The 60,948-nt window shown below is 33.4% G+C and overlaps 4 protein-coding genes across 6 annotated transcripts; 3 read left to right on the plus strand and 1 right to left on the minus strand.

The window, feature by feature from the left end:
- Positions 1-17,596: 17,596 nt before the first annotated feature.
- Positions 17,597-19,939, plus strand: LOC109620767 (endothelin-converting enzyme 1). Of its 2 annotated transcripts, XM_034469006.2 has the most exons (6): positions 17,782-17,991; positions 18,273-18,424; positions 18,693-18,764; positions 18,907-19,002; positions 19,267-19,340; positions 19,477-19,939. In XM_034469006.2, the coding sequence occupies exons 1-6, from the start codon at positions 17,826-17,828 to the stop codon at positions 19,577-19,579; spliced, it is 663 nt and encodes a 220-aa protein (XP_034324897.2). In that variant the 5' UTR covers positions 17,782-17,825; the 3' UTR covers positions 19,580-19,939. The 2 variants fall into 2 exon arrangements, with proteins under 2 accessions (XP_065940504.1, XP_034324897.2); XM_066084432.1 differs by lacking the exon at positions 19,477-19,939 and having other exon boundaries at positions 17,597-17,991; positions 19,212-19,340.
- Positions 19,940-28,802: 8,863 nt separating this feature from the next.
- Positions 28,803-34,952, plus strand: LOC105344630 (endothelin-converting enzyme 1). The gene is made up of 14 exons (XM_066084418.1): positions 28,803-29,717; positions 29,811-29,870; positions 30,215-30,361; positions 30,648-30,737; positions 30,833-30,969; positions 31,424-31,646; positions 31,724-31,822; positions 32,304-32,381; positions 32,600-32,885; positions 33,220-33,371; positions 33,559-33,630; positions 33,753-33,848; positions 34,215-34,288; positions 34,401-34,952. The coding sequence occupies exons 1-14, from the start codon at positions 29,010-29,012 to the stop codon at positions 34,501-34,503; spliced, it is 2,325 nt and encodes a 774-aa protein (XP_065940490.1). The 5' UTR covers positions 28,803-29,009; the 3' UTR covers positions 34,504-34,952.
- A 1,372-nt stretch (positions 34,953-36,324) lies between these two features.
- LOC105344628 (small ribosomal subunit protein uS9) lies at positions 36,325-40,381 on the minus strand. Its single transcript, XM_011452440.4, has 6 exons — positions 40,273-40,381; positions 40,129-40,177; positions 39,032-39,133; positions 37,514-37,610; positions 36,862-36,909; positions 36,325-36,501 (listed from the first exon to the last, which is right to left on the minus strand). The coding sequence occupies exons 1-6, from the start codon at positions 40,278-40,280 to the stop codon at positions 36,356-36,358; spliced, it is 450 nt and encodes a 149-aa protein (XP_011450742.3). The 5' UTR covers positions 40,281-40,381; the 3' UTR covers positions 36,325-36,355.
- Positions 40,382-41,388: 1,007 nt separating this feature from the next.
- Positions 41,389-60,185, plus strand: LOC105344666 (calpain-13). 2 transcript variants are annotated; one of them, XM_020073827.3, is made up of 11 exons: positions 41,389-41,650; positions 46,881-47,093; positions 47,924-48,113; positions 48,954-49,107; positions 56,280-56,490; positions 56,649-56,714; positions 57,299-57,390; positions 57,683-58,461; positions 58,674-58,888; positions 59,494-59,711; positions 59,824-60,185. In XM_020073827.3, exons 2-11 carry the CDS (start codon positions 46,899-46,901, stop codon positions 59,834-59,836), a joined length of 2,133 nt encoding a protein of 710 aa, XP_019929386.3. In that variant the 5' UTR covers positions 41,389-41,650; positions 46,881-46,898; the 3' UTR covers positions 59,837-60,185. The 2 variants fall into 2 exon arrangements, with proteins under 2 accessions (XP_019929386.3, XP_034324913.2); XM_034469022.2 differs by having other exon boundaries at positions 46,884-47,093; positions 59,824-60,184.
- The last annotated feature ends 763 nt before the right edge of the window (positions 60,186-60,948 follow it).

Genomic DNA, 60,948 nt, shown 5'->3' on the forward strand with positions numbered 1-60,948 from the left:
AAACTCTCTAATGCAATGAAATATTAGCCAGTTTCGTTAATGACTGCTAAATCAGTGCAAGATGTCACTTACGCAGTGCCTGATGAAAAATAAAAATTTGAAAAATTAACATCTATTTTATGCATATAAAATCGATGACTTTATTTTACGGGAAAGGGTAATCTGAATTTTGGTCGGGATCGGCCTGTGGCCTCCTTTTTTTATTTAAGTCTGAAAGCTCGGGATCAACATTCTTTTCCAAAAGTTGCTGAATAGAGAGTAGGTTGAAAAATTGTAGGGGAGAATTTTTGAAATTATATGCTGTAAAACATTGATAGAAATATCAAAATTTTCATCATCATTATAACTATTAATATTAATGACTTTCAACGAAGTGCATCCTGCTTTTCGGAAAATTACAGTTCCTCAAATAAAAAATTACAATTTAATTTAATTAACAGCATACAGTAGGCCTAATGGTATTCAAATCGTGCATATTTCCTATTTTAAATAATGCATATTCATTTATAGTACGTCACTTTTAACTCATATGAGCCTACGTCAATCGTTCAGGAGCACAAGTCTAATTAATTAGACCAATATTGATACGTGTATTTCTATTGCTGCAATGTATTTAAAGTTGTATTATATACCACTGACATATATCTCTTTATAAGAGGCAGTCATAATAATTTAATTGCCCAGTTACATTGCTATATCAAACAGCACAATATACTGCCGCTACTTTTCGAGACATTAAATTAATAGTAATATAAAAAGTGAAGTACAACATGCCCATGTTGTTTATATCGTAGTTCATCATTAATTTAATTTTATCATTGATAAAAGCGTTTCCTCCAGTTAGAACATGGTTTGTGGTTCAGTCAATCAGATTTTCAAAAACGATCTTTTTAGTCATCAAAATCCATCCTAGAAAATGATCTTTTGCTTAATTAATCTTTTGAAATAAATGTTAACTCCTATGAATCAAAGAGTTTGTTTTGAGCAACAGCTAAAACATACAGTTAAAATACATCTTAAAAACCCATTTCTACAATACGAGCGCCAGGACCACCAACCTTCTTGGACTCGCATCATCTGGGGTCAGCGACCAACAGAGTTCTGTCGTAGCTGATCAGGACAACCTAAATCACGTTCTTGGAGGCCTCATCAACATCTATAATAAAAACAGATTTGTTCATGCAATAAAGTTTGCAGAAAACTGTACTCAATTTCTTCTATGAAATCCTGTACAAAACTTTGCCCATTAACTTTACTATAGCGATAGCAATTGATTGCAGAATTGTTTATCATGATCGAAATTCGTTCCGACCAAATAACTGGTTTCTCGTATGAAAATATGTAGGTTTTTGACATGGTATTATTTTTTAAAGTTTTTTTAAATAACACAGAAAGTGTGATATGAATATTCTGTTTATGTGTAAATAAAAATAAAATACCGGTATAAAAATCACATTTCATTATAATTATTCAAAAGAAAATCTTAAACAACTAGCAAAAAGATATAAATTGATAGTTTTACTTACCACATGTAGAAATATTTCAGTCCGTTCTACTTCTCAAAACAAAGTCTGCCCATGAAAAGTATTTATATTCAGATATCCGTTCGAAATTATTATCCTTTGGGATTGTAGTAACATTTACGTGTCCGGTTTAGACAATTGCGTTTTTATGCAATAAAAAGATGTCGAGTAAAAGTAAAATAAACACATTGTAGGTAGATTGTAACAGTACTTATTAGTATTACCTTTGATGATGTATGACAAGCTGAGCAGACAAGGCAGTGACATCTTGTTTTAACAGTCATTACAACACACAGTCCCTAAAACGCTCTACTTTCCTACTTGAATGGTAAGCGCACTCTGAGCGAACGGTGAGCGCACGCTGAATGGAATTTGCAATTGGTGAGCAATTTTAACGGTAATTGGTAAGCGAACGCGGAGCGCAAACGCGAGTGCAAAGTGATCGGTGAACACACAGTGAACGATATGTGAACGCAAGATGAACGATTTATCTGAAAGCCTTGGGAGTTATTTTTACATTGTATTTCGTCGGTAATCAGGAAAAAATAATAAATAAACTACATGTACGACTGTTATCAGCCAAAATATGATATTATCTGACTGAACGATCGATAAGTGAACGCTAAACGAACGGTGAGAGCAAAGTGAATGTTTTGTGAACGCACGGTGAGCGCACGAAGAAACTAGAACGTTCAGACAGTTATACAGAACAATTTCCTCCACAAGCCACGGGGTCTTAACGGTCTCTAATAACAGTGCGACATTTAAGTCCGGACATGACAAAGTCCGGGCTTTTAGCTACCATTTCCGTTGGACATAGCTTACTTTTGTTTATATATCTTGGTGGGACATTTTACTTTGATCCTATCATGTCAGCATGAATGTACACATTGCTCTAGTTTTCTTGTAATTGTCTCTCAAATATCAAAATCCCATGGGATTTTGGTGGGATTTTTCATCCCATCTCAAACCCCACCAAAATCCCATGGGAGAAAAAGTATTGTGGGATAAATTGTCCCATGTGGGACAAAAAATCCCATCATTCATAAAAGATGGGATTAATTCTCCCATATAGGACAAAAAATCCCACATAATAAAGAAAATAGGATATATCCCATGATTTTTCACATAGGATAAATTTTCCCATATATCACAGATATCTTTCTCATGATTTCTCATAATAAATTATTTTCTTTTGTTATTTCACCTTAATTTGCACATAACATTAAACTCTGTCTCATGGCAATTGATTGGATCAACAACTGTACAGACATTTCATATTTTCATCTGATATTAATCTTTTAAAGACATGTGAGATTGTATTGTGTTGATTTTTCAAAATACTGTAGGTGCATGTTTGCTATAAAATGCAGATTCTAATCCTAAATAAATAGTTATTTGGTTCTTCATTTTTAATCCATCTAATTAGACTTTCTTGTTATCTATTTCTTAGCAGAACTGTCTTCCCACAAATGTTTATTTAAAAATAAAATTTGGTGTTATGACTAGTCATAACACCAAATTTTATTTTTAAATAAACATTTGTGGGACTAGTCATAACACCAAATTTTATTTTTAAATAAACATTTGTGGGAAGACAGAACTAATAATTTCATTACATATTATATAGCTCTTTCTGGTAATTACCATAGGCGCTTCCCACCTAAAATCAGTGTATTAAAAATCCATCCGAAAAGAGATGAATATTTGGCACAATGATGTATAGATAGTGAGCGTCTAACAGGTGCAGTTCTTTACCTCAGCAGATAGGAATGACCATTGTAAATGTTGCTGTGCAGTACTAATGCAACGCTAAAAAAATACCTTATGCAGATTGTAAACAACGAAATGTTTACCCAATGATGACGTTTTTTTTTCATATCTAATGCTCATAAACTTCTCATATTTCTCATGTACTCATTTCTCAATGTTCCCAGTTTCCATCTTGGAGTGTAATAATTATGTTGAATTGCGAACCCGATTGTTAAATACACCCCCCCCCCCCCTCCCCCCCTTTTAAAAGAATTCGGAATACTATGACAATCTCATATCATGTTTCATGGAGTCAGGTGCACAGAACAAGAACCACATCGTCAATAACGGCGATTGTCTACGCCGCATTGTTACCCATTGTACGGATTTTTTTTAATAAAAGAGAGTAAAATATAACCTTTGAAAAAAAATGTTTTATATTGAGTTCAAAATCATGCTTAAATAACTGTATCAAGTTTTGTAGTTTGATTAAGTCATTATAGTGAGACTGTTTGGGGTTTTTTTTCAATGTGACTGTGTTGTTTTGATACATGTAAGAAGGTAACAAGACTTCAAATTGTCGCTAAGTTTAATAAATTTCACAAACGCTATTTCTATTGGTTGGTTGCACCGAGCTCAGCTTGAGCGAGTTTCTGTACTTGTGTACATTACCTGCATACGTGTAAGTAACAGTATATCAAATAAGTGTATTTTAAAAATACATGCACATACATATAGTACAGAAGATCAAAGGTGGCAATGTTGCATACATCAACCCGTTAATTGCCAGACTGTCACCTTGATTAAAATTCTTATCCCTCGGTGGTTCGTTTTATATATACATGTAATTATATCCCCGACTGTTTAAGACTTGTTACCTGTAATTAAATCCGAGATGTACGGTTCTAGGATAACACAAAAGTGAAATTTTTGTTTCAAATTCAATTAACGGGTTACAATATTATTTCCCTATAAAAGAAATTATATATGAATTAACCATTTACCAAATGTTTCATTTTATTTTTTGAAATCTCTCTCTCTCTCTCTCTCTCTCTCTCTCTCTCTCTCTCTCTCTCTCTCTCTCTCTCTCTCTCTCTCCTCATTATTTGCTTGCTTAAGTACTGCTTTAAAGTACACCAGGGACAAACGGTATCTAGACTACCTACATGTAAAGTGCAGTCAATTTTTGATATGATGGAGATCTATATGTGAAAACATCCTGAAAATTTAACTGCGGTCGTATGAGTACTTTTCGAGATATTTGGGGGAAACCCGATTTCACACCTTCAGAACGATTTTTAATCAAGCCGATTTGGCGCGGGATGAACTGTGGCGTCACTGGGTCAACTACTATAATATGAGAAACAAGAATATCGTATGAAAACTGTTTGTTTTCTTGCATTGCATTTTCTATATATGAACATTTTTTTTTTCGACCCTGAATGACTAAATTGATGTTGTTTGAGTTTAAACCCATATTTTATTGAACAAAAATGCCGAATTTGGAAACTTGTTAACGTTTGCTTCATGAATTTAGTCAAATGTGTGACACATTTTGCATCACATGTGTATCCTATGTAGCAAATTGACAATCAATCAAGGCACTGTTCTTATAAGAAATATTTTTTGAAATATTTTTTTGTAAAAGGTAACGTGGGGGGGGGGGGGGGTCTATTCCTCATATGAGACATAAAATTCAGGCACGTAGCATCGGGTGGGGGGGGGGAACTTGCATTTACCATGTTTACATATAAAAAATTGAATTATCATGGAGCCTCCCCCCCCCCCCCCCCACTTTTTGGGGGAGTATGTAAGTATTAATTAAGGAAATTAAGAGTGAAATCGAAGTTACAGATATATACCACGCCAGCTCCCGCCCCCCCCCCCCCCCCCACGAATAAGGATATTTAAGATTTCAATTTCCCCTTTATTTTTTTGCTTGCTTGTCAAGATTTTTTGGATGAGTCTGAGATGTAATTTCAGGCAGGTAGCATCCTTTTTGAATTGTGGGGGGGGGGGGGGGCAATCAAAAACGATGCTACCTGCCTGATATTACATCAATATTGCCCGATTATTCATTTTAATATTGATTTCGGACTATTAACAATCAAAATAGCATGCACATTTTAACAAACAATCGAGGGATTATTAATGGATCAAGGCGAAATTTAAGTCCAAGATGGCCGCATGATGAAGTTTGTCTCGTAACTTCTTTGAAAATACGATAATGGAATTTTATTTTACACTTATTTACATCCTTTGTCAAGATATGTTAAAGTTTCTTTCAGTTTTAATAATGATTCAGTGTTAGTATAACAATTTAATTTAAGCTATTTGGAGTTAAATTGCTGACTATAGCGCTCGAAAGAAAGGTGTTCTTTATTGGACAAGAAATTAAGACCAGGGACGTAATTACTTCCGAAATTATTACTTCATTATTACTTGATTGCATTTTTTAAACAAGGTTTAAATTGCTGAATTGTGAGTTTTGTCATTTTTTAGATGATAAGATAAGTAACAATTAAGGCATATTTTGAACATTAGTTTCTTTTTTATAGTCTCATGCATGATTCTTTAACCACTGATTGACGGACTATACCCGTGTATTAGCTAATGAATGCTTATTTTACACAGTCTAATTTAATTTATGTTTTAGCTGATAATAATTGAGTAGCTAATTATACACAAATCAATTTACCAGTCTAGAGGTGTGAAACCTCCTCTTTGTTCTCCAGACTCGTGTACCATGTGTATACATACCCCAGACACACACGTGTCTGGAGCAGTAGCTTCTTTAGTTTACCGGTGACATCGTCTCGGGTCATTCATGTGTGAAGGGAGATTATGTAATCAGCAACTGAATAATGAACATCAATCTGTCCATGCAAGCATTTAAGATATCGTAATCATCGGTAAAAAAGGCGACGAGAATAGCCAAAATCCCTAAAAAGAAACTTGATTGTGCCAAAATAATTACGGATACAAATTTCTAAATCTACAATACTTAAAATAACTAGATACGTCAAAACATCAGAGCTCTATCAATTTTTTGTAATTTTTTACTGCAAAATGGTATTTATTTTGTAAAGCTTTTTAAGGTAATTTCCTTCCTGTTGATCTCGTAACCTCTTTTCCGCATGTTGAATAAGCAAATTAATCAAATAATGTTAAATATGTCGCCTTAACTATTATTATATTATGTAAGTAGAACAAATAATTTTCAATAATATCAGACTGATAGCATTCATGCCGTAAATACTCCATTTCATAGATCTTTATTTGTGATGCTGAATTAGTAAATATATTATTCACCAATTCCTATATAATTGCTTTGTATATCTGTTTGTATTTTTTGTATTCATGTCGTTTTGTTAGCTGCAGGACTGTAGCTCCCGGTCTGAAAAAATTCGGATGGACGACCTGGGAGCTACAGTGCCTCCCATAGTAAAAAACTGCAATTTACGGCGCACAAAAAATTGCGCTAAGTTTAGACTTATTAACCTTATTTTCACACAAATTCTGTAAAAATAATTAGAACCATAAAATTCTTCAGCAAATTTACTACTGATATCATCACTTTACTTGCCTCAGACCTTCTCTTAAACATGATAACCGACCTCGGAAAATGAAGTATGTTAATTTACGTCGAGATCGAGAGTCGCCATTTTTAAATGTAAACAAACATGCACCACTTTAATTGACAGGGCTGGGAATGGTGTTTAAAAGAATATCAGAGGCAAGTGAAGTGACAATATCTGTAGTAAAATGTCCGAGGAATTTTTTGGGATTAAATATTTGTACAGAATGTGATCGTAGATGAGATTAATCAGTCAAAACCTAGCGCATTTTTTTGTGCGCCGTAAATTGCAGTTTTTTACTATGGGAGGCACTGTAGCTCCCAGGTCGTCCATCCGAATTTTTTCAGACCGGGAGCTACAGTCCTGCAGCTAGTCGTTTTGTATGTACATGTATATCGAGAAGGTCATTGTGTACACATCACAAGTCAATCACAAGTCAGTGGATTTTGTCTAGATTTTTGTTTTCTCTTAACTTGATTAGCTATAGTGATTAATTTTGCTCTAAATTATAAAGTATTAATTATGAAGAAATTTTGGGGAAAAATCAGCGCTGCGAACGTGATTTGATCCCACGCTAGTACAATAGTGCTACTTACACCGCCCTCCGCGCAGCCACTGCGCCACTCCCGCTTTAGTAATTATACAGGCTAATATTTTAAATATAAGGTAAGGCTATCTTATTAAAAAGGAAATAAACTGAAATTCGATTAAAGTGAAGCTAATTTTTTCTTCGGAATAATATATTCTTAAAAATATAGAGTATTTCACCCCTTGTTATGATTCTTTATTCAAAACTTGAATAATTACATTTCGATGTTTTATAGTACATGTACTACCAGGGACATTTATGTATATATATGTATCACCGGTGCTATGGACACGGAATGCACCGATCCAGTTTTTTTTCCTTGGGGAGGGGGGGGGGGGGGTGGGTTCGGAGTGACAATTTAGTTTGCCAGGGGGTCAGAGGCATATTTTCGATATTTCTTTATGTATATTTAAATTTTCAAGGGGGTCCGTCCGGTCAATGATACGCGTTTTGTCACTGCCGGTTTAGATTTACTTTTGATACTCAGCTTAGCATTAGCTTTGAAATTCATGATCATTTATACGTTCTAATTAGAAACCAATGATATTTTTTCATTATAGCCGAAGCACTTGTTCATGTCTTGAAAATGATGCTCAAAATCACACATGTATTGCATTTAACTTGGATTTACACGAAATAATTTAATTGAATGATCAGCCCAAGTTTGTGGGATCCCATTTAATACAGGTTAAGAAGCCCGATAATTAACAGTGTTTTAAAACTTACGCACACTTGTATTGATTGGCAAAATGTGAATATAATAATCTTCGTTTCGGGATAGCATTGTAACGGGATTAGCAAAACCAGGCACGTTGGTGTCTCAATGGCAAAACAACTACCATTTACTTAAAATGATATATGTCGCATTAATCCACGTAAATATCTTATGCCAAAAGCTATCTGATAAATAAATTAAATAATTCATTAATATTGCTAGTAACGATTAAAGTTAACAAAATTGGTTAATAATGTTTACATTCACGTAATAAAAACTGTGTTTGTTTCGTGGAGACGGAAGACCTTAATGATAAGACAGTGTTCGGTGAAAACTTTCTCGCTTCTGAACTTCCAGTAAAAAAAAAATAAGAACCTTAAAAATGGATGAAAAACACTCCAAAATTAATCTAAAGATTCACAATTCACTCCTTGTATGTGCCAAATTTCCATTTTATCATGCAACTTGATAAACTGGTTCACAGTTTCCAAAACTCGGAAGTGGAGTGAAGAAAAACGAGGAGAATAATTTTGTTATCATGAGCAGTAAGTACATGTTTGTTCTTATTTATTTTCTTCACCCAATTTTAGCCGCAAGCGAGTTCACCTGTGTCACGTGTTTCTGTTCAATCTGGTTTCTGCTCGCACGTGTCTTACACGTGTATATCTCCATTCTTTGTAGAACAATAGGGTGCTAATTAATATACACAGACTGACACCTGTAGATACTGCCATGTAAATTGGTGGATGCTTTAGGACAATAGGATAGTTATTAGGTATACACAGAATGTGTCTCCTTGGTCAGTTGACTTATCTATAAGGAATTCATAATGAACACAACAAAGACTTTTGATGCTACATGTAAAGCTTATTTGTAATTGACATCAACACAATATTTAAAAGTTATTAAAAAGATATTATAAATGAAATGAATGTGCAAGTAATAAAATGTTGAAAAAGTATATTATCATATATAGTCAATGTAATACAAATCATTGCATTCCTAAAACTATATGCATTGATCTAAATTGATAACGTTTAAATACAGTTTTGTTACTATACTTGTATTGTTTTCATTTTAAGGAAATATTTATAAGTAATATGAACAGAACCATATTTTAATTTTGTCATTAGTACAATTGGCAACATTTTAAAAAACATTATATAGTCTGGCATCATGTCTATTATAGACTGTGCACTGTTGTATTCTCTCATGGGGGGGGGGGGGGGGGGGGGGGAGTGAAGACTTTTGTTAGGAACCGTTTCTATTGTTATAGTCAAATTATTTTACTACTCCTATTACAAAGTAAACTCATATATCAACTTAGGAGTGAAGACTTTTGTCAGGAACCGTTTCTATTGTTATAGTCAAATTATTTTACTACTCCTATTACAAAGTAAACTCATATATCAACTTATATTCTTCGAATAATATTAATTATACATGTGTATAAAATTTTTCTTTTTCTTTTTAAAATAAAAGTTTTCTTCTGAGACTGTAATCTAAGTTCATTTCAGAAGAAATTGGAATGTGTCCTCTACATGTATTTCATCTACAGAGTTTTCATGTGCACTCAGTCTAGACAAGTTCACCCTGAAATGGTGCAGTCTCTATTTTCAGGGATAGTACCCCACATCGAAACTGTGCTATTGTTGATCTAGCTAACAATATGTTTAGGAATGTTCATTGAGATGTATAATTTTCTAGGCAAGAATTTTCCTTTGATAGTTTTTATGTTCTTAATTTAGGAGTATTTAATGTGGATATCCATTTGCCATCTTAGTTCATGTTCTAACTGCTGTTTACTGATATGAGTTAATATATACATGAAGTACATGGGGGCATATTTCCATAGGCTGCCAGTATATCTACATCATCTAGAATAGACATTGTGGTTTTATGAATAGTCCTTGTTACACTACTACATGTACATTTTAATAAGTGTATTGTCAAACAACAATATTCATGTACATGATATACCATATGACTGCCCAGAAAGACAACAACTTCAGTAAATAATGAGTAACATAAATACAAGGCTTTTAGTTACTAAAACATCTTGTCAATGAATAGAAGAAGTCGATCAGAAATAATTAAGTACTACATGTAGGTAACTGCAAGTTAAAAATCAGAATTAATCCTTTAAAACCTATGGCCAAAAATTTTCAGAGAATCGAGAGAAAGAAAACAAATCCGGTATATATAATCATGTTCATATTAATTAACTTTGAAACAAACCGGGGAGAGAGAGAGAGTTGTTGAACATTAGGGTTCACTGGTTAAAAATACATGTATGTATTCAGAGCTTTATTTAAGCTCATTGAGCAGAGTATTAGGACCAATATTCTATGTCTGTCTGTCGGTATGAATGAATGAGGTGATGGGTTTATAAATGTAGGAATGAATGTGTTCATGTATATGCTAAACAACAAGTTAATTTATCATCATATGACAAAAGTCAAGCTTATTATTTATTATCCAATTATCCTTTGTTTTGTATACAAATATATCAATAACATATCACTCTGTAAACTGGTAAATTATACTACATACTATATTATACTATATTCTATGATTATTTTATAACACCACTTCTTGACTTTTTATTTTGGAGAGGGTTTATATAGGCTTTGCCTGTTGCCTAATCCATTTGATTACTCAATAAAATATGCTTAAATTAGAGTATTAGGAAAAATTTAATATGAAACATAACTATTGAATAAACATTTAAGTGTTTATAGTATAACCTCACAATATCCATAAAAGTACCACTGAGACCAACATAATACAACTGCATAATAAATAAATGTTATTTACGAAATTAATGGGTTCCAGCTTCTGATCCGCCATTCAGTAGATATTTTAAAACAATCTTGACTAATAAATGTCAGTCATATAATAATGATTCCAATATAAGTCAATCAGATGAGCAAATCTAATGTTTTGAGGCTGTATGATCGAGCTATAATTTTTGAGAACCTGAAATTTATCACTATTATGGGACCCAGTTCATTTAACAGGCATGGGAGTAATTACTTTTTCATAAAGGAAAAGCATGGGACAAAAACTTCCTTAGGTACCCGTGGGATGAACACTTCTTTAAAAATGAGTTACAATTCTCAACTAAAGAGGAACAATTAATATCTTTAAACATATTTCATTTTAAAAAAAATAATCATTTAGGAGGGAGTTACTCTCATTATTATCCAAAACTGTGTGACTTGCTCTCTTTAACTTACACTAAAATTCTATGAAAAGATGAAATTAGAAAGCTTATGCAATTCTGAGAAAAAATATGCATCATATTGCCAATTCCATTGAGGTCTAAGAAAAATATAGCCATTTAAGTGAACCTACCATTTCCCCATACCTCTATTTAACACAGATTCATGGGGCTCTCCTTTAGTAAAACATATTAACTTAATCTTTTAGACATCAATTGTTGTTCAACCACCTTATTCAGTACTACATACATCTACATAATATTACCATGATAAAAGCATCAAATCACTTAGAAATACTCTTACATGTATTACACTCCCCCTATTTTGATTGTCATAAAAAGCATTTATAGTTTGAAATATTTTACCTAATATTATGAAATTTGTGGCAATTTTCTAGGGTCATTTCTTACACATATTTGAAATAATCATCACTGATGCTCAGAAATTGCTCTTTTTTTGGTAAATTGGATGATTTGTAGCATTTTTATTCACAACTAGACATGCCATCCTGCATGTGTTTTTTTTTTTTTTCATGAAAATGGAAGTTTAACAATCATATTTAGTGAATATCTTATCTATTCTGGTTTCTAGTCTCCTTTTGATAAACCATATGCATGCTAAAACAGTAGGACCTGCAAGTATGATATATATGCCTACCTAATTTAATTTAAATAAAATTCAAACACACCAGGGTAGCTGGAGATGGATAAGAATTTCATGAAAAATGTTCAATTTTTACATGTATTTCTACATTTTTGACGCATATATACAATAAAAGGGTAAAAATATGTTGATTCTTGTTCGATTCAATAGAAGTACCATAAATATAGTAGCTAGATGTTATTTGAAGGTCAAGTGTACCTTTACATATCATACATGTATATGCGTAATAAAAGAAGAGAGATGATTTTTTAACTAATGTAAAAACATCTTAAATATCACTTTTGCACAGGATACATACACTTGGGTTTTTAAGGTTGATACTATGATAACTACATTTGTTTATATGTAATTACTACATTTGAAAGAGACATATTCTTATAAAAAAAAAATGGGTATTTATAATTAGTCAGGTTTCTTAATGTTATTTCATAAAACCAGAGAGCAACTTCACTGCAGATTTATAAATTTAATGATTAAATTGATAAAAACTGTTTTTATCGCTTATCTCAGTAATTAACTTAAGCCTATAAATTGTCATCAGGATAGGAAATTCCAACTTTCTGGGTAGGCCAAATTTTACTCAAGTGGTGGCCATTCTACACATGTAACCGAAGAGGGAGTATTTATAAACTCTCCTTCTGTATGCATATAAAAATAATTGTTTACATTGTACCTTTTGTAATTAAGTCTCCCAAAGGAAGTTTGGAGACATTGTTTTTGAAAGCAGTTTCTTCTTTTTTCTTCTTTCTTGCCTTTGAACTTGTCCATCGCGTTTCTCAGAGATGGTTGAACAGAGTTGTACACAACTCAAGGATATGATAGGCCTGCATACCCTGTTTTAAATTTTGAATTTATTGTTTTTAAATTGGGGTTGGGCAACCATAGTTTTGGGGGGTCAAATAGGGGTGGGGTCTAACATTGAATCCTTAGGGAAAAATTATACACTATATTGTAAATGGTTATAACTTGAAAACCGTTAAAGATATTGACATGGATTTTTCAAATGCTAAATATATTGAGTGTTAATTATGGTCAATACATGGTACATTATAGATATGATCTCTGGGGACTATAAATATTCCCCAACCCCCAGGTTAATGGGAAATTACCTAATATTTGAAAAACCGTGACTCCTCACCCTTAAACCATAAATATTCTTGTTCCTTGTGTAATGGGGCACCATATGGTATATAGGTTATGGCCAATTATGGGGGTGGTTCCGTCTACCCCTGACACAGGAAGTGCCCTAATTTAAATATCTCATTAAATTCCTATGAGATCCCCAACCCCAGACTACTTATATTCTTGTCATTTGTGTTAAGGGGCACCAAATGGTATGTAGGTTATGGGCCCTGGGGGTTTTCCTGACCCCCATTGAACAGGAAGTGCCCAAATATCTCAAAAATGGTTGAGATCCCCCACCCCTAAACTAAATATATTTTTGTTCCTTGTGTCAAGGAGCATCAAATAGTATATAGGTCATGGGCCCCAAGGGTGGTCATGACCCCCCCCCCCCCCCCCCCCCCCTTTGAACAGGAAGTGCCCAAATATCTTGAAAATAGTCGAGATCCCCGCCCATTAATCATATATTTTCTTGTTCCTTGGGTCATGCCGGTTCACCTGATGTACAGTATCAAATCAAATCATATCAATCAATCAAAATTTTAAACAAAAATGAGTCTCCTTGCAGCAGTGAAAAGTAAGAGTTTATGGGTTTACATAAACATAAATATTTTCATTAATATTCAATAGAATTGGTAATTTTTGGTATTTATTTTCTCAGAATTTGTTAAATCTTATTGTTATAAGCTCTATTAAGTCATTTCAAGAAGAATATGTTATTGATGGTACATATAATTTAGCACGTGTAATTCATTAGATGGATATAATGACATTATCTAATAAATTAATACATTGGTTTTTTGAATACTAGTATTGCTTTTACTATAGACTATAAGATCAGACAATTGAATCATAAGAGTTTGTGGGTTTACATAAACAGAAATACTTTTATTAATATTCAATAGAATTGGTAATTCTTGGTATTTATTTTCTCAGAATTTGTAAGATCTTATTGTTATAAGCTCTATTAAGTCATTTCAAGAAGAATATGTTATTGATGGTACATATAATTTAGCATGTGTAATTCATTAGATGGATATAATGACATTATCTAATAAATTAATACATTGGTTGTTTGAATATTGCTTTTACTAGACTATATGATCAGACAATTGAATCATAAGTGTTTAGTTAACCCCAACATACAATCAATCAAGATGATATATTTAGAGGACTTTTTATCCTCTGGGATAAAATATCCCAACATGGTGATTCATAGGATTTTAAATCCTATAAAAGCCTTTTAGAGGATTATTTATCCTATAAACACCAATGATGGGAGAAAAAATCCCACGGGAGTTTATATCCCACAAAGATTTTTTTCTCCCATGGGATTTTAGTGGGGTTTGAGATGGGATGAAAAATCCCACCAAAATCCCATGGGATTTTGATATTTGAGAGACAATTACAAGAAAACTAGAGCAATGTGTACATTCATGCTGACATGATAGGATCAAAGGAAAATGTCCCACCAAGATATATAAACAAAAGTAAGCTATGTCCAATGGAAATGGTAGCTAAAAGCCCGGACTTTGTCATGTCCGGACTTAAATGTCGCACTGTTTAATTTAACTTCATCAGATAATATTTTCGAAAAATATAAAAGAATTTAATTTATTTTAAAATTGCATTAACATATACATTATTCTATACAACTAACCGATTACTGATTGTGTAACCGGGTACCATCGTTCCGACCAAGTAACCGTTTAACCAGTTAGAGATTGCCATCCGCACTTTTTTTTTATTACAAAAATACAACAAAACTAACAAAATATCTTAATATTAAGGGTATGTATATACATAAATAACCTAATAAAGCTACCATTCTGTTCCAACAGCTACCAGTCAGAGAACTCATAAACCGTGTTCTATCTTGAAGTCGTCAGCTACTTGAATAATTAGCTCATATCTATACCCAATATTCATCTGAATTTTATAATAAGAAATAAAGTCAACACTAGAACAAAGCTTCTCCAATTTATCAGTCAGACTTGCAAACTGTAGGGTGTAAGACTAAATAGCGAGCGGTTCTCTCTGCAACATTGTGGGGAGAAAGGTCTTTGAAACTGATCTTTAGCAAAGTGGCTTCTTCGGTTGTGATAGCATCAGGGGTTTCCAGTGCTGCCGCCAATTCCACGGAAGAAAACATTCAAGAGGAAACCATGACAGAAAACTACGCAGAGTTCGAAAAATCGACCGAGCGGTTTCCCTAGGTGCTCGAAATCTCCATTCGTAGCTTCACTTTTCGTGTAAGTGAAATCCCTTTAGGACTGATTGCGATTTTGGCTGTTATTGTGTGCATAATAATAGGATCAATGGTCAGTTGACTGGCATAAGAGAGTCATCTGGGTAATCAGATTTTCATTAGAAACATATTTCTGTTGTTTTATTTTTCGCGCTTTGGTAATGAATAAAAATATCATTTTTTGTTTGACAGTTGGATTACGCTGGTATGTCAATGTATTGGTATTACTATACGGAACCTTCAACTGAAAAGGATGGTATTAGTTATTGGTTTTACTTCATTTTTGCGGAGTAAAATTTGCCATAATCGCTTTCTAACTTTAACAATAAACTATCTAGTTTTTCTTTTTCTAACATAAATGTAGAATCCTCACTGTAGAAAGTACATTTTGCAACATAAGTGACTGAGCAATTAGTTGTTAGCGCATTACTTATGGTACTTATTCAAAAGTACAACTGGCTACGAAATGAAATTAACACCAAAGATGCGAACTTATGAACTTCATTCATAATTTGTTCCTGTTGTACAGAAACGATATGGAGACATTCATGAGGCGTCTGGCGAATTCCCTCGTCAGAGATTCGAATATAACTTTGGGCAACAATCCAAAACGGCACGTATAGAGACCTTCATCAACGACGCCTTTACGCCTTTAGAGATGAATTTATCCAATGTACGTACACATAATCCTAATTTTAAATTTTAAATAGAATGTACACTATCATTTCTTATAAACATTTAACTTTTTTCTCCAAATTGACATTTCTATAAAAGGAATAATATTTTCTATTTTTATGTTGATAAGAACACTGTTTTAATGTTTTACATATCTACGGTACTCATTACAAAATTTCAGATCACAAAGAACACAATGCCAACGTCGGACCCCCACGCTTACGAGAAGAGGGTGTCCATATCTGACCTCAATACCATGCTTGGTACAGAGGTGGGTGTCCTATCAGTCTGTAAGTTCATTTTAAAGCTGATTGGTTGAAAAGGGTGAATGACATGATAGGGTCATTGGGGGCCAATAAGACAAGGTATTTCGTGGGTTTTTTTTAATGATGATATAGTTACACATTCAACAACCAATGCTTCTTGCGTGGAAGTTGGATTATTTATAATTTCAGTTTTTTAACACTTACATACCATCTCACTGATAAAGTATCTTGTAAATAAATGTAAAAATAATTCTAAAGTTGGTGTTGAATAATGTAATAATGTGATGTATAATATATTCATCAAATGTAAATTTGTAATGGGCGATATCATATAGCAATGTAACTGAGAGTGCGAAATATGATTATATATATATATATATAACATGTATATCACATGCAGAATGTTGAACAACTACCTGGTCTGGAAGGTGATGGATCCCTATGACGTAGAACTTTCCGGGGAGTATGTCCCCGCCAGCCGCGAGTTTTACGTAGATAGGGTGTGTTCCCGTTGTGCACACATTTGATAATTGGGTATAGAGCAATAGGTGTAATTTGTGTTGTGATAGCAATTATAGTCTGCTTTCAGTCAAAGATTTTACCAGGATTTTTTACTTGTGTTTAATTATTCATTCATCAGCGCCATGAAACAAGAAATATATAGATATTTTGTTGTGTTTTAGACTTATCTAATAACTAATAACTGTCACCATTTTTTTTCACGTGATAAAATAAAGATCATATTAATATTATTAGTCTTAAATTTCCGCTGACTGATAAGAAAAATAAGGATTAGAAGACTTTTACATTTTTGCCCATTTACTTTTAATATAAAACTCGATGAATTGAGGACAAATTGCTGGTCCCGAGCCAATTGGAAGCTGATTCAGTGGATAATTATATGATAAAGGGGAAAACTACACGGACAGTCATGTGGGGTACTCCGTGTCTCTTTTTATAACTTGCATTGTAGCTGCAAAATATGTAAAACGCACGTTTATAATTGGTTGTTTGGTATCAACAGAAAGATGATTATGAAAAGAAACTGACCTTTATCACAAAATATTTCAATCTTCGAAGTAGCAGCCTTGACAGTAGATCTTATGATCGACATCACCGCTTTAGTATATTGCGGGTCACTTTTCTGGATTTTCAAATCAGTAGCTCAATAAATTCCGACAAAAATAATAATTTAAGTACATGTAAATATTGATTCGATATACCTCAAACTGAAGAAGGTTGAAAATGTTTGAATCAGGTCTACATTTGAAAGGTTTTGTGAAAAAATATTTTCAGTTTTTGAAGCATATAAAAGTGCCTATTTATCATCATATCATCATACATTAATTTGTCTAATAGTATTTTCTTCGATTATTCAAGCCACAGCATAAATGAAAATAATTAGCAGCGTTTTCTTTAGACACATATCCTCCATTTATGTAAGCAAAAACAATTAATGAATATTAATATATGATATTTTCTTTTCAAACTTGTAGCTGGAACTGGAACGAGCTGCTGGTGCCCGCCGGACTCCTTAAGTTCTCGTTCTACGACTACATGCTCCCTCACTTCATGAACTTTGGCTCTATGGGAAGCCATATAGCTCACCATCTTGTTTATGGCATCGATCACTCAGGTATTTTGTCATCTTAATAAGTTTCAATGAATTATTGTATCAATTTCATCATTTGATTTTTCAATCGTATGTTATAACGACTTTTCTTCATTTTGAATTAAAATTATACATAAAGACCTTTTATGACCAGCTGTGTTCAGTGACATGCTAGGAACAACATGTATCGGAAATAATAATTTAATTCGTTGGAATAGGGTGTTTTACAATTCATGTGAATATTTCATTCAAATTCAGAACTTACATAATTATCCATAAAACACATTGAGTTTCTTTCACTTCAGGTGGATACTACAATGTGGAGGGCGTGTTTGAGGATTGTTGGAGCAACAGGACGACCAACAAGTGGATAGACGCCAAGAAGTGTGTGGAGAACTACTACAACAACCAGAGCATGGGTCCATTCACCATCCCAGGACAGACCATTCCTGTCAAGGTCTCTGGTATTGTCCTGGACCATTAGAGCAAACGTGCTTTCTTCCGTGTTCCGAAACTATTTTTCATATTGCTGTGTGAATTCCTGGTTTTCCGTTTTATATATGATCTTATAGAATAGAAATTTTATTAAATACACAACTTTTTCAATCTTATTAAAGTAGGACTTGTTAATCGCTCTTCAACGATACGTTGTAAAGATTTAACAACATCCTGTTTGAGTCACCTCAGAGCCTATATTTTTATTCTTATCATGTGTCTATGTTCAGGTACCAGTCAATGGATTAAGATGGTCAGCAGAAGCAATGGCTGAAACTAGTGGAGTCCAGATAGCTTACAAGGTAAACATCCTTATTTACAAACCAACTGATTTCTATCATATCTACGGTACAGTAAGGTTCACTTATTCATTAATCAAATGATGCTAGGGATTTTATATGCATTGAACTGGGTGGAATTTATTACTTGTATTTTGTTTTGAAGGCTTACAAGAAATGGGTTCAGAAGAACGGTGGAGAGAAACTGGCTCCTGGATTAGGTCTGACCAACGACCAGATGTTCTTTGTCTCATATGCGCAGGTATACAATGTTAATGCATGCATTAACCAAAGCTAGCAGTTACTCGTCGTATACTATATACAATGTATATAAATATAAAAATAAAAATACATGTAACTATATTGTCCGCGAAGGTCAAAATAGAGTTCTTTTGAAATATCTTGATATACAATAAACAAATGTTTTTTTTGAAAATACCTCTTTTTATTAATAAAATTTTTATATTTTAGGTGTATTTTGGCGATTCTACTGTTAAACATTAATATTGATTTCGTTTACACTCAGGCTAGCTACTACAATAGAAATGACAATGTCGCCTACTACAATGCCGTCCGAGGAACAGTGTCGGAAGACATTAGGTAAAACAGAACAGAACAATCTGCTATTTTATTGCTTTGTTCATCTGTTCATTTTGAAAAAAAAAACCCCAAAATATGCTTTGATAAAAGTTTAATGGTCCTGAAAATTAAAGCGAAATTTACATACATTTTGCAGAACAAACAGTGCCTTGGCACAGATTAAGGAATTCTCAACAGAATTTAACTGTCCAGCAAAGACGCCCATGAATGCGGAAGTTAAGTGTGCCATGTATGGATAGAACCGAAAACGGATCCATTTCAATGCAAGAAGTTTTACAAACGTCACGTGAAATCATCTGCACACACCAAGTGTTGGGAATGAAGTTTGCAAGAATAAACTTATACATTTTGTGAATTATTTGGAAACTCACTCCAATATACTCAATTCTAAGCAGATATGATCGTTTTAATGCCTATATAAAGCATTGTCAATAATATACCCAGTCTACATATTGGTAATTGAAAGCGTGCATAATATACAATCATATATGTACATGTATATAATAATAAATCTTTATTAACATACTCTATTAATAATCCTGACACACCGTATATGTGATTTCTATTACACATTCCCAGGACGTTGTACAGGAATTTCAAATAAATTTTTGAAAAGTTAATTTGTGTTTTAGTATTCTGTTAATTTTTATTATAAAAACTAACTTAAATCAAACAGCTTCAGCAGTATTTTTAATTTCTAAACTATACTCGTCAATTTTCTGCACTCAGCCACACAATAATATTGAAGTAATATTAACCGCCCTGTAAACCTCTTGAAGCCATCCATGTTTTTGCGCTTGTACAATTCCAATCAAAGATTGAAAAGATATTTCAAACTGTTAAAAAAAATTTGGCTTGTAAAATCGCTCCCCTTAGAGACGCTATGAAAGCGTATCCTTTTAAAGTAATTTAACAACTGTTATATAAATTGAAAACTTTATTAGGTTAACATATTGGCGCCCCATTGAGGATCGCAAGTGCCCCATACCTTTTCACAAGAGTCAGTTGCCCATGAACTAACAAAAACAATGTGCTAAATGTTCAATATGAAAACTAGCTACAACTCAAGTCTCTTCATGCGAGAAAGCTACGAGACCATGCGAGGATCCAGAATTTTTTCCCAAGAGGGTCCGAGGGATAATTATATTGTTTTTCCGAGGGTTAGGGGGGGTTGATATAGGCCAATTTTCTATAATTTTACTGAGCGAATTTAATAATTCTGAGTTACCCAGGTGGGGGGCCGGATCGACCCCTTCTTCCTCCCTAGATTCGAGCATGAGGTCTGTAGCTCTACGGAAAAGATACTGTAACAGCTCCTCATATAAAAAATAAAATTTACAGCACACAGTAATGGTATTTAAATCTAGCATTTATACTATTTTTAAACAATGCATATTTATTAACATAAAGTCGCTTATAACTCATATAAGCCTACGCCAATCGTTCAGGAGCACAAGTCTACAGTGTTGCTATATAATTAGAACAATATTGATACATGTATTTCTATTGCTGCAAATGAAAAGCTGGGTAAAGTTTTTATCTATTTGTAAAAGTCTATAAAATTGTTTCTTACATATACAATTTGTTATCAATACTATAATTACATGTACTTGCACATTTTTTTTCCTTTGAAGAGCCGGCCCTTAAGATAGATTTATAAAGTTTCGCTATCCGGCAATTGGAATTGCCATTTGGAAAAAATTATTAAGTATAATTCTCACGTAAGAGAGATAAAAGAAATTTGGCTCTCTGCCAAATTGAATTGTCAATTTGACAAAAATAACGCCATTTCCGTAAAGACAAATACATTTCTTCAGACTTGGCCCAACTTAATTACAATAAAAGTGTTTGCTGGACCAATTATTGATATTGTATCGTAATTTTTCAAGAGCCCTTAATAAGATAGAATAATTATATAAGGCGATCCGCTTATTAATTTGAAGTGCTACTTTGACAAATTATAAAGTATTACATGTATAATTGCATATTTTTTTCTTTCAAGAGCCCTTAAGAGAGATTTCTTGAGACGAATTAATTGAATTTGGCTATCATCCAATTTGAGTTGCCATTTTGACAAAATCATAAAGTATAATTCTCACACAAATTTATGTAAGAAATATTGTAAATTTAGAGCGGGTAATGCTAAATTACCTATTGAGATAGGTAGATGGTTTAATATTCCTTCCTGGAGAAAACAGAATTTGTAAATTACTAGTATTTGCCTGCAATGAAATTGGGGATAAATTTCACTATCTTTTCAAATGTACTGATGTATATATATCCAGTTCAAGGGTTATATGTTTACCAAAATATTTCATAAGAAATCCAAATGTTTTGTTAAATTTGAAACACTGTTTAATGTCACAAACATAAACCAACTTACCAATATTTGTAAACTATTAGATACTATATTTTAGAGAGTTAGCTCTCTTGGTAAAATTTATCTATTTACCGCCATTTGTTTAAAGATCAGCATATTTTGTCGTACTAAGCACATCTACAGTGTAACTTAAAGATATGATAAAATACCATGTTGGGCCAATTTGTGATAGTTTGTTTTCTTAATTTATAAGACTTTAAAAGAGAATAATATAAAAATTGGCCGCCTTTTTTTCCTTTATTACCGCCATATTTTCTCGTAGCCAGCATAAAGTTTTTTTTTATTGACGGAGATGGGTCAGAACGTTAGAAGGCTTGTGAAGTTTGCATAACCGATGACCATAAAGAAATATTAGCCACTTAATTAACAGTACTTTTGTAGGCGACATAACCTAGAGATGCACCTTCAGATCAAAACAGACAATATCTAATATATTAAATTTAACAATGTGATACATTAACCTGTTAACCTGGAAACATAAAATAAAGAGCAGATAATCGCCGCATAAATGCTGCCGGGATAATTAGCGCCCATTCAAAAATTTAAAACAGAGAAGAAAAAAGTATGTGGTTGTAGCAATTTTAAAAATTTGAAACATTGGAAGCTTCAGGCTCAAAGTTGTTGACGCATGCCTCGTCCGGAGACACAAATTTGTAAAAAAAAATCCCACAGTTATAGAAATACATATATTATTGAAATCTTGGCTTAAATATGACTTTTCAATCTATATTTGGAGTGAGAATACCTACAATGTATGCATTAAATAAACAATTATGAAAGAAATTTTCAAGAACACTAATGTCATAGAATATAATCTGTGGTTTATGCTGAATATCTGTGCTATGGAGAACAATGCTATTTTATACAAATGTGCAATTTGATCAGAAAGTTTTATAAATTTAGCTGCAGATTGACTCGTGAAAGGTTTTTTTGGGTCCTGACATTTGCCATGCAACTATTGATGATCAAATTAGCAAATGATTTTCAAATATTTGAATTTTATGAAATTAAATTAAAGTTTCCAATGATAACATTTATCATTTGGAAAATTTGTGTAATAGATTAGCATCTTGATTGTAAAACCGCATCAAAAATTTTGTCATGTCTTTTGCCTTAAAATTATGTACTGATTTTCGTATTTAAGTTTATATGGTGAAAAATAGGGCATACATGTCAAATCATGGGAGCAAAATGTATGGGTTTTTTCTTTAGCGATCGGAGAAAAAAAGTCACGTAAACAGGAAACAAGTTTGATAGCTGCATTGATTAGTTTTCAATTGTTTCCTTATATGGCAATATCAACTGTATATAAAACGATGATTTCATATACATGTACAGTGAATACATCACGGCTTTTGGAAGGACAATGAGGACTGTTTATCTGGTTCTGGCTTTCTGTCTGCTGCAAGGCGTTGAGGGGTACTCCTTACACCAGGAGACACAGCTCCATGCAAATCTAACCACCAAATATGATCGGAAGATTAGACCTTATCAAAACCAAACGGAACCCATACAAATCAGCATGGACTTTTACATGGAGAAACTCAAAGAGTTCTCGGAACAGGAAAACAAGATAAGCGTCGTAGGATCCCTCTCTATAGAATGGAAAGATTTCCGTCTCACTTGGGATCCAACAGACTATGATGGCGATCTGAATCAAACATCTCTTTTTGTTTCTGATATATGGGCACCGAATTTGTTTTTGTTAAATCCGTATGAAAAACAAACGCCAATTCTTTCAGATGGTACTGCCTGTACTATACAGGCCAATGGATATGTAACATGCCTGCTGGCTGACAATTTTGAAACAACGTGCAGTGCCGATATTTCGAATTACCCCTTTGATACTCAGATCTGTACATTGAAATTTTACGTTCAAGGATCTTTTGCTTCAAACACACTTCTCCAAAATGCATCATCAACCATTCGCTTGGACTTATATGAAATCCATGGACTGTGGTATCTAACCGGCACACGTAATTATGTTCAAACGTATCGGATTCGTGGGATGAGTTGTGAAGTTTTGCAACTTGAACTTAAAATGAAAAGGCGTAACAGCTATTGCGTATATAACATTTTGCTGCCAATCTTTTTTCTAAATCTCATTCAGTTGTTTGTTTTCTTTTTGCCCTTGGAATCAGGCGAGAGAGTTGGTTTTTCCATGACTGTTCTTTTATCCGTAGTAGTATTTTTCACCATCATTCAAAGCAAATTGCCCGAGTTTTCTAAACCAAGTTTATCACCTCTTACTTTTAAACTGTTAGTTGATTTCCTGACAAGTATCTTTATAGTGTTATTTGTAGTAGTAATAACCTTCTTTTATCATAAAAAAAATCACGAAAGAATACCCAGATTTATGAGAGAATATATCGAAAAAACAAAGGAAAAAAATGGTAATGAAAAAGAACTTCTCAACATTACTTGGAAAGATGTTGCAAAGCTTCTAAATCGATGGGTTAGTAGATTAATTTTCGTTTGTTTGTATTTTAACTTTTCATTTTATATGATTTTCAACCAAGTTACTTCTGTAAACGAGGTCGAAATTTCAAAATAAAAACGAGAGCGTCTATCCAAAATATTTTGAGTCATCTAAATACAATGAAATTATTATAACTATTAAAACATCAGAGAATTTGTATTTAAAAAAAAAACAATACCTGCATAATGTTTATTATTATTTTTACTGTAAACGTATTACATTTGGCTGTGTATTCAATCTAGCGTGTTTGGCGGTAAAGGGTGTCCGCTAAATCAAGTACATAGCCAGATGTAATATATATAAGTAGATGAATAGGTACATTCAGGAATGCGCTAAATCAAATCCACGCCAACTTGTTGAAAAATCATATTCCGCCAACTATCGTACACGCTAAATATAATAAGTTTACAGTAATATCCACCCTTTATAATTTTATTTTAAGTTATATTCACTTGTAGCATTTATCTTGACTTTGTTTGCTTATTATTATTTTTTTAATTGTCTATTTGTTTGTTTGTTTTTTTAAAGATTTCAAAAAGCAATGGAAATAAAAGACTTTTGAATAATATTTAAATGTTTAAATGACTTGTAGTCATGTGCCTATTCAAAATGCATATTAGTCTGCTTAAAGTTGTCATTGGTATTATTGATACTATTTTTGTTATTATTTTCATTATTGATTTATTGCTGTACATTTTTTGTCATATTATTTTTGATGATTTCTCTTCTTTCAGTATTTCATTTGTAGAGCACGTATTTAATATTTTGTCTCAACATTCTTTGGTAAATAAAATTTTGTAAAAATTCAACTACATAATTTCTACAAAATTGCAAATTTTTATAAATGTCATTTAATCTCACATAATGTTGCATAGATATATCTCATATATCTCAATCTGTATAATTGCTATTTCATAATTCTTTATTGTAATGATTAAAAAATATCATGGTATGGTTTTCTCCGAATTAAACCTTCGATGATTGCTTTAAATTTTGAAAATTAGTTTACCATGATAAATATTTCCCCTTTCACGTTTGTTTCTTATTTTTATGGCATCGATGATGTACACAGACAATAAATAAAAGGGTGCTTACATTGCACTCGTGTGAAGTCGATGTAGTTCGTTGCCATTTATCATTGTCATTGACATACAGTTTTATTCCTGGTAAAATCATAAACAACGTCATCAGGCAGTTCAATACCATTCATCATTGAATTTTAATCAATATCATTGACTTGATCATTGTTTTATATGTCAATATCATTGTTTCATTTATGTACAATAAATAATAAAGCTATGACAGAAACTGCCAACACGTTTTCTATTACTCTGTTCTGTCGAAATAATTGGTGAACACTAGTGAAGCTTCATACAAACATGCAATGCCATCCCATGTTATCTTACACGCCGCTGCTATCACTGAAGCTTAAACACGCATAGCTATTTTAAAATTTTAAATAAAATATAGAATCTTTAAGCATCATAAAACCCCACAACCGCACGTTTGTTATGAATGAAGCTTATTGCCGAGGGAAGACAGTCCCATGTTTTAAAAACTGACTTGAATTTTTGAACGAAAAAGCACTGACAGTTTTTCTGTTCAAAAAAGTATCTTAGATTAATAAGGGGTAATAATTTAACTTTATAACTGATTAAGAGTATGATCCAAGCATTTAAAATACACCCATAAAGATATTAACATTAATGATAATAGAATGAATATTATTGAGAAGAAACTCGCCAATGCATTAAAATAGTAGCCAGTTTTGTTGATGACTGCTAAATCAGTGCAAGATGTCACTTACTCAGGACCTAATGAAAAATCTAAAATTTGAAATATATAACGTTTTAAAAACATTAATAGAAATATCAAAATTATCACAATAATTATAACTCTTTTAATGACTGTCAACGAAGTGCATCCCGCTTTTCGGAAAATTACAGTTCCTCAAATAAAAAATTACAATTAACAGCATACAGTAATTGTATTCAAATCGTGCATATTTCCTATTTTAATAATGCATATTCACTTATAATACGTCGCTTAAAACTCATACGAGCCTACGTCAATCGTTCAGGAGCACAAGTCTAATTAATTAGACCAATATTGATACGTGTATTTCTATTGCTGCAATGTATTGAAGGTTGTATCATATACCACTGACATATATCTCTTTATAAGAGGCAGACATGATTTAATTGCCCAGTAACACTGCTATATCAAACAGAACAATATAATGCTGCTATTTTTTGAGACATTAAATTATTAGTAATATAAAAAGTGAAGTACAACATGTCCATGTTGTTTATATCTCAGTTCATCATTAATTTAATTCTGTCATTAATAAAAGCGTGTTTGTGGAGGTCTCATCAACATCTATAATAACAACAGATTTGTTCCTCTAATAAAGTTTGCAGAAAAGTGTACTCAGTTTCTCTTATGAAATCCTGTAGAAAACTTTGCCCATTAACTTTATTCTAGGGATAGCAATAATTGATTGCAGAATTGCTTATAGGTTAATCGCAATTCGTTCCGACCGACTAACCGGTTACTCGTATGAAAATACGTAGGTTTTTGACATGGTATCATTTTTTTAAGTTGTTATAAATAACACAGGAAGTGTGATATGAATATTCTGTTTATGTGTAAATAAAAATAAAATACCGGTATAAAAATCACATTTCATTATGATAATTCAAAAAGAAATCTTAAACAACGAGCAAAAAGATATAAGTTAGTTTTACTTACCGGTACCACATGTAGAAATATTATAGTCCGTTCGACTTCTCAAAACAAAGTATGCCCATGAAAAGTATTTATTTTGAGATATCCGTTTGAAATTATTATCCTTTGGGATTGTAGTAACATTTACGTGTCCGATTTAGTCAATTGCGTTTTTTTTATGCAATTAATTAATGTCGTGTAAAAGTAAAATAAACACATTGTAGGTAGATTGTAACTGTACTTTGTACTTATTAGTTTTATCTAAATGATGTATGAAAAGCTGAGCAGACAAGGCAGTGACATGTTGTTTTAACAGTCATTACAACACACAATCCCTAAAACGTTCTACTTTCCTACTTGAACGGTGAGCGCACTCTGAGCGAACGGTGAGCGAACGGTGAGCGCACGCTGAACGGAATTTGGTGAGCATTTTAACGGTAATCGGTAAGCGAACGCAGAGCGCAAACGCGAGTGCAAAGTGATCGGTGAACGTACGGTGAACGATATGTGAACGCAAGATGAACGATTTATCGGAGAGCTTAGGGAGTTATTGTTACATTGTATTTCGTCAGTAATCAGGATAAAATAATAAATAAACTACATTCTATGCATTGTTATCAGCCAAGATATGATATTGTCTACTTAAGAAATAAAGTACGAGTTTTCGTGAATGTTGCAGAATAACCTCCGAGGTCGAGAAATGTTGTTTTGAAATATAAAAGCCGAGGCGTTAGCCGAGGCTTTTATATTTCAAACAACATTTCGAGACCGAGGAGGTTATCCTGCAACATTCACGATAACAAGAACTTTATTTCTATTCTACTAACAGCCCAGTATTTCTACAGATCGTTTCTCCTATAGAGAGACGATCTAGGTCATTTTGACGGCTGTTCCGTGTAACCCCAACGGTTTTGTTAGTAATGTTTACATGTGTATCGATCAAAGGAATCACATGCAGACGACAGATTTTTGTTTGGATTTTTAATGCTCTTCACTTATTTATAAAATATCTTTGAATCATGTTCCTAATATTTTAAGGGCAATTTAATACGATTATTACTACTACACTTTATATATTTTATGTAAAACACGCAGTGAAAATGTGGTGGGGAGGTCCTAGGAACAGCCGCATTGATCTCTTAAAAATAAACAGTTGAGGCAATACACATCGTTTTGACTGGAACTAACACGTGAAATTGACATGGTTTTAAAAATTTTGACGGTTTGAAGTTGTACTTTCATGATCAGTGCGAGACAAATAGGTATATCTGATCTGATAATTTACTTATGACGTTCGTGGTATATTGGAGAATAATGTCCGCGGCATCTCTTTGATCTCGGCGATAACTGTAGTAGAATGAACGATAATTGAACTCTAAGCGAACGGTGAGCGCAAAGTGAACGCACGCTTAGCGCACGGTGAACGCGCGGAAAAATGGGAAACTAGAACGTTCAGACAGTTGCTCCACGAGCCATGTGGTCTCTAATCAAACTTCTCCAGATAATATAAAAGAATTTAATTTATTTTAAAATTGCATTAACATGTACTAGACTAATACATTATTTTATACGACTAACAGATTACTGATTTTGTAACCGTTTACCATCGTTCCGACCAAGTAAACGGTTAACCAGTTAGAGATTGCCATCCGCACTTTTTTCTATTACAAAAATACAACATATCTAACAAAATGATTCGATATTAAGGGTATGTATATACATAAATGATCTAAATAAGCTACCATTCTGTTCCACCATCTACCAGTCAGAAAACTCATAAACCGTGTTCTATCTTGAAGTCGTCAGTTACTTGAATAATTTAGCTCATATCTATACCCAATATTCATTCGAATTTTATAATAACAAATAAAGTCAACATTAGAACACAGCTTCTCCAATTCATCAGTCAGACTCCCAAACTGCAGGGTGTAAGACGAAATAGCGAGCGGTTCTCTCTGCAGCATTGTGGGGAGAAAGGTCTTTTAAACTGATCTTTAGCAAAGTGGCTTCTTCGGTTGTGATCGCATCAGGGGTTTCCAGCGCTGCAGCCAATTCCACGGAAGAAAACATTTATGTGGACATCATGACAGAAAACTACGCAGAGTTCGGAAAATCGACCGAGAGGTTTCCCACTGTGCCCGAAATCTCCATTCGAAGCTTCACTTTTCGTGTAACTGAAATCGCTTTAGGACTGGTTGCGTTTTTGGCTGTTACTGTGTGCATAATATTAGGATCAATGGTTAGTTCTGGCGTAGACAATGGTTCAAATTCACCGTCCACAAGCGCTCAAGTTGGTCAAAACCAGTTATGTGTATCCCCTCCATGTCTTAAAAGCGCGTCCTATGTAGTTTCCAATCTGAATACTTCTGTCAAGCCCTGTGATAATTTCTATAAATATGCTTGTGGGCGTTTCAAGATTGAAAATCCTTTGGATCCCGAAACTTCTTCGAGAACCGTGTACAGAAATATGTATTACCATAATGAAGAGAAACTCAAGAAAATTCTTGAATCCCCCATCGTCCGTAGCCAGGACTATTCCACGGAGCGGAAGTTGAAGCACTATTTTTCGTCGTGCACTGATACTTACCGGAAAGAGCGTGCTAAGGGATCGCCTTTGATCACTAGGGTAATAAATAACATTGGAGGCTGGTATGTACTCGGAACCTTCAACAACAACTCCTTTGATTTCCACAATGCCTTTCGGAAGGTCTCGGTCGATTACTGGACGGCGGCTTTCTACACGTTCCGGGTGGTCACCGACTGGTATGACTGGCATAGGAGAGTCATCGAGGTAATCAGATCTTCATTCAAACTTATTCAGTTGTCAATTTGTTTCAAATTTTTCACGTTTACAAATTGAATTTTCTGAATACTTTTTTGGCAGTTGGACTACGCTGGTATGTCAATGTATTGGTATTACTATACGGAACCTTTAACTGAAAAGGTTGGTTAGAGTTATTGGTTTTCCTTAATTTTTGCGGAGTAAAATCTGACAATATTCGTTTTTTAACTATTTTTAAAATAAACTTATAATTTCAGCTATATGATAAACTAATATTGTTCATCTGTTCCGTTTTTTAAGTTTTATGTGATAATGTACCTAAATGCAATTTTATTACATTTCTTACATAAGATTCTTTGCAGTCAGCTGTATAAGACCACTAAAATGCGTTACGTTTTGCAATATTTATTATTAAGTGATTTTTTGTTAAAGTATTACTGGTGATATTTTTGCCAATATACAACTAAAAATCAAATAACTCTAATTTCTTAAGTTTGTTTCTTCAGTACAGAAACGATATGAAAACATTCATGATGCGTCTTGCGAATTTCCTCGTCAGAGATTCGAATATAACTTTGGACAACAATACAAAAAACGCACGTATAGAGACCTTTATCAATGACGCCTTCACCATAGAAATGAATCTAGCCAATGTACGTACGTGTGAAATCTGATATTGTAAAAACAGATTGTAAATAATTATTAATGATTTTATAAAGATGTGAAAATAAACAATACGAGTATTTTGTAATGTTTTCATATACTAATACATGTAATTTACGTATTTCTTTTGCATCAAATAGTACAATATTTCCATGTTTTTAAAAGAACAATGTTATCTTATTCATAAATAACAATGTTTCCATCTATATATTTTTGATATCTATATAAGACAGTGTTTTCCATGTGTTGTAACTTTTAGTCGTAAAAAAACTTCAGATCACGAAGAACACAAAGCCAACGTCAGACCCCCACGCTTACGAGAAGAGGGTGTCTATATCTGACCTCAATACCATGCTTGGTACAGAGGTGGGTGTTGTATCAGCCTGTTAGTCCATTAAAATGTAAAAGACATACCGGTACTAATTAGAACACAAACTGTAGCATAATCTCCATCTTTTTAGATTGACTTCGCCACCCATATCCAATACATGTTTAACGACGCCAATGTTGGTCCGTCAACAAAAGTTGTTTTACGGGAAGCTGATTGGTTGAAAAAGATGAATGAGATGATAGGGTCTTTGGGGGCCAATAAAACTAGGTATTTTGGATTTTTAATTTAGTTACACATGAAACAATTAAATAATGCAACTTGTTATTTGGGTTATTATTAAAGGGACAATGAGAGAGTATTGTTTGCAATAACACTTTAATCCCAATGAGAAAGTATATAAAGTTTGTTTATAAATGTAAATTTAAAATAATTTTTGAAATTAATGTTGAATTATGTAAGCATTACTTTTCAGTTAGTGATTTGGTAATGAAATAAATAAATCTTTTAACGTAAACTTGTGTTGAGCGATATAGTAATGAACATATAATTAAGGGGACAAAAGATGATGTAATATATAGTTTGGTAGGCGATAGATAATATATCAATTAAATTTTAGTTATTTTATACAGTCATGCAATATCGCCATTTGATGTTTACTCTAAAGTATGTAAAATGACCATACAACCGTATGTTGAAAACATGCCTGTATACCACGTGACAGAATGTTGAACAACTACCTGGTCTGGAAGTTGATAGACCGCTATGAAACGGAACTTTCCTGGGAGTACGTCCACGCCAACCGTGAGTTCTACGTAGATAAGTACGGTATCCCGCAGTTCCTGGGAACCTGGCTTTACTGTTTCCAAAACATGGATCGGTACTTTGGAGACGCGCTTAGTTCTATGTATGTTAGGGACCATTTTGCCGATAAAAATAAGGAAAAGGTGAGTTTATATTTTCACTGTGTCTTTTCTGTAAAACTTTGACCTCTTTTTTCCATTCTCATTTTTTTGTTGCGCAGGCTCATGAGATTCTGGACTATGTAAAGGAGGCTCTGATTGACAGCACCATGCAAAACACGTTCATGGATGGTGCTACAAAAGCCAGAGCAAAATCTAAGGTGAGATTATGTATCATGGTTATGCTGTTTATCGCCTTGCCTTTTACGTTGTAAACGATCACCTCTAGGACAAAGTTTAAAGAAAATTGGTTAGTTTTTGACGTGATATTTGATATTCTAACATCGATACGTGATTTATTTATCCATATTCTTAATTTATTGGAAATAAATGTGTCAAAATAAGGAGGCTCGACCGTATTCAATACACTTTTCGCTATTGATATGGTGTACAGTAATTCATCAGTGTTTCATCTGTATATCTTCAGTCTGATTCCAAGTGACGATTTTACAGCTTTTCGTTTTCAGAAATTTGAGAGTGCTTTTACTTTAAATTTTACAATTTGAAAATGATGAAAGAGATGATATAATTTAAATATTTAATACTCTCATTGAAATTTCAAATTGTTCCATACCAATTAAAACTACTGGTATAATATAAAACTATAAGCTGTGTGTGATAATGTTAGAGTGTGATTGACAGATGCAAGGAAGCTTGGACAAACTTGGCTATCCAGATTTTATGATGAACGACGCGGCCATGGACAACCTGTACAGTAGTGTAAGTGTCATAATGTAAATAAAATCTAGTTTTAACAAAAACATTTTTACAAATACCAATAACTCTACTATCCTTTTCTTTCACAATGTGAAAATTACTCGAATAAACAAAAATTCTTACTTGCAAATGGTTATCACAAAAAACATCGTGTTCTCTGTTTTAAATTCCAACCACACTACATTTCCATTTTTCACGACCAAACCTCTCAAAAACTTCAGCTCAACGTGGACCAGTATGACTATTTCGGAAACCTCCTGAGCGTGAACAACTACATCCAGAAGTCGTGGAACAAGAAACTGAAGAACCACGTGAACAAAGAAGAGGAGTGGGTGTACCGGACGTACGACACCTTCATGTCTTACTACAACCCCTGGAACGAGCTGCTGGTGCCCGCCGGACTCCTTCAGTTCCCGTTCTACGACTACACGCTCCCTCACTTCATGAACTTTGGCTCTATGGGAAGCGTTATAGCTCACCATCTTGTCCATGGCATCGATCACTCAGGTATTTGGTTCTCATAGATTGATTTTCACAGTAGGATTCAGTGATAAAACCAATTTCTTTATTTTTTCTTTTTGTTTAAAAAAGAATAATTTTATTCATTAACTGATCAAACCTTCATGTTATTATAATAGTGAGGATTTTTTACTATTTTTCTTAATTTACCGTATACATTATTAAAAGTAAGTTGTCAAATTGCCCCTATCACATGCTTAATACTTTGCATAGGAATTTATAATTTTGTTTTATTTTATTTCGTACCAGTTCATATGAACAATGCATTTTTAAATTAATTTAGAACTTGTATCAATACAAGGAATATTTGTATGATCTGTAGGAGGGCACTACAATGTGGAAGGCGTCCATGAGGATTGGTGGAGCAACCAGACGACCAACAAGTGGAAAGATGCCAAGAAGTGTGTGGAGAACTACTACAACAACCAGAGCATGGGTCCATTCACCATCCCAGGACAGACCATTCCTGTCAAGGTTCGTAGTATTGTCCTGGAACATAAGATAAAAATATCTGTGTTCCGAAACTACTTTAAATTTTATATCATAGTTTTCCATTTTGAAGTCATTTACAACACTTCTAAAAGAGAAAATTAATAATTTATGGGTTAACCCAAGAGCCTTGCATTTCCCATATATTACATATTTCTACATGTATGGCCAGGTGCCAGTAAATGGTTTAAGATGGTCGGCAGAAGCGATGGCTGAAACTAGCGGAGTCCAGATAGCATATAAAGTAATTAAAAATTAATTAAAATATAGTATGAATAAGGATTACTTTTTCATTAATCAAAGAATATTAGGAACTTACTAGTAATATGCCTTGAACCAAAAGGAGATTGTAATTTTGTTTTGAAGGCTTACAAAAAATGGGTTCAGAAGAACGGTGGAGAGAAACTGGCTCCTGGATTAGGCCTGACCAACGACCAGATGTTCTTTGTCTCATATGCGCAGGTATACAAGATGTAAATGCACGCGTCAACCAAAGCTAGCACTTTCTTGTCGTATACTATATATATATAGAGAGAGAGAGAGAGGAGAGAGAGAGAGAGAGAGAGAGAGAGAGAGAGAGAGAGAGAGAGAGAGAGAGAGAGAGATTCTACTGTTAAACAGATGTTCTTTGTTTCGTATGCGCAGGTACAATCCTTAGAAAATTGCATGATAGTATCTACCTTAAGCACAATTAACAGTTTGAGGTTAATTTCTAAAATTCTAAAAATTAAAATATTTTTTGGACATTTAGTTCTATTTAAAAATTTGGTGTGAATAAAATTAATTGAAAGACCATTTAAAGATCTTGCCATTGTATGCAATTTTCAGGCTAGCTGCTACAACCGAAATGACAATGTTGGCTATTACAATGCCGTCCGAGGATTGGTGTCAGAGGACATTAGGTAGGTATAAAAGTTAGTGGATTTAAATTAAAGATGTTTCGATTTTTACTTTATATGCCTTGGTTCAATGTTTAATTGCTGTAAAATAATTTATTGAAACATTATTTTGCAGAACAAACAGTGCCTTAGCACAGATTAAGGAGTTCTCAACAGCATTCAACTGTCCAGCAAAGACGCCGATGAATGCGGAAGTTAAGTGTGCCATGTATGGATAGAACCAAAAACGGATCCATTTCAATATTACAGACGCCATGCCGGGATTATTCCTAATGCAACTGGACTAGTGTTGAAAATGTCTATGAAATGAACAATGACCAACTCTTTACACATTTTGAAATGCAAAAAACAATTAAATATACACTATTGTGAGGCTCGTATATAATTATATAATTCTGTTAATAATGTCTATGATATACCCGGTCTATTCAATAATGACAATTGATCGCGTGCATTATATATGACATGTACATGTATATCCACAATGCTTTATAAATGATTAATTAAATGATGATGGTGGGAGTATTTTAGTATTCATATGATCTTTATTAACATACCTGTAGTCTATTCCTTATCCTTGCGTACTGTATACTTGTACATGTATCTGCTTTGTATAACACGTTCTCAGTACATTGTACAGGAATTTCAAATAAATTTTGAAATTGTCTGGAAATTGTAGTTTTACTTTAAAGGGCCATGGTCATGATTTTGGTCAAAAATTATTCTTCCAATTTTTCTTCCGATTTTGCTTCAGTAAGGCTCTTTATTAGGCAACCAAAATTTTAGTGTAATTCGTTGAGTTACAATTGAGTTACAGAGCTAACTATTCTTTGCTACGTCAACAAAGCTTTTGTTTACATTTTGAATGTTGAAGTGAAAATTCCAGTTTTAGACCTAAAATGAATGTGTTAAACGTTAGGAACTGGGTTTTTTGTTGCTGAAAATGAAGAACATAGACAAATCAGCTTGAAAAAGATTTTTTACTGGTATATTGAACTCATGTAAACAAAAACTGGACACCAGCGTTGTTTAAATGACGGAGATTTGTGAGCAATGTATCTTGCTTATAACTCTACTACTAAATCTCAATTTTCATTTGATCGTTAGAAATGCATTCCTAAAGCATTGTAAATAATAAAGCCAGAAAAATAGAATTTAACCAAAATCGTGACCATGCCCCTTTAAATCTTCTGTTAATTTTCATTATGAAGACCAGGTTCAATCAAACAGCTTCAAACGTGTTTTTAAAGCATACTCGTCAACTATACCACACATGATACCGGCGAGGTTAATTGATGTTATATGTACATGTATGTCATTGAATTAACCGGTAAGCCACTTGAAGCCATGCATGTTATTGTGTTGTTCCAATTCAATCAAAGATATAAAAGATGTTTATTGCGCAATCTAATTAAAAATGAAACTAGACTTGTAAATTCGCTTCTCTTCGATACAAAAATCTTGCAAGTCTAAATTAGATTATCATCAAAATGTGCGCTATATCTCTTCATGGGAGGCAGTTGCAGTTTGCCTATGAGCAGACCAAAACAATATGCTATATAAGCGTTCAATGTTTAAACTGACGCAACTCGTGTTTCTTAAAAATCGGAAACGTTTCCATTACTTAACTATCAACGAAATAGTTGCAGGTCCATGCGCGGAACCAGAAAATTTTTCAAGGGGGGTCCAAAGGACAATTTGTTTGCCGGGAGGGGGCTAAGGCCTATTTCTTTTAATTTTACTACGTGAATTTAGTAAGTTTGAATTTTTCAGAGGAGGGTTGAACTCACTTCCCCGTCTAGTTTTGTGGCTCTACGGGAAAAATCAGATTGAATTGCCATAGAGCTAGTTCCTCCTATTCTTAAAACTATACAATTTATGGCACACAAATATGGTATTTATATTGTGCTCATTTATTTTTTGTTGCTTTTATCAATATGCATATTAGTTTTATTATATACATTTGTTGCTTAAAATTCGCATTTACAACCCATTTCTTCTTCCTCCTCAAATAATGAAAAAAATAACAAAACTCTGAGTGAAGTGTCAATTTACAATTTAATGACCAGATTAACGGTAAGATTTCTGGTAGCGGGCACGAGCGCCGGGACCTCCAAACTTCTTGGGCTCGCATCGTCTGGGGTCAGCGACCAACAGAGTTCTGTCGTAGCTGATCAGGACATCCTTAATCTCTTTCTTGGAGGCCTCATCAACATCTAAAATATCAATATAGTTTTTTGGTTGTTGTAATAATCGTAATAAAGTTTGCTAAAATTTGTACCATCTGTAATTTTATTTTTAAAATCTGTCTAATACTTTCCACATAAACTGTTCTCTATCACAATGGTACATGTACAAACCAAGAACATATGACGAAAGATCAAACAATTTATGTAAACTGGTAGCCTATGTCAGTAAAAAAAATTAACCGAAATAAGTGAACTTGTGGCTCTGAAGAAAATGTTCACTCTTTTAAACATATCACATAATTCAGTCTTCAAATGGAAAACATTTATACAAATTTTATCATCTTACATAAAAATGTTTAAGTTACTGTTGGCTTATATTTTACTTACATTTCTGGTAATAAGCTACCAAAGACTTGGAGATAGCCTGTCTAATAGCTGTAAAAAAAACAAAGATATTTTTTATAATTCTTACTCCAACCAATAAACATGAAGAAAAATTGGTAACATAATAAATTAAAGAATAGAGAAATATTTTGAATTTTAAAAAATCAAGAGATTTGCTCCCATGAATATAAAATTGTCAAAATGCATTGCCTTTGCAAAATTGAACACTCTTTTTTTTTCATTTTATCAAAGTCAATTCTCATTGTACCATAACTGGATAGTGTTCATTTTAGTTATACAGTGTATATCCATTTCAAATGTCAGTTATATCAATCTAAGGTTTGTTTTCAATTTTCTGGTTCAAAATGAAATACTAGTATTTGCCATGATTATTTCTTGTTTTATTTATTCATCAATAATAAAGTACATATATATATCTATATAAGAAATTGTATTTGGTGATCCAAGTAAAATATCACAAATAAAAGTACCTTTATTTTGTTTGCAATTTCCTAACCATCTGATTTTGTAAAAAAAAAAAAAAAATTTAAAAATCTGGTTTATTTATCATTTCCAATTATAAGCTAGATCCCTATACCAGTAAGAGACTAACTAGCTAGTTATCAATGATATGTAGTGACTAATGACTACATACCGTAGACCTGGGCCACATGACCACCCCCTCGGACGCGCACTCTGATGTCCACCCCAGCAAACTTCTCCTTACCCAGCAGCAGGATGGGCTCCTGGAGCTGTAAAACACACAGTCAAAACAGTTTACCGCATTAGTGGCTTGGTTGTACAGTATAAATATATACATAAATATCTTCAAAGAAAAGACTTGACAAAAAAAGAGCAACTTCAGAGCGCTGTGATAATATCGTCACCTTTAATTCAGACAAGGTAAGCAGAAACACAATTCATCATATAAGTTGCTCAGATTCAAAATTGGGATTTGGCAATGGATATTTCAGTAGTTTAAAACCTTGATTGTAAACAAAGTTTAAAGTTTTGGAAGATTGTTGATGATACACGTTATCAAAGGACGGGTGTAACTATGCAATGCAAGCCATATATTGTAGTACACTGAGAATTTGTCATGACATATCTATCACTTTTGTATTATTTTAATGCAAGTTTCTCAAATTATGTATATAGTACATTACCCTAATACTCATTACTCAAATACTTCAATTTTACTAGTACACGTTGATACTGTAGTACGAATCCATAAAAAATTAACATAAATACCAGTATATCAGGAGAGACTGTATTCTGTTATAAGTTTTCCATTATTCATACTTAATTTGTACATAATTAATTTACAGCAGTAAAATATTTCATCCCTATTTACAACACATTTGCAAGCAAGACACAATATGCATTCCAATTATGGTGTCCGATTCATCCTTAATTTATATGAGCAACTTCAGAGCGCTGTGATAATATCCTCACCTCTAATTCAGGAAGGTAAGCAGAAACACAATTCATCATATAAGTTGCTCATGCAGACCTAATTTTTTGTTTCACATAATTCTTGAGTTTGATTATATATTCAAAAAGTTATAAATTTGGAAGTTGATTCACTAAGACACTCACCTTGCTATAAAGAAAGGAACTTATGTTTTCTAATTCAAAATTTCTTGTTTGGAGTCTTAATAGCAAATTTAAGGTGCTGATAGGGTGAATTTTTTGTTTTTACAAATTATTTTTCCCTATTTTGAAATCTCTTTTAACCCTCATATACAATAAAATACCAGCCTATCATCATCTCACGAAGCTCACCAAGTCACAGAACCAATGAATAAAGCTACCAGTATATACAGAAGAGAGCATTCTGTACATAATTATTTATATCTGGCTGAATACAATTAATACGCAGTCAAATTCAAAGACTTGAAACTTTCATCACAAATTGAACATTAATTAAATATTCATTAAAATAAACCCCATCTTGACTCCTTATCCCAAAACTTCTTTTTCTATTGCTTGACCTTGCTGATGCAAATAAAATTGTTCATTGATTTCAATGCATGCATTACAGTAAAGAATATAACAGAAGCTCAGAGCGCTGTGATTTTGTCATCAGTTCTGTCAGATGAGGTAAGCAGAATCACATTTCATCATAACTTCCTGATCCATGCATCAGAAATAAGTCATAACTACAACAAACCTTGTATCTTAAGATCTGTGGTTCAACCTGCTCCAGTGGTCGTCCATTAACTTTAATCAGGCCATTTCCACGTTTACAATGAGCGACAGCAGTAGCAGTTTTCTATAAAAGAACAATTAATGACATCATTTTATTTTCGTTCACCTTTACTTATGTAACTTATGACCATTTTAATATCTTATTGTTAATATTTAACACATTCATTTACCACCTTATTCTTTTAACATTATATTTTTATTTTATAACTGAGCGATTTCAATTAAATGTCACATCTGAAGTCGCATCTCACTGTCCCCAAGATATCCTCGATTCACATTTTGCTTGATTACTCGACATTTATACATGTAAATACCTGATTACCAAATTGATATTCATTCTAAAGTATGAAAAATTTCCAATATTTCTTTGTAGAAATGCCCCCTTTAGCTTATCAGATTTCTATACATGGCTAAGAAATGTGATGTCTACAGAGCTTAATTTTGCAGCAGAACTCGATGATAACTTTAAAATATTGTTCAAGGTATTCCGAGTGACTTCGGAATGAAAGGAAATGTCAACATTCCCAATTAAATTTCCGTAAGATATTTGTTCTTCATTCCTGAGAAATTTCCCAATTGAAAAATGACATATAAATGAAAATATCTTGGAAATTTTCCCTTTCATCGATTTCAATTGCACTTCTTACACAGATATGTATAATTTTATTAAAAAATCGGCCAAATGTGCTGCATAAACTTTAGTTTGAGCTTACCACTTCATCAGTAAACCATGAAGAATGATAATTACTGCTTTTGACATTATGTAATACATCTAGAAATAAGAAAATTATCATCCATTTTAGTTCGTTGCTCGAGGGGTCGAGTGCTAATCTTTACGGTGGGGGGGGGGGGGTTAATTGGGAAAGCGGGGGGGGGGGGGTTAAATTGTTTGTTGAATAGATCTATATCATGATATAAGTGGCACATTTCAGAAAAAAATAATTAAAATCTGAAAACAAATAATTAAAATCCGAACAAAACGTTCAGTTGTACCTATTGTGTTTAGGTTAATGTAAAATATTTGTAACATGTTAACAATATCTAAAACCACGTGGGTACCTTTCGTCCGAAAACTTGCACGGACTGTTGTGGGCCCTTCTGTGGTGACCTATAAGGAAAATTAGAAAGATGTAAAAACTATGAATTAGGTATAAAACTTTTATTTGTAATCTTTAAGAAAAATGAAGCGAAAATTAAACTCACGGTTCCATTTCGAACCACTCGGTTTAGTTGCCGGAAGTAAAAGGAGGCAGCGAGGTTAGCAGTGCATTGTGGGAAATTGGTCGACTGTACGTAAAGTTATTCGTGTATAGGCTAGAGTATGAGAGACGAAATAGAAGTACGATAGATATTTATTTACAACTGTGGAAACTTGATATTCTCAAAATACTAAAAAAGAAATTGTAGTGTTTGGTACAAATTTTAAATGCAGCAAGTTCAAAAAGATACAGCAAGATATTTAGACTTGATTTTTTTTTTTACCAATTCCCTATTTAAAAATGAAGAAAATCGCTCAGTTAATGCGAGACGATATAAAAAACAACAATGACATTTCACAAAAGAATTTGCGATGTTTAATATTCTTAATTGATGTTCATTACATAATTATGTCACACTTTTAAACACACCTGTACCTGGATCTCAGATGGAATATTAAACTAAAAACTAATATACCTAGGCTTCTTAAATCCATATTCACTGTATATATACTAACTACTACTTATGTATATATTATGAATGAAATACTTCTTAATCAAACTAATTTATACACACGATCAACCATTTTTAAGTACATTGATATGTATGCCCCCCCCCCCCTCAAATTTGCACACTTGGAGCATTTATAAATTTAATTTGTCTGTAAAATCGCTCATATTACAGGTTTACTGATAGGATGTATGTCCATTTGGTTTGATAAAATCTTTAAAAAATATTCAAAATACACGTATAGTTTAAAACTGTTCTTTCTGTAAACAAAGCTCGTCTTGTTTACATATGTTTTGTATTGAATAAGTTTCTCGCTTAATTTGTAATTCAATATTAGACTTTCAACCCTTTCTTTTAGCACAACAAAATAAAAAAGAAAATCGCAATCATCGTAAAAATATATATGAAAAAAAAGACATTTGGAAGGAAGAAATCAATACGCTGTAGTTAAGCTTACTGTTTTCTGAATTTGATATGGCAAAGTGTAAATTATACCAGGAATATATTCATAGGTGTTTGAAAAAAAAAAAACCAGGGACCAGCGCTTGTATTACACGCCTATTACCAAGACTATGAACACTAGATCTTACACCTACCCTACCTGTCGCACAGGTGAAATATTGATCTAGCAGCCAACTCTGAACAGCTGTCGCGAGAGAAAAACCATTCTTTGAACGCGATAATAGTGCGCCATCAGATCTGCTCCGAGTTTAACGGTGGATTTACGGGGAGAAATCTTTTAGGTTTTGTCTCTTTTTTTCCGTGTCCACCCCGGGGGTTACCTATGATAAAGCTGTCCTTCAACTGCCCCCCTCCGTAGAGATTTCGGAAGACGCTTTTCATCTATTCCGCTCTTCGTTATATTTACGTCAAGGTAAGTGATTAGAACAATAAATTTCAAAGTAAAATCTAAATCGATATTATATAAACGCTATTGTTATCAGTGTGATAGGGAGAGGCTTAATGCAGAATACTGGAGACTGGTATTCTCGGTTTTCTTCGTTAGAAATTATCTCTGCTCATAGCCATGGATACCATCATTATATTGAAAAATATGTGGAAAAAGAGATATTATTTCCGCTACATTTATCAATGTGGTTTAAAAAATACAGTTCAGTAACATGTGCTAAAGTGCGATATCTAATTTATTCCTTCTGTTTCCTGATTATTATTTTTTTGTAACATTGAACAGCTCTAAAATGGTGATTTTAACCTTTTAATAAATTCTGATTTTAACACGGATTAGGAATTTCATGATTTTGGAGGGAAAAATTTTGGTAGGGAAGAATTTTTTTTTGGAAGTATAGTTGAGTCTACCCCCCCCCCCCCCCCCCCCCCCACGGATTAGGATTTTGAAGATTTTTGGAAAACTTTAAATTTCCCTTTTTTGCTTGTCAAGATTTTTTGGATGGGTCTGGCCCCCCCACTTTCAAAAACGATGCTACGTGCCTGAAAAGACAAATATTTACATGGAAAATTAAAATATATTTCAATAAATAAATACACGGTTACTATCATTGCAGGCATGATGTATCGCATTTATACCCCCCCCCCCCCCTCAACCGTTAAAAACGATTATCATCCCCGCCCCCCAAAGATATTACAAAACACTGGTCTGGTCTGTTACAGTTAGGCCAGTATGTACAATGTAAATAGGTGTAGATAAATATCTGATCTCATTAAATGAATACCTGTATACAGTGACATCTAAATGCTAGCAGCAAAACTACAACCCAGCTGATAATTAGCAGTGAAGATGCAGACGAAAAGGTGGTATTTTCGTAATGGTATTGATCAAAACAACTTTATTAACGGATATGACTGTGCTTCCCTTTATTTAATAACTGAAGTTCACATTACAAACGTTTCAAATATTGCACCGCTCTCAAAATAAAGGGGGTGAAAATTAAGAAAGGCTTCCTATAAATGGGCGAGAGCTGCATTCAAAATCTTTGATGGGTATACAGAAAATATTCTCGTTGGCATATATATGGGTACAACAAATACAAAAATGGACCCCTCCTCCGCCAATTTCTACGACGCTGTAAGGTAGAATCCTTTGATTCGTTTTGAACATGCATTTGCTAGATCCAATGGAAATTCAAAGTGTGGGGGGGGGGGGGGGGTCTAGATTCTTACACAAATCTTCATGAGGGTGATGGTAATGGTACAACTGCATACGGTATTCGATAAGTTTGACGTGTGTGCCTTGGAACAACATTTTATATAACAATGCCTTTAATGCTATAACTAGCGATGTCGCAATTTTTACGGATATAAAATCATTCTCTTACCACATGTTAAATGACAGCCAAAAACCCAACGCAACTTATGCAATCAGGCAACAACAAAAAATAACGAAATGATGAGATAAAACTAATTTGTCATTCAGAATAATATTTTGTGAAATGTAGGAGATGCATGCCTTCATTTTACTAGCTTTATATCTGATTAAAAAAGAGACTTGATATATTAATTGATTGTATTTTTTTAGTCCAGTAAAAGAGTTAATGCTTTACCATTTACCGGGTTATTTTCGGCCCATGTTTGATTTTCGCCTTTCTACATTTGCACAAGATTTCGCCCCGTCTTGAATTCATCAGACATAAACACTGTTTTTTAATTAATACAGTTAAATATATTTTAAACTGATCCACTAACAACCAAGGTTAAAGAAGCGAAAATAAAACAGGGGCGAAAATTTTCATCCAGTATCAAAGATTTATAATAACTTATATTAATTACTACAATTATTGTATATTACATATACACTGCCGCACCTCTTCGCGGTTTGTAGCTTAAACTCCTGTCACAAGGGGGGCTGCGTTCTTAGGTCCTGTTGCCTCCATGAAAAATGCAAAACTGTAAATTGAGCGCAGTATATAGAGTCTCCTACAGCGGCGCAGCAACGCAGCGGCATCTTCATTTGACGCGGTAGGGTCACTCAGAAGCGTACTTTGAGCACATGCACAAACTACGCGCCTTGGGTCTGCGTTCTGCTTAGCATGCAGTACATGTACGTGTAGAAACGACCTCTTGGAGTCCTTTGGAATGTCACTGCGTCACAAGAATGTCTTGGGCACGCATTCAACGCATTAAACACGCAGTGAACGCGAGATGGAATTTCTGCAAGCACGTCATGGGCAGTCAGCAAGAGCGCAGCCAGGAATGCAGTCAATCCGCTGAAACGCCTCAATCGCATTCTTGAAAGAGATATTTTATATAAACAAGTATATATTTTAGTTTCATGGGTTAGCTTGATATGTTTAAAAATAAACCAAATATATAGGTGCACTTTTCATTAGCTAATGTATTGTTCTCATCACAAATGATTACCCACAATGCCACACTAATGAAGGCCATATAAAGTACTGCACTTAGCTCCTGATAAATACAGACCATCATCCCAAAAAGATATATGGCGTGATTTTTTCCCTCTTAATCTGGTGTGTCAGTAATCCCGTCCTTAACACGACAGTTGACGATTTTTTGTCGCACGTTAAACCAGAAGTGACCTACTGAAAAACAACTTCAATCAAGTTCACATAGAAATGTGTATGAATTTCACATGTTTTTCTAGTAATTTCACACATTCACTTTGATTAATCTGGTACATCATTCATGCATTTGCTTGTAATGTAGAAACTGTAACATACGATTTCAGCCTAAGGACTATTTGGTGAAATAACATGCATTTAAGGTCGTCTTCAGACCTTTTGATTTCTGAACAGTCATAATGCCTGCATTAGAACCATTTTAACAAGAGCTTGGATATTGGGTAGTTATGTTAAACAGCAATGTGACGTAGGCCTGTCTATTTCAATGTCAGCCACTCAGCCACGGCTCTCTGAAATCAACAAGATTTGTCTGGCTTTTGAGCGAAGACTACGCAATCGGTGCATATTTCGTTTGAAACCGCGTCATTTTTAACTTGTTTTGACGCAAGAAATAGATAGCTACTCCTTACTGAAAGTCCAAGGCCTTGTTAAAATGGTTCTTATTAGAAGGTATGGCATTTTCTTACAGATTCCGCTAACTTTCGTTACTTTTGATTTTAACCATTATAGATGCAACGTTTCGTTAACGAAGTGTTTGTATTAACTTTATTTTCCTTCAGTCGCTTTCATGTAGTAATAATCAATTATTGCCGACGTCTTAATAAACATTTCATATATAATGATATATTTTCAAAATTGAAATTTTTATTTAAAAAAAAAACCCAGTCGAAATTATGAGATAAATCTAATTAACGGCGTGTGTATATTTGCAGAAGGAGCTTGTTCAATGTAGACGTAATTTGTTTTCGTTTTCAAATGACAAGATTTTCGCACTGAGAGTTTTTACTTCATGCAGTAAATCAAAGAGCGTATTTGTCAACATTATCAACAAAACAAAGATTTTAAGAGTTCCATAACAATAACATCGACGTCAACGGAAACAGAAATAAGATCTTGATATTCTCTCCATATTGTCCATATTGGAAAATTACGCAAGAACTCTTGACGTATCAATTAAGAGTTTAAGAGTACAACTAAATCAACACCAAATGCGAAATTTACCTATTCTTAAATCACGCGAGAAAAATCCAAACAATCTTAAATAATACATAGAGTTCAATTTGGAAAAAGAAGAGTTCATCATCTCCATCCGGCTACATAACAATGAAATGGTTAATTAAATCTATTGAGAGAGAGAGAGAGAGAGAGAGAGAGAGAGAGAGAGAGAGAGAGAGAGAGAGAGAGAGAGAGAGAGAGAGAGAGAGAGAGAGAGAGAGAGAGAGAGAGAGAGAGAGAGAGAGAGAGAGAGGTGTTATAGACAGTCAGAAGGAAGAGGAAGAGGTGTGTGTGTTCCCCCCTCAACTTTTAAATGATTATTTAAAGTAGTTTCCCCTCGTCGAAATTCTATAATATTAATATGTTTTATTTATCCAGGATATCACAGTTAGCATACAGGTAGTTTTTATTGTAGTTCTGCATTTAAAAATAAGCATTTTTATAAGTACATGAGTGGTCTCACAGAGTTGAAAGAAACATGTATACTGGTCAACATTGCAGTCACATTATTACTCTTAAAAAGGATACAACAAATCCCTCACCTAATTCATGGCTGACAGGCTCATAGACGCTTACTGACCTTAAGGCAACTCGCTGCATTTCCTTGTTCTTATGAATAAATTATGTTCTTTTCCGATTGGCTCCTTCAAACGTTTGTGAAGGGAATTTCTTCTATCGAATTATTTCAATCTATCAACAATGGCAAATTTTCATAACTTCATAACTTGAGCTTATTTTTTTTTTTTTTTTTTTTACATAAAACAATAAAGAATTTCGTTATTCATTGTTTGGTTAAAAACAAGAATTATTATGAAAAATAGTGAAATAAATTGCTCATCGGTCAGAAAGCGGATGTAAAACTGAAGTTTTCTTATAAACGTGCCTTTCAACGACAACACAAATGCCAGAATTCAGAACATTGGACCAATTCATTATACTCAAAACCATTCAGAGAGATTCACTTTCATTATATGATACCATGACGTCTTTTACTTATAAAACATATAAATCATCAATTAACATTGGTATATCATTAGTCAATATATTTCAGTGTAATTAGTTTATGCGCGACGTTCAAGTAGCTTACGATAGCAGGCATACTTCTGAAGCAAATGATGCGTTGAGCGTAGTTTTAAAATCTTTTAAGATAGCATTGTTCTCTAGATGAAATTATATCTTAGAATAACAGTTTTTACATGTATGTGGATGAACAAAATACATGCTGGCTTTAGCAAGGAATTATTTGGTTTCATTCTTGAAACTACGTTTGTACATTTTGCGATTTTATGATCAATTATCACACGGAAGTACGACCAAAGTCGTGTACAATATGAAAGATAGATTAAATTGGATCAAAACTCCACTGTGTATATCGCAACCTCGAGCTCAAACAAACCACTAAGGGCAGACATAGCAACACACTTATTGCTAGTCGTTATATATATAATCCTATTTCAGGTATCGATTTATATATGGAGGAAAGTACACAGATGAAATACAATATTAGTTTTCAAATTTGTCATCTTTGATACCGGATTTGTTTTTATTAAGCAGGCGTTATCAAAATTCATGGCGGGCAATCGACACAACACCGAAGTTCCTTACCAAAACTATGATAAACTGAAGCAGACGATACTGGTGAAACGTCAACGCGGCAAACCGGAACTGTTCATAGATCCGTCGTTTCCGCCGGATCTTTCGTCACTCACATACGTGTACATAGGAGATGATAGATACGAAAGGACGAAATTCGCCAGACCCCTAGTAGGTATAATATGTCAAATGCATGTACAATGTACGTGTTTGATGAAATTTTTTATTCGATAACATTTTTATAACTCAACTTCTCCCAAAGTTCCCAATCAGGTTATAAAAGTATACACTTAGATTAAAACGGTTATAATTGTGATTATGGTTATGATCCTTTAAATTGAACTATTTATTTTCTTTTTTTATTGGGGGAATGAGGTAGAATATTGCCAATGTTTCATTCTTATAGAAATTATGACAATTTATAATTCCGAACATGAATCTTTCAAACCAATTATACTTACATTAGTATGTAAATTCCTTTCATCAGTTTCAAACAATAAAATTCAAGCGTATTATATATTCCTGTCATCGTTGAAACCCATGGGTTTTCTATCCGTTGAAAGCAGTGTTAAGGAAAGAAAACCCGTGGTTCCGACAATGTATTCCTATATATGCATTCTTATCTTATCTTAAACCAATGTGAGAATAAATAAAAATGCTGCACTAATTCTTCAAGTACCAGTAACTTTCTATTTGTGAGTACTTTTGCTGTTTTGCATAAGGAGTCACTCCTTTTGTTCAAGTCAGAAGAGATCGTCAAACAAGGGATTGGATATTCAATCGTTACCTATTCATGTAACACGCTGAAAACCATCTGTTATCTCAATTCTGAGCCGAATCTTTCTGCCTGGTGCTTACATGACAATTACTCAGCAATGAAGCTGAACTGCTATTATGATAACAGGGCTTTTAAATCTAAACAAATGTTATAATTTTTATAACACAATCGACACATCTGATGAATGGAATACAATTAAATTCTTCTAATTTTTGTTTTGCAGGAAATATATCCAACTGGAGCCTTTGCAGGCGTTTGTGGAGTTTGGAATGTACCGTTTCCATGGAAACACTTTAAAAAGAGAGGATGGATACAGGCGGCAGTTCAAGTGCTATCTCTGGCTGTCCGCTTCATGGAAAAAGTCATTCCCGGGTACAGGAAATGTGAACAGAACTTCGAGGAAGACTACATTGGTATGGGATTTTGTTTTAGTGCTGAAATTGTGTAAAGGTTTGATAAAGCTATTTGACACGCATCTCCATATTCTAACAGGCACACAATCTGGCAGCTTCAGTAGTTCCTACATGTAATTCTGTGTAGACTTGTTTATTTTTCATTAAAGAAATACGATCGATTGCAAATCTTTTGATATCCAAAATGTACCAGTAATTGCAAAAATAATGTGAACGCCATATGGGGTTTCATTACGTCTTTAGTAATTGTTGTCCGCAAAACCATGTTTTATCTTATCCATTTAGAATTAAAAATTATCGAAGGTTTGTTTTTGATTTCTGAAAATAATTATGTACAGCTGGCTGTTAGTTGATATTATATATGTTCACTCGCTTTTAGTCCGTGTCTGCTTAAAACAGCCATAGACGGTCATGTTACAACCGAGTATATTGATTGAGAAACGCCAAACATCACAGTTCTTGCAAATTTCTTTGTTGAAACCCGAGCCCCAAAACCTTCATTCTATGTATAGATATTATTCCTTTCTAGAATATATGTATATAAATGAAAAGTTCGATGCACGTTGACCAAATGACCAGGATTTACAATGTATATGATTTTACATCTAATAATATATTTCGTTCTAATAGTATATGTACATGTGTCTAGCTATAGATACTTTAAAAAAAATTGAAAAGTCAATTATAGGATGGGAGTGTTATTTGGGTGAATTCCATAATTACATATTGATTTACATTATATTTAAGTTTGTGTTATCAACTCTATAAGTTTTGTATATATTTCTTTAATACAACAATTTTAATGTGTTACCATGACAACATTTCACGGGCGCCTTGCAGGTGCCTTCCGGTTCAACATCTGGCGGTTCGGTCAGTGGGTGGAAACCACGGTGGACGACCATCTCCCGGTGCTGGACGACAAGCTTATGTACTGTAACGCACTGGGGGAACCCCCAGAGTTCTGGGGAGCGCTGCTGGAAAAGGCGTACGCCAAGTCAGTTCTATTCATTCGTATTCATTGCAACTTATCGGGCTTTTCTCTGTGCTTTACAAACCATAATTTTCTTAAACGTTGAAATATATTTATAACTAAAGAGTCTAAAGTTTAATTCATTACCTGTTGGAATTGAAAATATATTTTATGAAAATCAGTTGTGCAACTTAAAATATAAAACAGAAGCATCATATAATGTTGTCCAGGCAATACTAGTACTTCACGTTTATAAGGAGCGACTCTACTTTCATGAAATTTTAACATCTTTTGATGCTATAGCAATATGTGTTTTATTAGCTTTGGTGCATTGGAAAATCTGGGGATTGCTTTTTTATATACATAATATCTACAAAACAGCAGAAAAAGCAGGCAGTTATCCTCGTTTTTGAAAGTGGGTGGCCACCCTCATCCCAAAAATCTTGACAAGAAAAAAACAAAACAAAACAACCATAATCCTCAAATTTGGAGAAGAGCGTACAATGCCTGTCTAATCCCCCGCACCTAGGATATTTAAACGACTCTTGTAAATCTCCTATAAAGAAATCTTACATTTGAGGGTGTGCATCAGTACATTTATGATATAGAACTGGATCATCTGGCCATTAACAATACTTTTATTATTTTCATTTGTATGATTATTTTTTTACATTTCAACGTGATCTCAAACAATCTTCAAGTGTGCTATTGTTTACTAGACGTTATTTGATTGGGCAATAAAACTATGTATTTTTTGTCGTTATCTGGAGAGTCTAAAATTTTTCTAAAATAATTTTATATCTATTACATAAAATTTTCGAAAAACAATGCCTTATCTAAAAGAAAACAAATGCACAGAATTTAAAAAACGAGATCTCCCATGATTCGAACACCCTCTCAGCCAGGAGATACTGTTTTAAGTCCTCCACCTATCACACTGAGCTACGTTGACACATACAGATCAGTGTGAATAACTTTTAAAGTTTGACAATTATAAATAAATTTTTGAAGTTATGTAAAAAATATGAATTTTGACCCATAATGGGTCTAGACTCCACTTTAATGAATTACTAGTAAGGATAAAAAAGAATGAAAACTTATCCTTTTAATAAAAATACATGTAGTCTTATGATGGAGTCTAGACCCATTCAACCAAAATATTGCAATTTATCACTGTTAATGGTCAAGATTTCGGCTCAAAACTTCGTGTGGCTTAATTTGGAAACTTATACTTCGTGTGTTTTTAGAATGAAAACACGTTATTAACATGCATCGTGAAAATTTATAGTAAAAACAATGTATACATGCAAAGAAAACGCTTTTTATGAACAATCGAACAAGTTCTTTTTTACTGCTTTAAGTGGGGGATATGTAACGCCTTGTACGCCCCTGTCCTTTACAAAGATCGGGGGGGGGGGGGGAGGGGTATTCCTTTACCTTAAATTTCAGTGTTCATTTCTATTTTACTTCCATGTATTACATGCTCCCAATAAAGTATGGGACAGCTACATGATCATTCAATTTTTTAAATGTAAGAAAAATCCTGCTGCGAGAAAAAGTTTTAGGGGGTCATCCCCCTAACCCACCCCCACCCATGTCATAGGAAAAGGATCTGACGAGCGACAATTGAGGACACATTTTATGTACTTTATTGATATACATGAACAGAAAATCGCATTTCGAACTTTGACGAGAAGCTAGCAACAAAACCATGATGCTAAAAACCCCGAATAAATGCTTTCAGGAACTATACATATTAACAATAAACAACTCATTTATATGAAGTGAAACTGGAGCTATTTTCATTACCAGGAGATATTCTGTCAGATGAAATATTATTTTACACCTATAGAAAATAATTGATATTGGTCTTAATTTCCACATTTTCCATCACGAAGCTATTGACATAGATCATGGTTTATGATATTGTGTTAATAAGCTCAAATGTAATGATTTATAATTAATACAAGTCAACTTTATTATATACGGAAGTACTGCTCATCTCATACAATTTGGATCACAGTATTCTAAACAAAAAGCTAATTCAACATCAAATCTATTTTGGAAAGAAACTCTATCTTACTTTGCTGAATTCTTGGATTCTATAGAGCCAAAATGTGAACATGATATCTTATTAGAACCTTTTGGTTTAACAAGAAGATCAGTGAGCAAAATAATTTTATTTTTTACAAGGCTTTATATGAAAAGGGTTTTTATATTTTATATGATCTGCTGGATAAGCAGGGAAATTTTATTAGTTATGAACAAATAACCCATGAGTATATAGTTAAGCTACCATTTACTAAATATGAAGGCTTAAAAAAGGCTAATCTATGCTCCTGGCCCAGTATTATGCAATTTTCACATGAATTAGTAGTGAAACCACACCAGTTAGAATCTATTAAATATTTTGTGTAAAGATAAAAAAGGCTCAAGAACATTATATGACTTTTTTATTCCAAAACTACAGCATAGGTCAATATGTGAATCTAAGTGGGCTACTGACTTAAATCTTGAACCAGATTTTTATTTGGAGCTACATATATCGCAACTCTAAGTTAATCACAAAAGATACAGAACTGTTATCATAGTGTTATGGTTTAATTACAGAATAATTCATAGATTTTAAGGTATACATTAATTTTTGTATCTATCTTAGCTAAAAAACCATAACTTATGTGCAATTTGTATGTTGGAACCTGAAACTTTTAAGCATTTATTAAGGTCTTCCGTTTCCAACGGAAGACCTTATTGTTTTTGCTTTGTTTCTTTTTCCCTATTATTAAGGTCTTCCGTTTCCAACGGAAGACCTTATTGTTATTGCTTTGTTTCTTTTTCCCTTTTATTATTTTTTTTTTCTTACGCTTTTTTGTACAAGCGATTTCTTGAAAACGGCTTGACCGATTTTCGTGAAAATTTCAGATCTTGTAGATATTGATAAAAACCTTATATATAATTTTTTATTTTAATGACGTCATTTCCGTTCGGGAGATATTGACGTTTTTGTGATTTTTAGAGGGTCATTTTGTCCTGCTATCTCCTCCTAAACGAAAAAAGATATTGAATTTAAATTTTCAGGGATTGTAGACAAAAGATTGTAGGTGTGTTTAAAGGCATTTATGGTTGTCTGGCTTTAAAGGCGTCGAAGCTCGCCCGGACCCGAAAATCGAGTTTGACAAAACGACGTAATTTTTAATGGTTTTCGTTCTTTATCTCCTTTCCTGAAAATATTTTACTATAACATATAGAGCAAATAAAATTTATATTTACAAGAGCTTTCGTTTGATAACAAAAAAAGGGGCTGGTCCCTCAATTTAGGGGCCAAAAGGGCTCTAAAGTCTTTCTTCCATAGCCCTTTACTGAGAAATATTTTCTAATATGTTAAAGAAGCAAAAATGTTTATCTTTCACTAAAAAAACTATACATTATAAAAATTTTATTCTGCGTTACGTAATTAGGGGTTTTAAGGGGCCAGAAGTCCAAAACTTCGATCGAATATATCTCAAAAAGGACAAATATTTTGAAAAGCAATATAGAATAAAAGATGCTTAGAATGATGTTTTAAACAATATTCAATCATAAAAATTTCGTTATCTGGCCCCAATAAGGAGATTAGGGGTCGGCCCCTAAAACGTCCTATCCCAGATAGCTCAAAAACGGCAAAGAATTTCTAAACACTTGTTGAACAAAATATGTTTAATATCAAAAGAACTTTTGTATGATGCCTAGAAAAAGGGGCTGGCCCTTCAATTTAGGGACCAAAAGGGCTCTAAAGTCTTTCTTTCATAGCCCTTTACTGAGAAATATTTTGTAATATGTTTAAGAAGCAAAAATGTTCATCTTTCACTAAAAAAACTATACATTATAAAAATTTTATTCTGCGTTACGTAATTAGGGGTTTTAAGGGGCCAGAAGTCCAAAACTTCGATCGAATATATCTCAAAAAGGACAAATATTTTGAAAAGCAATATAGAATAAAAGATGCTTAGAATGATGTTTTAAACAATATTCAATCATAAAAGTTTCGTTATCTGGCCCCAATAAGGAGATTAGGGGTCGGCTCCTAAAACGTCCTATCCCAGATAGCTCAAAAACGGCAAAGAATTTCTAAACACTTGTTGAACAAAATATGTTTAATATCAAAAGAACTTTCGTATGATACCAAGAAAAAGGGGCTGGCCCTTCAATTTAGGGACCAAAAGGGCTCTAAAGTCTTTCTTCCATAGCACTTTACTGAAAAATATTTTGTTATATGTTTAGGAAGCAATATATTCATCTCACATTTATTTAACAATATATTATAATTATTTTATCATGTGCTCCGTATTAAGGGGTTTTTAATGGGTTTTAAGGGGCCATAAGTACAAAACGTTGATAACATACCTCAAACAGAACAAATATTTTAAAAAGCATCATTTTGAAAATCAATATAGAATAAAATGCTGAGAATGATGTTTCTAACAAAATTCAACCATCAATTTTTTTTATTGTTGCCCCGATAAGGAGATAAAGGGTCAAATATCAAAGTCAAGGTCATATAACCTTCAAAAAATCGCACGGAAGACCTCCTCGTTGCTCGCAACGAGATAGTGTCTAGTTATTTTTCTTTTTTTTTCTTACAAATTTTGTCCGCGCAAGTTCTCGGAAATGGCTCAGCCGATTTTATTGAAACTTTTAGATCTGATAGATATTGATCTGAACCTTATTGGAAATTTTTTATATTAATGACGTCATTTCCGTTTCCGATATTTTAACGTGATAGCGATTTTGGAGGCTTAGTTTGTCCATGCAACTACTCCTAAACTATAAAAGATATTGAATTAAAATTTTCAGGGATTGTAGACAAAAGATTGTAGATATGTATGATGTCAATCAAATTTGTCTGACTAAAAAGGTGTTGAAGCTCGCCTGGATCTGAAAATTAAGTTTAAAAAAACATCGTATTTTTTCTAGATTTTCTGTGTTTATCTCTTTTCTGAAAAATATTTTGTTAAAACATGTATTGCAAAAAAAGTTTATTTTAACAGGACCTTTCAATTGAAAACAAGAAAAAGGGGCTGGCCCTTAAAATTAGGGGACCAAGGGGCTCTAAAGTCTTTAATCTGTATCCCTTTACTGAGGGATATTTTGTGAAATGTTATAGAAGGAAATATGTTTATCTCACAGTTATGTATCTAAGCAATGCAATGCTTTTATCATGTGTTACGTAATTAAGGGTTTTTAGGGGCCAACAGTCCAGAATTTTGATCACCCATATCTCAGAAAGGAAAAATATTTTGAAATGCAGTACAGAAGGAAAGTTGTTCAACATGATGTTTTCAACAATATGCAACCTTCAAAATTTCGTTAAACGGCCCCTATAAAGAGATAAGGGATCGGCCCCTAAAACCTTCTTTCTCATATATTTCAAAAACGGTAACAAATTTCTAAACATTTGTTGAACAAAATGTGTTCAGAATTAAAAGCCCTTTTATTTTATATCAAGAAAAAGGGGCTGGCCCCTAAAATTAGGGGTCCAGAGGGCTCTAAAGTCTTTTATCTATAGTCCTGTCCTGGATATTTTGTGATACGTTATAGAAGCAAATACGTTACTCTTAAGGTTATGTATCGAAGAAAGGCAATGAGTTTATCATGTGTTAAGTAATTAGGGGTTTTTAGGGGCAACAAGTCCAAATTCTGATCACCAAAATCTCAGAAAGGACAAATATTTTGAAATGCAGTACAGAAGAAAAGTTGTTCAACATGATGTTTTCAACAATATGCAACCTTCAAAATTTCGTTAAACGGCACTTGTAAGGAGATAAGGGATCGGCCCCTAAAACCTTCTTTCTCATATATCTCAAAAACGGTAACGAATTTCTAAACACTTGCTGACAAAATTTGTTCAGAATTAAATGACTTCTGATTTTTTTTCAAGAAAAATGGACTGGGCCATTAAATAAGGGGATATAAGGACTTTAAGGTCTTTTATCTATAGCCCTTTACTTAGTGCTATTTTGTCAAAGGCTATTTAAGCTGAATTAGGTAAGATATGCTTTTTTATCCTGTCAATATAATGATTTTCTCTTGCGTTACCTAATTAGGGTTTTTTAAGGGGCCAGACGTAACCAAGTTTTATCTTTTCTATCTTTTTTTCCATATTTATTTTGTTGTCGATAATCAAAGTCGACGATGTCATATCTCTTAGAAAAATCGGACGGAAGACCTCCTCGTTGCTCGCAACGAGATCGTGTCTAGTTCTTCCAATGTCCACTAATCTTGAGTCTTTGGACAAATTTGTCAGACTATCTATTTGATATATCTTGCAAGAGAATAACATTTGATATCCAGAGTGTACTATTAGGTAATCCAGATATGGATCATGTAGTTAATTTGATTATTATATTGGTAAAAAAAATATATTTTGCAAAGGTCGAGAAAAGACACAAAGATATGTTTTGAAATGTTAATGTCCTACTTACAAACCTCCTACAATATTGAAATGAAACTATTTACTACTGAAGACTTTACAAAGAGATGGTCAATATGGAGTTGTTTCTTTCCTGTGTAAATATTTAATTAACACGCCAATGATGATGTAGCTGTTAATCTTCTTTTTCTTGAGATAATTTGTACTGTGTGTATCTATATATGTAGGTGTATACCAGTATATTGTACCAACTTGCTGTGTGTGAGAGTCTGTGAGAAAGTGGTGTTCTGTCTGACTGTCTGTCTATATACATTATAAAAATATGAAAAAATTTAAAAAATATATATATATATACGGTAGTACTTCTTGATTGCTAAAGATTTTTTTTTTGTTGTAACTATTCAAATCAAGACAAGTCAAAATCCTGCAGTGACCAACAATTATTGAAAATTACTCAACTCAAAACTCAACTCAATTCAAAGATGTTCTCGCAACTGAGAATATATCCTCGTTTTGCAGTATTTGATGAATTAACGATTAAATACAAAATTGCACCGAAAAATATAAGTATTTCTTCATCAGTATTCCTTGTTTACGTTCAATTTGTGAGTGACATTTGAGCATGATGTCAGGAATAAACATATTCAAACAATTCAGTCTAAGTATTGATATGAGGAATGTTGTTGAAAGCTGTGAACGTTTTATTTACCAAATAACAGTACACATAATTTCATTATATGTGCAAATCTTTATTGTTTTACATTAATTTTATGCTCTGGTCCCACAGATTCAATAAAGCATACGAGACGATAGAATACGGCGATATATTGGACGCCCTGACCGACCTTACTGGTGCCATCTGTGAATACTTCACCCCCGACGTTAACCCCCCGGAGCAGTTCTTCTACACCTTGTACACGTCTGTTGTCAATCGGTCCTTAGTCGTCTGCTGGCGAAACGAGAAAAGGCTGACCTGGTCCGGATTCAACTTTGAAGGGGTCTGTAATCAAAAAGCTCAGATTCCTTGTGACATGTACTACATGGATAAATGGAGTAGTTTTGTTGGAATGAAATATTTGATCATCGTTTCTTTTTTCCATGTATCACTTATTTAAAAGACTCTCCTTGACAAAAAGTTTGCCAATTTCTTTTATAGAAAGAAGATCTAGCCAGTGATTCAGACAATATCAGATATCTGCACATCGTTACGGCTGTGTCTAAGGTTATTTTTGAATTTTGAAATTAAGCAACCTGCATATTTTTTATGTCATGATTTAATTTCAATTTTCTATATAAAAAAAATGAGATGGCCTTGTGTCGTTGTATCTTCCTTATTATATGTAACATATTTTAAATATCATGTCCAAATTTTATTTTAATGATACCTTGTAAAAAAAATATTTCTTTTTCGAAATACATTTTTTTTTTTGGAGAAAATTAAATTTTTAGCTGTGTTCTTGGCATGTTTCACATTATGATACATGTATATACCGGGCAATGCATTGATTTTTTGGAAATTTAATTTCAAGGCCAGACTGACTTTATTGCAGTAATTTCATTTTTGTTCAAGTTTTCTCTGATTTATTTATTTATTTATTTATTTATTTATTTATTTATTTATTTATTTATCTATTTATTTATTTTAAATATCCAATAGCCTTAGCCAATTTGCAGCTAACGTTTACCATAACTTATGGCTATAAGAGAATTGAGAACTATGTAGAAAACGAAACAATTTTTCACTGCATTCAACTTAAAATTACGTGAAAAATACAATAAGTTAGATAAGATATTTTTATTCCCCAGTTTCCATTGGTAGACGGAAGGGAAGTTGAGGTTGTGAGGCTGAGGTGTTTCTTTCCTAATGAACCTAGATGGAATGGGAAGTTCTCAAACAGGTGAGAGAGAGAGAGAGAGAGAGAGAGAGAGAGAGAGAGAGAGAGAGAGAGAGAGAGAGATTATACTTGTACCAAAAATGTATAAGGTGGCATATTACTATTCACTTTTATTGGTTGGTTTGTTTTTATTTAATTTTATTTGTTTAGATTATTTAAAAAAAAACTATAATGCTACGTTTAAGTCACCAAAAAATATAAAATACATTCTCAGTTCGTAATAAATTATATATTACAGTGTTTTTTACATGTATATGATATCTGATTTAATACGAACTCTAAGATTTTATTTCAGTGACACAACCTCATGGGCAGATATCAGCAAAGATTTTTTCGAGCAATATTCGCCGCTTAAGAACAAAGAAGACAACGAATACTGGATGACGCTCAACGATTTTCAGTGTAATTTTGGCGGACTAATTATTTGTAGCGAGGCGGATCCATACCACCCGGAAGGGTTCGGATTAGAGCGGTCATACACATGTAAGACAGAAAAGGTTCCCGACCTTGTTTATATTCTCCATTCTCAGAGGAGAATGTCGGAACGTAGGTCGTCAAGCCTCAAAGCAAGAGATCACGGCAAAATGAGAAGCTATGTTAGTGAAAAGGTTAAGAAAAAAGTCAACGAAATTAAAGTGACAGAATCGAATCTTACCGTAAAAATGGACACATGCCGACGTCGAAGTACCGGCGACGCCACAGTGACGTCAGATAACATTACCCATATATCATACCCGGGGTGTATATCTTACGATCACACAACAGAAGGACAACTAAAATGCCAAATGTACACTTCCCGAAAGCACCAGTCATTACCACATGAAGAGATTTATAATTCGATCAATACCCGAGTTTCTTTTGAACTCGAGAGCTCGAATAGCACGTCAGACATATCGGTGATTATCTCACGGCCGCACAGCGCGCCGATGTCGTCCGGGGAAACCGACTCAAAGTACGGGTCCTCGGGCTCGGTATCCCAGCTGACACAGAGCAACTTTCTCGCTACAAGAAAAGACTTTTTCAGACCCCGAGGGGGTTGGAAGCAGATTATAGAGCAGCGGGGATGTTGGTGTAGTGAGTATAAAGAGATAAACATGTATCTGCTTCATTTTATTTAAAAAAAAAAAACCCATTAATTATTATTTTCCATACAATCAATAAATTATCTAAAGTTGCTGCTTTTCATCCTTGAAGCAAAGACACTTTGGATGTTAATTAACACTTCTTTGAAATGCTACACTTTTACAAAAGTTACCTTTCTTTCCTTAATTGAATATCTTGTACAGAAAGCACGAGTGGCATTCAACCGTCTAATCTGGATTTGCTAAGCAAGTGTCCAAGAATCCCAATAACGCTTGTTAGGAAAGATGACGAACAGAAGCAGCCTCGATCTAGATCTCCAAAAAAGAATCTTATTCTGATTTCCCTGCTTCAAGACTACAGACACGGGATAGAACACTCCAACAATATGCCGGTGCAGTTTGGATTTAGCCTGTTCAGGGTATACATATCACCAATATATAGACCACTGATTGTCTGTTGCTTTTCGACTGAGTTCCATCAATTTATGGGACCCATATCATTAAGATTAAAGCATTGTTAGGGTATTGCTCGTTCTATATGCAGGGAGTTGTGAGTTCAATTTTCTGTTGCGGCAAATGTAAGTAAGAACGATGATATTCCATTACTCCATGCGCTAGCGCAAATAAATGGAGCAATGGGTCTTTTGGATGAGAGCTACATGTATAACCTAAGTAAAGATAAGCTCGATAAAGAACACTAACAAATGAATGTCCCTGATATCCGTCACAGTCATCTGATAACATCTAGATATTGGTGAAAAATTTCCGCGGGACGTTAAACAGAAGACAATCAATCAATCAAGAGTTTATTTCTCTAGAAAACAAGAAAAGGGGGTATGTCATGGTGTAAATGTTGCAAGTGCGTTATGCAATATAAATAATGTATGTTTTTACATGAATTGGAAGGAAGAATCTTTTCCATTGCTTAAATAGAGTTTTGCTATTTAATTGCTAGCATTCATGTCTGTCATGAGACTTCATTTGTTCATCTCATTGAAAGTTTATTATCGTTTTGTATTAACAGTGTAAGAACGCAGAACATGGCGAGAAGAAACTGTTATCAAAGCTTCAGTTTGTGTCAAACGTAGAATCAAAGTTTGAGGCGAGAGAAATCAAAACGAGGCAATCTCTTGACGACGGTTGCTATGTAGTTGTACCATACTGCCTCACCTCAGGACACGAGGGAGAATTTTTGGTTCGAATCATAGGCGAAAAAGATATGCTAGAAAATAAAAATGGATGGTAAGTAAGAAATAAAATTGTTTTAAACCATCTTTTCTGGAATTATATTTTAAATTATTCATTGAAGAAATACATGTAGATGTAAACTCTGTTTTATTTTTCTTTATTTCAGCGTACTTTCCTAACAAGACAGATTGATTATGTGAACAGTGCACGTCGGTAACAAATATTTACATACATGTACTTGTGTTGATTTTTGGATAAATAACAAATATAAAACTTGTTAACATAATTATACAAAGTCTTATTTTTATATATAAAACATATTGTCGCTTTTATGTGCCTTTTACACAATGCTTTTGCTGCTTTTTACATGTATCATATAAAATTTAGTGTTTTCTATATCTTTTCATCATTTTAAGTAAATTATTGAATTGATTATTAAAGCATTCAAAAAACCAAAATGTAAATATCCTGTATTCAATATACTAATTAGTCGGTTTGAACATTAAATGTTACTTTTTTTAAGTAAATAAAACACCGTTTAAATGTGTGAATTTGATTGTTATGAATGTGTTACATGAAATAGAATAAAAATTTTAAAATACGTGTTCATTGTACGTCGTTGACATGGGGACTCGAAAACGACTTAATTTGGAAAAACAGAACGCACGAAGAAGTGGCAAATTAAACAAATGTCCTTTTTTAATTAGGTTTAGTTGTTTCAGAAAACAGAAAAAAGGGGAAAAAATCTCGAGTTCGAGCTTCAACGTTTTTAGGTCACTCAGGTGACCTAATGCCATATACTGAAATATCTGACGTTTTTCTTGCTTTTTTAAGGATTTTGATATGTAACTAGCCAGGAAAACGTCAGAACCAGTGCTATTACGAAAACTGAAAATCGCCGTTTCCGTCTGGAATTTTCGGCTCAAATTTAAGGTGGCTCACTACACCTACACTTATACTTTTTAAGACACTACGTCACCAGATGGCGATTTAAATGTTTTAAATATTTTGTTAAACTGTTTATATCGTTCGATTGGGTTGTATATCGTCATAGCTCAGTGGTTAAGGTATTGATCTTCTGAATCGCAGATCATGAGTTCGAATCCGCCAGGAGCTTTTGTTCATGTTAACTGAATTAATTTTTTTAAAATGTAATATTTGATCCAAAAATTGCACATTTTTTTTGGCCTATTAATCTTTAATATTTCTTATCCATTATGATATCTATCATAATCAAGTAATTTTCTGCTGGTTTTAGAAAATATTTCACGGTGTAGAGAGCCATCTTAAT

This window comes from Magallana gigas, chromosome 5 (assembly GCF_963853765.1).
Source record: "Magallana gigas chromosome 5, xbMagGiga1.1, whole genome shotgun sequence".
Taxonomy (NCBI): Eukaryota; Metazoa; Mollusca; class Bivalvia; order Ostreida; family Ostreidae; genus Magallana; species Magallana gigas.

Excerpts from the sequence above, each read along its gene's own strand:
- LOC105344666 (XM_020073827.3), top strand. The coding sequence starts at position 46,899 with ATGGCGGGCAATCGACACAACACCGAAGTTCCTTACCAAAACTATGAT. Across the intron at positions 56,715-57,298 it reads TCGTTACGGCTGTGTCTAAG|TTTCCATTGGTAGACGGAAG; the intron begins GTTATTTTTGAA and ends TTTATTCCCCAG. Across the intron at positions 58,889-59,493 it reads TTGGATTTAGCCTGTTCAGG|TGTAAGAACGCAGAACATGG; the intron begins GTATACATATCA and ends TTGTATTAACAG.
- LOC105344628 (XM_011452440.4), bottom strand. Across the intron at positions 36,910-37,513 it reads TCATGTGGCCCAGGTCTACG|CTATTAGACAGGCTATCTCC; the intron begins GTATGTAGTCAT and ends TTTTTTTTACAG. Across the intron at positions 36,502-36,861 it reads GGTAGCTTATTACCAGAAAT|ATGTTGATGAGGCCTCCAAG; the intron begins GTAAGTAAAATA and ends TTGATATTTTAG.
- LOC105344630 (XM_066084418.1), top strand. The coding sequence starts at position 29,010 with ATGACAGAAAACTACGCAGAGTTCGGAAAATCGACCGAGAGGTTTCCC. Across the intron at positions 31,823-32,303 it reads AAGCCAGAGCAAAATCTAAG|ATGCAAGGAAGCTTGGACAA; the intron begins GTGAGATTATGT and ends TGTGATTGACAG. Across the intron at positions 33,631-33,752 it reads GAGTCCAGATAGCATATAAA|GCTTACAAAAAATGGGTTCA; the intron begins GTAATTAAAAAT and ends TTTGTTTTGAAG.
- LOC109620767 (XM_034469006.2), top strand. The coding sequence starts at position 17,826 with ATGATATTTTCTTTTCAAACTTGTAGCTGGAACTGGAACGAGCTGCTG. Across the intron at positions 18,425-18,692 it reads GACAGACCATTCCTGTCAAG|GTACCAGTCAATGGATTAAG; the intron begins GTCTCTGGTATT and ends GTCTATGTTCAG. Across the intron at positions 19,341-19,476 it reads ACAGTGTCGGAAGACATTAG|AACAAACAGTGCCTTGGCAC; the intron begins GTAAAACAGAAC and ends TACATTTTGCAG.